The 72,089-nt window shown below is 39.5% G+C and overlaps 1 protein-coding gene across 1 annotated transcript; it reads right to left on the reverse strand.

The window, feature by feature from the left end:
* Positions 1 to 17,376: 17,376 nt before the first annotated feature.
* LOC128658290 (TRPM8 channel-associated factor homolog) lies at positions 17,377 to 41,528 on the reverse strand. The gene is made up of 3 exons (XM_053712824.1): positions 41,462 to 41,528; positions 34,330 to 34,949; positions 17,377 to 18,391 (listed from the first exon to the last, which is right to left on the reverse strand). The coding sequence occupies exons 2-3, from the start codon at positions 34,944 to 34,946 to the stop codon at positions 17,377 to 17,379; spliced, it is 1,632 nt and encodes a 543-aa protein (XP_053568799.1). The 5' UTR covers positions 34,947 to 34,949; positions 41,462 to 41,528.
* Positions 41,529 to 72,089: the final 30,561 nt, after the last annotated feature.

A 72,089-nucleotide genomic window follows, 5' to 3' on the forward strand; every position in this document is an offset into this window, starting at 1 on the left:
ACAATTAACCTAACACTACACTATCAATAAATTAATTAAACACAATTCCTACGAATAAATACAATTAAATAAACTAGCTAAAGTACAAAAAATAAAAAAGAACTAAGTTACAGAAAATAAAAAAATATTTACAAACATAAGAAATATATTACAACAATTTTAAACTAATTACACCTACTCTAAGCCCCCTAATAAAATAACAAAGCCCCCCAAAATAAAAAATTCCCTACCCTATTCTAAATTAAAAAAGTTACAAGCTCTTTTACCTTACCAGCCCTGAACAGGGCCCTTTGCGGGGCATGCCCCAAGAAGTTCAGCTCTTTTGCCTGTAAAAAAAAACATACAATACCCCCCCCCCAACATTACAACCCACCACCCACATACCCCTAATCTAACCCAAACCCCCCTTAAATAAACCTAACACTAAGCCCCTGAAGATCTTCCTACCTTGTCTTCACCATCCAGGTATCACCGATCCGTCCTGGCTCCAAGATCTTCATCCAACCCAAGCGGGGGTTGGCGATCCATAATCCGGTGCTGAAGAGGTCCAGAAGAGGCTCCAAAGTCTTCCTCCTATCCGGCAAGAAGAGGACATCCGGACCGGCAAACATCTTCATCCAAGCGGCATCTTCGATCTTCTTCCATCCGGTGCGGAGCGGGTCCATGTTGAAGCAGGCGACGCGGATCCATCCTCTTCTTCCGATGTCTCCCGACGAATGACGGTTCCTTTAAGGGACGTCATCCAAGATGGCGTCCCTCGAATTCCGATTGGCTGATAGGATTCTATCAGCCAATCGGAATTAAGGTAGGAATTTTCTGATTGGCTGATGGAATCAGCCAATCAGAATCTAGTTCAATCCGATTGGCCGATCCAATCAGCCAATCAGATTGAGCTCGCATTCTATTGGCTGATCGGAACAGCCAATAGAATGCGAGCTCAATCTGATTGGCTGATTGGATCAGCCAATCGGATTGAACTTGATTCTGATTGGCTGATTCCATCAGCCAATCAGAATATTCCTACCTTAATTCCGATTGGCTGATAGAATCCTATCAGCCAATCGGAATTCGAGGGACGCCATCTTGGATGGCGTCCCTTAAAGGAACCGTCATTCTGCAGTTGGACGTCGCCGGAAGAAGATGGGTCCGCGGTGGAGGTCTTCAGGATGGAGCCGGTCGTCATCGGATGAAGATAGAAGATGCCGCTTGGATCAAGATGGTTGCCGGTCCGGATGTCCTCTTCTTGCCGGATAGGATGAAGACTTTGGAGCCTCTTCTGGACCTCTTCAGCACCGGATTATGGATCGCCAACCCCCGCTTGGGTTGGATGAAGATCTTGGAGCCAGGACGGATCGGTGATACCTGGATGGTGAAGACAAGGTAGGAAGATCTTCAGGGGATTAGTGTTAGGTTTATTTAAGGGGGGTTTGGGTTAGATTAGGGGTATGTGGGTGGTGGGTTGTAATGTTGGGGGGGGGGTATTGTATGTTTTTTTTTACAGGCAAAAGAGCTGAACTTCTTGGGGCATGCCCCGCAAAGGGCCCTGTTCAGGGCTGGTAAGGTAAAAGAGCTTGTAACTTTTTTAATTTAGAATAGGGTAGGGAATTTATTATTTTGGGGGGCTTTGTTATTTTATTAGGGGGCTTAGAGTAGGTGTAATTAGTTTAAAATTGTTGTAATATTATTCTTATGTTTGTAAATTTTTTATTATTTTCTGTAACTTAGTTCTTTTTTATTTTTTGTACTTTAGCTAGTTTATTTAATTGTATTTATTTGTAGCAATTGTGTTTATTTAATTTATTGATAGTGTAGTGTTAGGTTAATTGTAGGTAATTGTAGGTAGTTTATTTAATTATTTTATTGATAGGGTAGTGTTAGGTTTAATTATATCTTAGGTTAGGATTTATTTTACAGGTAAATTTGTTATTATTTTAACTAGGTAACTATTAAATAGTTCTTAACTATTTAATAGCTATTGTACCTAGTTAAAATAAATACCAAGTTGCCTGTAAAATAAATATTAATCCTAAAATAGCTATAATATAATTATAATTTATATTGTAGCTATATTAGGGTTTATTTTACAGGTAAGTATTTAGCTTTAAATAGGATTAATTTATTTAATAAGAGTTAATTTATTTCGTTAGATTAAAATTATATTTAAGTTAGGGGGGTGTTAGTGTTAGGGTTAGACTTAGCTTTAGGGGTTAATACATTTATTAGAATAGCGGTGAGCTCCGGTCGTCAGATTAGGGGTTAATAATTGAAGGTAGGTGTCGGCGATGTTAGGGAGGGCAGATTAGGGGTTAATACTATTTATGATATGGTTAGTGAGGCGGATTCGGGGTTAATAACTTTATTATAGTAGCGCTCAGGTCCGCTCGGCAGATTAGGGGTTAATAAGTGTAGGTAGGTGTCGGCGACGTTGAGGGGGGCAGATTAGGGGTTAATAAATATAATATAGGGGTCGGCGGTGTTAGGGGCAGCAGATTAGGGGTACATAAGTATAACGTAGGTGGCGGTCGGAAGATTAGGGGTTAAAAATTTTAATCGAGTGGCGGCGATGTGGGGGGAGCTCGGTTTAGGGGTACATAGGTAGTTTATGGGTGTTAGTGTACTTTAGGGTACAGTAGTTAAGAGCTTTATAAACCGGCGTTAGCCAGAAAGCTCTTAACTCCTGCTATTTTCAGGCGGCTGGAATCTTGTCGTTAGAGCTCTAACGCTCACTGCAGAAACGACTCTAAATACCAGCGTTAGAAAGATCCCATTGAAAAGATAGGCTACGCAAATGGCGTAGGGGGATCTGCGGTATGGAAAAGTTGCGGCTGCAAAGTGAGCGTTAGACCCTTTAATCACTGACTCCAAATACCAGCGGGCGGCCAAAACCAGCGTTAGGAGCCTCTAACGCTGGTTTTGACGGCTACCGCCGAACTCTAAATCTAGGCCTAAGTTTGTATGGACAAGATAAGAAGAAGACCACGACAACACATGGCCTATAAAAGAGATACATTGTTGCTATCTAATGCTGCGCGCCACACACACTCTGTATTACTGTAACGTGACCTGTTGTCATTTTTGTTGTAATATGTTTAATTGTACAATTATAACCTTATTAATTTGGAACAGCTGTCTGATGTTAATTTTTCTTCAACAAGCTATATATTACTTCTAGCAATGTTTATGTAAAATATATATCTATACATCTATTCCTATAGACACATGGGTATAGATATATATTTTACATGAATATTGCTAGAAGTAATATATAGCTATACATCTATTCCTATAGACACATGGGTATAGATATATATTTTACATGAATATTGCTAGAAGTAATATATAGCTATACATCTTTTCCTATAGATATATATTTTACATAAACATTGCTAGTAGTTATATATATCTATACATCTAATCCTATAGATATATGGGTGTAGATATATATTACATGAATATTGCTAGAAGTAATATATAAATCTCTACATCTATTCCTATAGACACATGGGTATAGATATATATTACTTCTAGCAATATTCATGTAAAATATATATCTACACCCATATATCTATAGGATTAGATGTACAGCTATATATTACTTCTAGCAATGTTTATGTAAATTATATATCTATACCCATGTGTCTATAGGAATAGATGTATAGCTATATATTACTTCTAGCACTGTTTATGTAAAATATATATCTATACCCATGTGTCTATAGGAATAGATGTATAGCTATATATTACTTCTAGCAATATTCATGTAAAATATATATCTATACACATGTGTCTATAGGAATAGATGTATAGCTATATATTACTTCTAGCAATATTCATGTAATATATATATCTATACACATGTGTCTATAGGAATAGATGTATAGCTATATATTACTTCTAGCAATATTCATGTAAAATATATATCTATACCCATGTGTCTATAGGAATAGATGTATAGCTATATATTACTTCTAGCAATATTCATGTAAAAAATATATCTATACCCATGTGTCTATAGGAATAGATGTATAGCTATATATTACTTCTAGCAATATTCATGTAAAATATATATCTATACCCATGTGTCTATAGGAATAGATGTACAGCTATATATTACTTCTAGCACTGTTTATGTAAAATATATATCTATACCCATGTGTCTATAGGAATAGATGTACAGCTATATATTACTTCTAGCACTGTTTATGTAAAATATATATCTATACCCATGTGTCTATAGGAATAGATGTATAGCTATATATTACTTCTAGCAATATTCATGTAAAATATATATCTATACCCATGTGTCTATAGGAATAGATGTACAGCTATATATTACTACTAGCAATATTCATGTAAAATATATATCTATACCCATGTGTCTATAGGAATAGATGTATAGCTATATATTACTTCTAGCAATATTCATGTAAAATATATATCTATACCCATGTGTCTATAGGAATAGATGTATAGCTATATATTACTTCTAGCACTGTTTATGTAAAATATATATCTATACCCATGTGTCTATAGGAATAGATGTATAGCTATATATTACTTCTAGCAATATTCATGTAAAATATATATCTATACCCATGTGTCTATAGGAATAGATGTACAGCTATATATTACTTCTAGCAATGTTTATGTAAAATATATATCTATACCCATGTGTCTATAGGAATAGATGTATAGCTATATATTACTTCTAGCAATATTCATGTAAAATATATATCTATACACATGTGTCTATAGGAATAGATGTATAGCTATATATTACTTCTAGCAATATTCATGTAAAATATATATCTATACCCATGTGTCTATAGGAGTAAATGTATAGCTATATATTACTTCTAGCACTGTTTATGTAAAATATATATCTATACCCATGTGTCTATAGGAATAGATGTATAGAATTATATTACTTCTAGCAATATTCATGTAAAATATATATCTATACTGTGTCTATAGGAATAGATGTATAGATTTATATTACTTCTAGCAATATTCATGTAAAATATATATCTATACCCATGTGTCTATAGGAATAGATGTACAGCTATATATTACTTCTAGCACTGTTTATGTAAAATATATATCTATACCCATGTGTTTATAGGAATAGATGTACAGCTATATATTACTTCTAGCACTGTTTATGTAAAATATATATCTATACCCATGTGTTTATAGGAATAGATATACAGCTATATATTACTTCTAGCAATGTTCATGTAAAATATATATCTATACCCATGTGTCTATAGGAATAGATGTATAGATTTATATTACTTCTAGCAATATTCATGTAAAATATATATCTATACCCATGTGTCTATAGGAATAGATGTACAGCTATATATTACTTCTAGCAATATTCATGTAAAATATATATCTATACCCATGTGTCTATAGGAATAGATGTATAGCTATATATTACTTCTAGCAATATTCATGTAAAATATATATCTATACCCATGTGTCTATAGGAATAGATGTATAGCTATATATTACTTCTAGCACTGTTTATGTAAAATATATATCTATACCCATGTGTCTATAGGAATAGATGTATAGCTATATATTACTTCTAGCAATATTCATGTAAAATATATATCTATACCCATGTGTCTATAGGAATAGATGTACAGCTATATATTACTTCTAGCACTGTTTATGTAAAATATATATCTATACCCATGTGTCTATAGGAATAGATGTACAGCTATATATTACTTCTAGCACTGTTTATGTAAAATATATATCTATACCCATGTGTCTATAGGAATAGATGTACAGCTATATATTACTTCTAGCACTGTTTATGTAAAATATATATCTATACCCATGTGTCTATAGGAATAGATGTACAGCTATATATTACTTTTAGCACTGTTTATGTAAAATATATATCTATACCAATGTGTCTATAGGAATAGATGTACAGCTATACATTACTTCTAGCACAGTTTATGTAAAATATATATCTATACCCATGTGTCTATAGGAATAGATGTACAGCTATATATTACTTCTAGCAATATTCATGTAAAATATATATCTATACCCATGTGTCTATAGGAATAGATGTACAGCTATATATTACTTCTAGCACTGTTTATGTAAAATATATATCTATACCCATGTGTCTATAGGAATAGATGTACAGCTATATATATTAAACCTAATCCCAGATCTAGATTCTGCAGTAGAATTCTTCCAGTCTGAACTCCTACAAGTTTGGAATATGCATGCCCCACTGCGTAAGGTGAGAGTAAAAGGAGCACACTTAAATTGGATCACAGCTGACCTCATTCAAATGTACCAGTTTCGGGATTCATTGTGGTCAAAGTTCAAGCATACAGGCTCTATGAATGATCACTGTGTATATAGACAATTGCGAAATATATGCACTAAACAAACAAAATTGGCCAAGGCCCAATATTTCTGTGAAAATCTAAACTATAACACATCAAACCCTAGAAAGTTTTGGAAACTCATAAAGAGCTTACAAAATCCACCAATCCACTCCCAACCCCCCACTATCAATGTGGACAACCAAACCCTGCAACTCCCCTTAGAAGTGGCAAATGCCTTTAATAGTTATTTTGTCGGATGCTCCACCACCCTGATTGACAAACTAATAAATGACATGCATCCTGAAACTACAAATGTGGATCAGGCCCCACTAAATCAGCAAAGACCCAGAAGTTCAATTTTAGACCTGTACCCATCAAGGTCATTAAGAAACACCTTGATAATCTAAAAATGAAAAACCAGTCTGGACCTGATCAAATCCCAGCAATGCTGTTGAAGCTTAGTGCTCCGGCAATTGCTAAACCCGTCACAACCCTAATTAATGAATCCTTGGTGTCTGGATACATACCCAATCTTTGGAAAACTGCAAGAGTAGTGCCTATCCATAAAAGTGGGGAGTTAACCTTGGTTTCTAATTATCGTCCCATATCTTTGCTCCCAGTATTGTCAAAAATCTTAGAAAAATGTGTCCATACGCAACTATGTGAGTATTACCAACAATCTAACTATCTGACCCCTGATCAATCAGGTTTTCGCCCAAATCACTCCACTACAACTGCCCTCCTAAAAGTTTGCAATGACATCCAAACTGGCATGGAACAAGGAGACCTAACTGGAGCTATTTTCCTTGACTTTGCAAAGGCCTTTGACACAGTAGACCACGACATACTACTGCTCAAACTAAAAAACTCAGGTATTGGTGATCGTCCGCTAACCTGGTTTCGATCATATGTATCGGATCAATCACAATATGTCTCCATTTCTGACAGTGACTCCCTCCCTCTCCCAGTCACATGTGGTGTTCCCCAAGGATCCATTCTTGGCCCCCTACTATTCACATTATTTATAAATGATCTGCCTAATGTCTGCAAATCCTCAACTGTACACATGTACGCAGACGACACAGTAATCTATGCAAACAATTCCAGTGCTCCAAGACCAATTCACAGAGGTAGAAAAATGGATCTCAAAAAACAAACTCTTCCTAAACACTGACAAAACTGTCACAATGATCTTTGGAACGGGACCTAAATTACACAAATTACAAAATTCCCATCTACGCATCAAAACAAAATCCAATTGCACACTGACCGCAGTCCACTCTTTCAAATACTTGGGTATGTTGTTAGACCCCAATCTATCTTTTGGCCTCCACATAGAAAAACTTGCATCTAAACTTTACCCAAAACTAGGTGCCCTGTACAGAAACAAATTCTGCCTCAGCCCTACTGTAAAGGAAAAGATTGTACAGCAAATGCTGATGCCTATCTTGGATTATGGGGACATAGTATAGGCACCTGCTCTGCAAACTCACCTTAATAAACTTAATACATTGTATAACTCGTTCTGCCGCTTTGTGCTACAATGTAACTACAGGACCCACCATTGTGACATGCTAAAAGAACTAAACTGGCTGTCGCTGGAATCCAGATGCACCCTCCATCTTTCCTGCCTTGTGTTTAAGAGCCTTTCTGGGAAGCTCCCACCCTACCTGAGCAGAATGCTCTCCCCGGCTATTCCCACCTCCTATAACCTCCGATCCAGTACCAGCACATTATTTAGCTTGCCTCAATACAAAAAGAAAGCAGCTCGATCCTCCTTTTCCTACAGAGCACCACAATTATGGAACGACCTCCCGCACACTTTCAAACCTTCCCCAAGCCTAATATCCTTTAAGAGATCCCTCTCTACATATCTCAAAACAGAATGCACCTGTCATGGTTGATTAATTACCTGTTCTATGTTAAATTTTGTATATATTGTGTATTATTATTGTTTTTGTATTTTATTGTACCCATTGTATCAATGCAATGTCTTGTGGACCCAGGACATACTTGAAAACGAGAGAAATCTCAATGTATCCTTCCTGGTAAAATATTTTTATAAATAAATAAATATATTACTTCTAGCAATGTTTATGTAAAATATATATCTATACCCATGTGTCTATAGGAATAGATGCATAGCTATATATTACTTCTAGCACTGTTTATGTAAAATATATATATCTATACCCATGTGTTTATAGGAATAGATGTACAGCTATATGTTACCACTAGCACTGTTTATGACCATCATGTGTGACTGAGTATTTTGCTTATACAATGTGTAAGTGCATATACGTCACATACTTAAGAGCAGGGAGCAGCTATTTGTGGGACACACAGGGTACAAACTGCCTTTAGAGAATTAAAGGGAAAGTAACGTTATAATTAGACATTCATGGTTTAGACAGAACATACAAGTTTAAACAACTTTCCAATGTACTTCTCTTCTATTATTTAATTTGCTTCCTTCTCTTGTTAACCTTTGCTGAAAGGTTTATCTAGGTAAGCTCAGGAGCAGCATGGAACCTGGGTTCTAGGTGCTGATTGGTGGCTGCATATTCTACTTAAACATTAAAGAAAAATGTTGGGTTTCATGTCCCTTTACGAAAGGATTCACAAGGCCTGAGAGCTTTAGATAATCTGGCCCACAGTTTGAATCACAAAACTGCCCAGAAATGGGAAAAGACAACTTGCTCAACCAATCAGTCCACATAAAAGGGACGGTCTACTCCAGAATTGCTATAGTTTAAAAAGATAGATAATCCCTTTATTACCCATTCCTCAGTCTTGCATAACCAACACAGTTATATTAATATATGTTTTACCTCTGTGATTACCTTGTTTTTAAGCCTCTGCAGACTGCCCCTTATCTCAGTTATATTAATATACTTTTTATCTCTGTGATTACCCTGTATCTAAGCCTCTGCAGACTGCCCCTTATCTCAGTTATATTAATATACTTTTTTCTCTGTAGACTGTCCCCTTATCTCAGTTATATAAATATATACGTTTTACCTCTGTGATTACCTTGTATCTAAGCATCTGCAGACTGCCCCCTTATCTCAGTTATATTAATATACTTTTTACCTCTGTGATTACCCTGTATCTAAGCCTTTGCAGACTGCCCCCTTATCTCAGTTATATTAATATACATTTTACCTCTGTGATTACCTTGTATCTAAGCATCTGCAGACTGCCCCCTTATCTCAGTTATATTAATATACTTTTTACTTCTGTGATTACCTTGTATCTAACCCTCTGCAGACTGCCCCTTATCTCAGTTATATTAATATACTTTTTACCTCGGTGATTACCCTGTATCTAAGCCTTTGCAGACTGCCCCCTTATCTCAGTTATATTAATATACTTTTTTACCTCTGTAATTACCCTGTACCTAAGCCTCTGCAGACTGCCCCCCTTACCTCAGTTATATTAATATACGTTTTACCTCTGTAATTACCCTGTATCTAAGCCTCTGCAGACTGCTACTTATCTCAGTTATATTAATATACTTTTTACCTCTGTGATTACCTTGTATCTAAACCTCTGCAGACTGCCCCTTATCTCAGTTATATTAATATACTTTTTACTTCTGTGATTACCCTGTATCTAAGCCTCTGCAGACTGCTCCTTATCTCAGTTATATTAATATACTTTTTACCTCTGTGATTACCTTGTATCTAAGCCTCTGCAGACTGCTCCTTATCTCAGTTATATTAATATACGTTTTACCTCTGTGATTACCTTGTATCTATCCCTCTGCAGACTGTCCCCTTATCTCAGTTATATTAATATACTTTTTACCTCTGTGATTACCTTGTATCTAAGCATCTGCAGACTGCCCCCTTATCTCAGTTATATTAATATACTTTTTAAATTTGTGATTACCATGTATCTAAGCCTTTGCAGACTGCCACCTTATCTCAGTTATATTAATAAACTTTTTACCTCTGTGGTTACCTTGTATTTAAGCGTCTGCAGACTGCTCCTTATCTCAGTTATATTAATATACTTTTTACCTCTGTGATTACCTTGTATCTAAGCCTCTGCAGACTGTCCCTTATCTCAGTTATATTAATATACTTTTTACCTCTGTGATTACCTTGTATCTAAGCCTCTGCAGACTGCCCCTTATCTCAGTTATATTAATATACATTTACCTCTGTGATTACCTTGTATCTAAGCCTATGCAGACTGCTCCTTATCTCAGTTATATTAATATACTTTTTACCTCTGTGATTACCTTGTATCTAAGCCTCTGCACACTGCTCCTTATCTCAGTTATATTAATATACGTTTTACCTCTGTGATTACCTTGTATCTAACCCTCTGCAGACTGCCCCTTATCTCAGTTATATTAATATACTTTTTACTTCTGTGATTACCCTGTATCTAAGCCTCTGCAGACTGCTCCTTATCTCAGTTTGCATTTAAACAAAAAAACTTTACTCAGCTTTTAATAGGAGCGCCAAATGCTCACAGAATACTTGTGGTATCAATTTCATAATCACTGCTGGGTATAGTATCTGGCACTAGGCCAGTCTGTTCTATGACTTACACAAATAGAATTTACCCCATAGGGCCCATTTATTAAATGATGAGCGGACAAGATTGGAACCTGTCCACCCGGCTTCTTGGTGAGCCACTGTTTGTGCAATGCTCAATCAGATCAGGATGATTTCACTCTGCCACACTTAAAGGGACAGGAAACACCAACAATGATATTGTTTAAAAGGATACATAGAGGCCGATTTATGATGGCCCGAATGGGGCCAAAGCCCGCTCACTGGAAACAGGAGTTAAGAAGCAGCTGTTTAAGACCACTGCTCCTTAACTTGTCCGCCTGCTCTGAGCGGAGGCGATCAGGTTGATTGACACCCCCTGCTAGCAGCCAATTAGCAGCAAATCTGCAGGGGGCGGCATTGCACAAGCAGTTCACAAGAACGGTTTGTGCAATGCTGAACACCAACAGCGTATGCTGCCCGCATTCAGCAATGTCTGGCACACTGCAGCGTATCATGTTCGCCAGACTTTGATAATTCGGCCCCACAATCTATTACCAGTTCCACAGTTTTGCATAACCAGCACGGTTATAGAAATATACTTTTTACCTCTGTAATGACCTTGTATCTAAGCCTCTGCTGACTAACTCCTTATCTCAGATCTTTTGATAGACTTGCATTTCTGGCAATTAGTGCTGACTCTTAAATAACTCCATAGGCATGAGCACAATGATATCTATATGGCCCACGTGAACTAACACCCTCTAGCTGTGAAGAACTGTTAAATACATTCAGATAAGAGGCGGCCATGAAAGGCTTAGAAATTAGCGTATGAGCCTACCAAGGTTTAGCTTTCAACAAAGAATACCAAGAGAACAAAGCAAATTTGATAATAAAAGTACATTGGAAAGTTGTTTAAAATTACATTCCCTATCTGAATCATGAAAGTTTAATTTGGGCTAGCCTGTCCCTTTAAGGTGGCAGAGAGCCAAACAGCTGTGGTCTTAAGGCACCAGTGGGGATGAATAGAGATTGGGAATTGTCTGTTTTTCTATAAGGCTTTTCTATAATGATTATTGATAACTGAATATAATGTTGTAAAACAATAACATTGTATATTTTTTATGCCCCCTACTATGTAATTAATATATAAATGTATTTACTTGAGGATATGCCTAAGAAAAGTCTGTTGAAAATTCAGATTTTTTCACCTTGTACTTCAATGGTAAATTTTTTTAAGTGATGTTAGCGCCACCTAGTGGTGCAACCATATAAATTGTGGACATTCAACACTTTGGCCTAGATTACGAGTTTTGCAGTGACGTGCGGTGAGGTCAGAGGCTAGTGAGGCACTACTGGCTTGCGTTAGAGGCTGTGCGGTGCTAATGAGCAGTTTTGTTTCACCGCTCACTTACCTACAGCGCTGGTATTCCGAGTTTTCAGAAACCCGGCGTTAAAAGGCAAGAAGTGAGCCTTGAGCAAAATTGAGCACAATTTCCCCATAGGAATCAACGGGGATAACCGGCTGAGAAAAAGTCTAACACCTGCAAAAAAGCAGCGTAAAACTCAGTAACGCAGCCCCATTGATTCCTATGGGGAAATAAAAGTTATGTCTAACACCTAACACCCTAACATGAACCCCGAGTCTAAACACCCCTAATCTTACACTTATTAACCCCTAATCTGCCGCCCCCAATATCGCTGACACCTGCATTCTATTTATTAACACCTAATCTGCCGCCCCCAATGTCGCCGCCACTATACTAAATGTATTAACCCCTAAATCTAAGTCTAACCCTAACACCCCCTAACTTAAATATAATTTAAATAAGTCTAAATAAAATACCTATCATTAACTAAATTATTCCTATTTAAAACTAAACACTTACCTATAAAATAAACCCTAAGCTAGCTACAATATAACTAATAGTTACATTGTAGCTAGCTTAAGTGAAGGTAAAGTTTTCCGTTTTTTTGAACATTATTGTATTATTTATATATTGTACATTCTGATCGCCAATTTTTTTTTAAAATTCTTTCTATATATAAAATGTAAATAAAAAGTCTTTCGGCTAGATTTAGAGTTTGGCGGTAGCCGTCAAAACCAGCGTTAGGGGGTCCTAACGCTGGTTTTTACCGCCCGCTGGTATTTAGAGTCAGTCATTAAAGGGTCTAACGCTCACTTTGCAGCCGCGACTTTTCCATACCGCAGATCCCCCTACGCCAATTGCGTATCCTATCTTTTCAATGGGATCTTTCTAACGCCGGTATTTATAGTCGTGGCTGAAGTGAGCGTTAGAAATCTAACGACAAGACTCCAGCCGCAGAAAAAAAACAGGAGTTAAGAGCTTTATGAACCGGCGTTAGCCCAAAAAGCTCTTAACTACTGTACTCTAAAGTACACTAACACCCATAAACTACCTATGTACCCCAAAACCGAGGTCCACCCACATCGCCGCCACTATAATAAAAATTTTAACCCCTAATCTGCCGACCGCACACCGCCGCCACCTACGTTATACTTATGTACCCCTAATCTGCTGCCCCTAACACCACCGACCCCTATATTTATTAACCCCTAATCTGCCCCCCTCAATGTCGCCGACACCTACCTACACTTATTAACCCCTAATCTGCAGACCAGACCACACCGCTACTCTAATAAATGTATTAACCCCTAAAGCTAAGTCTAACCCTAACACTAACACCCCCCTAAGTTAAATATAATTTAAATCTAACTAAATAAATTAACTCTTATTAAATAAATTATTCCTATTTAAAGCTAAATACTTACCTGTAAAATAAACCCTAATATAGCTACAATATAAATTATAATTATATTGTAGCTATTTTAGGATTAATATTTATTTTACAGGTAACTTTGTATTTATTTTAACCAGGTACAATAGCTATTAAATAGTTAATATCTATTTAATAGTTACCTAGTTAAAATAATTACAAAATTACCTGTAAAATAAATCCTAACCTACGTTACAATTAAACCTAACACTACACTATCAATAAATTAATTAAATACAATACCTACAAATAAATACAATTAAATAAACTAACCAAAGTACAAAAAATAAAAAAGAACTAAGTTACAAAAAATAAAAAAATATTTACAAACATAAGAAAAATATTACAACAATTTTAAACTAATTACACCTACTCTAAGCCCCCTAATAAAATAACAAAGCCCCCCAAAATAAAAAAATGCCCTACCCTATTCTAAAATTAAAATAGAAAAGCTCTTTTACCTTACCAGCCCTTAAAAGGGCCCTTTGCGGGGCATGTCCCAAAGAATTCAGCTCTTTTGCCAGTAAAAAAAAAAAAATACAATACCCCCCCAACATTACAACCCACAACCCACATACCCCTAATCTAACCCAAACCCCCCTTAAATAAACCTAACACTAAGCCCCTGAAGATCTTCCTACCTTATCTTCACCACACCGGGTATGACCGATCCATCCAGGCTCCGAAATCTTCATCCAAGCCCAAGCGGGGGCTGAAGAGTGACGTCCATCCTCCGGCTGAAGTCTGGATCCAAGCGGCGGCGAAAGAATTCCATCTTCGGGCAGAAGTCTTCATCCTATCCGGGCAGAAGAGTCGATCCGGACCGGCAAACATCTTCATCCAAGCCGCATCTTCTATGTTCCTCCATCCGATGACGACCAGCTCCATCTTGAAGACCTCCGGCGCCGATCCATCCTCTTCTTCTGACGACTAGACGACGAATGAAGGTTGGATGACGTCCCTTAAAGGAACCTTCATTCATCGTCTAGTCGTCGGAAGAAGAGGATGGATCCGTGCCAGAGGTCTTCAAGATGGAGCCGGTCGTCATCGGATGGAAGAACATAGAAGATGCGGCTTGGATGAAGATGTTTGCCGGTCCGGATCGACTCTTCTGCCCGGATAGGATGAAGACTTCTGCCCGAAGATGGAATTCTTTCGCCACCGCTTGGATCCAGACTTCAGCCGGAGGATGGACGTCACTCTTCAGCCCCCGCTTGGGCTTGGATGAAGATTTCGGAGCCTGGATGGATCGGTCATACCCGGTGTGGTGAAGATAAGGTAGGAAGATCTTCAGGGGCTTAGTGTTAGGTTTATTTAAGGGGGGTTTGGGTTAGATTAGGGGTATGTGGGTGGTGGGTTGTAATGTTGGGGGGGTATTGTATGGGGGTTTTTTTTACAGGCAAAAGAGCTGAATTCTTTGGGGCATGCCCCGCAAAGGGCCCTTTTAAGGGCTGGTAAGGTAAAAGAGCTTTTCTATTTTAATTTTAGAATAGGGTAGGGCATTTTTTTATTTTGGGGGGCTTTGTTATTTTATTAGGGGTCTTAGAGTAGGTGTAATTAGTTTAAAATTGTTGTAATATTTTTCAAATGTTTGTAAATATTTTTTTATTTTTTGTAACTTAGTTCTTTTTTATTTTTTGTACTTTAGTTAGTTTATTTAATTGTATTTATTTGTAGGTATTGTATTTAATTAATTTATTGATAGTGTAGTGTTAGGTTTAATTGTAGATAATTGTAGGTATTTTATTTAATTAATTTATTGATAGTGTAGTGTTAGGTTTAATTGTAACTTAGGTTAGGTTTTATTTTACAGGTAATTTTGTAATTATTTTAACTAGGTAGCTATTAAATAGTTATTAACTATTTAATAGCTATTGTACCTGGTTAAAATAAATACAAAGTTGCATGGAAAATAAATATAAATCCTAAAATAGCTACAATATAATTATAATTTATATTGTAGCTATATTAGGATTTATTTTACAGGTAAGTATTTAGCTTTAAATAGGAATAATTTAAACTAAATAAATATAGCGATTTTACAAAATTCATGAATTAAAGTCCCATTAAATTTTACAGTATTTACAGGGGAAATATAATCAATCAAACTTTACCTTCACTTTAGGGTTTATTTTTATTTTACAGGCATGTTTGTATTTATTTTAACTAGGTAGAATAGTTACTAAATAGTTATTAACTATTTAATAACTACCTAGCTAAAATAAATACAAAAGTAACTGTAAAATAAAACCTAACCTAAGTTACACTAACAACTAACACTACACTATAATTAAATAAATTAACTAAATTAAATACAATTACCTAAATTAAATTAGCTAAAGTACAAAAAACAAACAAACACTAAATTACAGAAAATAAACAAATTAAGATATTTAAACTAATTAAACCTAATCTAATAGCCCTATCAAAATAAAAAAGCCCCCCCAAAATAAAAAAAAACCCTAGCCTAAACTAAACTACCAATAGCCCTTAAAAGGGCCTTTTGCGGGGCATTGCCCCAAAGTAATCCGCTCTTTTACCTGTTAAAAAAAATAAATACAAACAACCCCCCCAACAGTAAAACCCACCACCCACACAACCAACCTCCCCAAATAAAATACTATCTAAAAAAAACTAAGCTCCCCATTGCCCTGAAAAGGGCATTTGGATGGGCATTGCCCTTAAAAGGGCAGTTAGCTCTTTTGCAGGCCCAAACCCTAACCTAAAAATAAAACCCACCCAATACACCATTAAAAAAAACCTAACACTAACCCCCTGAAGATCGACTTACCGGGAGAAGTCTTCATCCAAGCCGGGCGAAGTGGTCCTCCAGACGGGCAGAAGTCTTCATCCAGATGGCATCTTCTATCTTCATCCATCCGGCACGGAGCAGGTCCATCTTCAAGACTTCCGATGCGGAGCATCCTCTTCATCCGGTGACTAAAGATGAATGAAGGTACCTTTAAGTAACGTCATCCAAGATGGCATCCCTTAGATTCCGATTGGCTGATAGAAATGGTTGCGGCGACATTGGGGGCAGCAGATTAGTGGTTAATAAATATAGTGTAGGTGGCGGTGGTGTCCGGAGCGGCAGATTAGGGGTTAAAAATGTTAGTATAGTGTTTGCGATGCGGGAGGGCCTTGGTTTAGGGGTTAATAGGTAGTTTATGGGTGTTAGTGTACTTTTTAGCACTTTAGTTATGAGTTTTATGTTACGGTATTGTACCATAAAACTCTTAACTACTGACTTTTAAATGCGTTAGGACTGTTGACGGGGTAGGGTGTACCACTCACTTTTTGGCCTCCCAGGACAGACTCGTAATACCGGCACTATGGAAGTCCCATAGAAAAAAGACTTTACGAAGTTTACGTAAGTCGTTTTGCGGTAAGGCCAAAGAAGTGTGCGGTGACCCTAAACCTTCAAGACTCTTAATACCATCGGGCGTAAAAAAGCAGCGTTAGGACCTCTTAGCACTGCTTTTTTACCCTAATGCACAACTCATAATCTAGCCGTTTGTTTGATAGCATGATTAAGGGAGGTGTCCCGAAATGTTGCTGTTTGTAGACCACTCACATGAGTCTGAAACACTGAGGCCCTGAATCTGCCTTTGCAGCTTCTTAAAGGGGTCACAATGTACATAGTAAAGGCTCAGGAAACAGTAACCAAATACCAATATATAAGTTAGAAGCTGACATAATGATTTCCATCACACCCAATCACACTTACCTTTGTTGTTACCATCTATAAGTACATTTTCCACAGGGCTGTTTGGTGGGATGGGGGTTATCTTCATCCATTCTGGTTTACTCTCCTCCTCTGTGGCATACTGATTGTAATAGAGGGTTTGCAGATGCAATAAACAGGCATTCTTGTTGTTTATATTAATTGGCAGATTTGGAACATCAAGATTTGAGAATATTTTGTTTATTAAGTCAAATATACACCTAATCTGCAGGTTATTCTCCTGTGACATCTTCAAAAGTGAATTAAAATCTAGGCTGATGATAGGATACCAGGAGACGTGGGTCGAATTAAATATCTTAGTGTCTTCTTTTTTAGTAAAACGTTCAAGTAGCTTAAGAATACTCAGGAAATTGTAATATGAGGAGAAGTCTTTAGAATTCATTGGTTCATAGTCACTAACTTTTACGCTGCCACCTGGAATAATGATACCCATATTCCAAAGTATCTTGTTAGCAGGAAGATCAGTTAATGGATTCTTCTTAGTGTTGTTAACAATCCAGGTCCAGGCATGTCCATTAACAAGTAGGCCACCACCTTCTGCCACAAACTCCAGAATCTTGTCAGTGTCCTGCTCAGTGTATGCGTCACAGCATATTACACTGAGAGATGGGTCCAGGTTTGGGATCTTGATGGGTTTCTCAACTTTACTAAGATTGATGTTAATGTCACGTAAATGAGACATATTATCTGTGAAACCCACCTTGCCTTTCCTACCACCATCAAGCCAATCAAGGGCTTTTTCAGGAAATGATTTGAATTCTGGAAAAGTAAGTAGGTCCTTATGACTAATGACCAGCACTCGTCCCCTTCCGTACATAGCTCCTGCAACAAAGTTGCCACCATCCTTAGTTTGAAAAAGAGGGAAGGAATGGGAACCATAAACAAAAAGCGGAGATGAATTAGCAGTTGATTTCACTTCTGAATTATAAGCATCCTTGCGAAGAGAATTCATGTGAGGAGCAATTATGGTCTCATTTCTGAAAGAAAGAAGAATACATAAGTGTTATATGACCAGAAAGCACTTATACGGCTATCACATACAGAGCTAGACTACAAGTGTACTGTGTATGTGTCTGTATAACCTGTTATTTACCTGATTGAGCCTATAAGACTCTCTCAGTACATGAATGTGTCTGTATAACCTGTTATTTACCTGACTGAGCCTATTAGACCCTCTCCGTACATGAATGTGTCTGTATAACCTGTTATTTATCTGACTGAGTCTATTAGACATTCTCAGTACATGAATGTGTCTGTATAACCTGTTATTTACCTGACTGTGCCTATTAGACCCTCTCAGTACAGGAATTATTATTATCGGTTATTTGTAGAGCGCCAACAGATTCCGCAGCGCTATAAGCAAAGGGGGAGTACAACAAAACAATTATAGGGATCAAATGGGTAGAGGGCCCTACCAAGAGTTGCACTGTTGTAGTCAGCTCTTAAGAAGGTGATCTACAAACAGCTGGACTTTTAGGCTTAAATGCTAAGGGGGTTCAGGGGATTACAGTGGAGGAGAGGAACTGGTATTAGGAAAGGTTAGCGTAGGTTGTATGCATCCCTGAACAGTAGAGTCTTTAGGGAGCGCTTGAAGCTTTTAAAACTAGAAGAGAGTCTTGTGGAGCGAGGCAGAGAGTTCCACAAGATGGGAGCCAGTCTGGAGAAGTCCTGTAAACGGGAGTGTGATGAGGTGACCAGAGAGGAGGAGGTATGAGCAGAGCGAAGCAGACGGGAGAGAGAGTATCTGGAGACAAGGTCTGAGATGTAGGGGGGAGCAGTGCAGTTGAGGGCTTTGTATGTAAGAGTGAGAGTTTTGTGTTTGATCCTAGAGGCAAGAGGAAGCCAGTGAAGGGATTGGCAGAGAGGTGCAGCAGATGAAGAGCGACGTGTAAGGAAGATGAGTCTGGCAGAGGCATTCATAATGGATTGTAAAGGAGCTAGGCGGCAGGTGGGGAGACCAGAAAGGACAGAGTTGCAGTAATGAAGGCGGGAAAGAATGAGAGAGTGGATTAAAATCTTAGTTGTGTCTTGTGTAAGGAAGTGTCTAATTTTAGAGATGTTTTTAAGGTGGAAGCAACAGGCTTTAGCCAAGGACTGAATGTGAGGAGTGAAGGAAAGATCTGAGTCAAATGTGACCCCGAGACATTGGGCATGCGGGGTAGGGGTAATGATGGAGTTGTCGACAGTTATAGAGATATTGGGGGTGGAAATTTTGGAAGAAGGGGGGAAAATGAGGAGCTCAGTTTTGGAGAGATTTAGCTTGAGGTAGTGAGAGGACATCCAGGAAGAGATGTGAGAAAGACAGTTAGTGACACGGGTTAGCAAGGAAGGAGGTAGGTCTGGTGCAGAGAAGTAGATTTGGGTGTCATCGGCATACAAATGATATTGGAAACCGTGGGACTTAATTAGGGAACCTATTGATGACGTATAGATTGAGAAGAGAAGGGGACCGAGGACAGAGCCTTACGGTACTCCGACAGAAAGTGGTGACGGGGCAGAGGAGGCCCCAGAGAAGGCTACACTGAAGGTATGGTTTGATAGGTAGGAAGAGAGCCATGAAAGGGCTGTGTCACAGATGCCGAAGGATTGGAGGGTTTGGAGCAAAAGAGGGTGGTCGACAGTGTCAAAGGCTGCGGACAGATCAAGGAGGATAAGCAGAGAGAAGTGGCCTTTAGATTTAGCTGTAAGTAGGTCGTTGGGGACCTTAACAATAGCTGTCTCTGTGGAGTGATAGGGACGAAATCCAGATTGCAGCGGGTCAAGAAGGGAGTTTAACGTAAGGAAATGGGATAGGCGTGCATATACTAGTTTTTCAAGAAGCTTTGAAGCAAGAGGTAGGAGGGAAATAGGGCGGTAGTTGGATGGGGAGGTAGGATCAAGGGAAGGTTTTTTGAGGATAGGTGTGACCAGTGCATGTTTCATCGATGAGAGAAATGTACCAGTGCTGAGGGAGAGGTTGAAAATGTGTGTTAGTATAGGGGTAAGGGTAGCAGAGAGGGAGGGGAGTAGCTGTGAGGGGATAGGGTCAAGGGGACAGGTAGTGAGGTGAGAGCGCAGTATAAGTGCTGAAACTTCTTCCTCAGTAACAGGGGAGAATGAACTAAGTTTCAGGTTATAAGGGTTGTGGTTGAGTGAGAGCATTTGAGGGGGGAGAGAATGGAATTATGTTGAGAGCCGATTTCATGTCGGATGGAGTCAATTTTGTTAATGAAGTGACTGGCAAAGTCTTGAGCTGACAGAGAAGTTGTATTAGGAAGTGGGGGAGGGCGGAGGAGAGTATTGAAAGTGGAGAACAGACGTTTTGGGTTTGAAGAAAGATTAGAGATAAGAGTAGAGAAGTAGTGTTGCTTGTGGAGATTAAGAGTAGTAGGAGTTCAAGATTAATTTGTAGTGAAGAAAATCAGCTGAACTCCGTGATTTTCTCCAATGCCGTTCAGCAGTACGGGAACATCTGCGTAGGTACCGTGTCAGAGGAGTATGCCAGGGCTGGGGATGAATGTGTGATTTCCGAGCAGTGGTAAGAGGGGCGAGATTGTCAAGGACGGATATAAGGGTGGATTTATAGTGGCAGATAGATTGTTCAGAGCAGGAAAAGGAGGAGAAGGATGAGAGGAGTGGTTTAAGGGAATTAGCAAGTTGTTGCTGATCTAAAGACATAATGCTTCTGTGAAGTTTGGTGTGAGGAGTAGAAGGTGGGAGAGTTGTAGGAAGGAATGATTTGTTGCAGGTAAGGAGATGGTGGTCGGAAAGAGGAAAAGGGGAGTTTGAGAAGTTTGAGAGAGTGCATCGATAGCTAAAGATCAGGTCAAGAGAGTGACTGTCTTTGTGAGTGGGAGAATCAGTCCATTGTGACAGACCGAAAGAGGAAGTGAGTTGCAGAAGTTGTTTAGCAGATGAGGCAGTGGGATTGTTAAGGGGGATGTTGAAGTCGCCAGGAATGAGGGCAGGGGTGTCTGAGGAAAGGAAATAGGGTAGCCAGGCAGCCAAGTGATCTAGAAATTGAGTTGAGGAGCCAGGGGGGGTCGGTATATGACTGCAACACGTACAGAGAGAGGGGAAAATAAGCGAATCATGTGGGTTTCGAATGAGGGAAAAGTGAGGGAAGAGATAGGATGTATTTGTTGAAAGGTGCGACGAGAGGAAAGTAAAATACCTACACCACCTCCTTGTCAATACCAGACCTAGGAGTGTGGCTGAAGTGGAGACCCCCATGTGTCTGTATAACCTTTTATTTATCTGACTGAGTCTATTAGAACCTCTCAGTACATGAATGTGTCTGTATAACCTGCTATTTACCTGACTGTGCCTATTAGACTCTCTCAGTACATGAATGTGTCTGTATAACCTGTTATTTACCTGACTGTGCCTATTAGACCCTCTCAGTACATGAATGTGTCTGTATAACCTGTTATTTACCTGACTGTGCCTATTAGACTCTCTCAGTACAGGAATGTGTCTGTATAACCTGTTATTTACCTGACTGTGCCTATTAGACTCTCTCAGTACAGGAAACAGACCTAGGAGTGTGGCTGAAGTGGAGACCCCCATGTGTCTGTATAACCTTTTATTTATCTGACTAAGTCTATTAGAACCTCTCAGTACATGAATGTGTCTGTATAACCTGCTATTTACCTGACTGTGCCTATTAGACTCTCTCAGTACATGAATGTGTCTGTTTAACCTGTTATTTACCTGACTGTGCCTATTAGACCCTCTCAGTACATGAATGTGTCTGTATAACCTGTTATTTACCTGACTGTGCCTATTAGACTCTCTCAGTACAGGAATGTGTCTGTATAACCTGTTATTTACCTGACTGTTATTTACCTGACTGAGCCTATTAGACCCTCTCAGTACATGAATACGTCTGTATAACCTGTTATTTACCTGACTGAGCCTATTAGACCCTCTCAGTACATGAATACGTCTGTATAACCTGTTATTTACCTGATTGAGCCTATTAGACTCTCTCAGTACATGAATGTGTCTGTATAACCTGTTATTTACCTGACTGTGCCTATTAGACCCTCTCAGTACATGAATGTGTCTGTATAACCTGTTATTTACCTGACTGTGCCTATTAGACTCTCTCAGTACAGGAATGTGTCTGTATAACCTGTTATTTACCTGACTGTGCCTATTAGACTCTCTCAGTACAGGAAACAGACCTAGGAGTGTGGCTGAAGTGGAGACCCCCATGTGTCTGTATAACCTTTTATTTATCTGACTGAGTCTATTAGAACCTCTCAGTACATGAATGTGTCTGTATAACCTGCTATTTACCTGACTGTGCCTATTAGACTCTCTCAGTACATGAATGTGTCTGTATAACCTGTTATTTACCTGACTGTGCCTATTAGACCCTCTCAGTACATGAATGTGTCTGTATAACCTGTTATTTACCTGACTGTGCCTATTAGACTCTCTCAGTACAGGAATGTGTCTGTATAACCTGTTATTTACCTGACTGTTATTTACCTGACTGAGCCTATTAGACCCTCTCAGTACATGAATACGTCTGTATAACCTGTTATTTACCTGATTGAGCCTTTTAGACCCTCTCAGTACATAAATGTGTCTGTATAACCTGTTATTTACCTGACTGAGCCTTTTAGACCCTCTCAGTACATGAATGTGTCTGTATAACCTGTTATTTACCTGACTGTGCCTATTAGACCCTCTCAGTACAGGAATGTGTCTGTATAACCTGCTATTTACCTGACTGTGCCTATTAGACCCTCTCAGTACAGGAATGTGTCTGTATAACCTGTTATTTACCTGACTGTGCCTATTAGACTCTCTCAGTACAGGAATGTGTCTGTATAACCTGTTATTTACCTGACTGTTATTTACCTGACTGAGCCTATTAGACCCTCTCAGTACATGAATACGTCTGTATAACCTGTTATTTACCTGACTGAGCCTATTAGACCCTCTCAGTACATGAATGTGTCTGTATAACCTGCTATTTACCTGGCTGTGCCTATTAGACCCTCTCAGTACATGAATGTGTCTGTATAACCTGTTATTTACCTGACTGTGCCTATTAGACCCTTTCAGTACATGAATGTGTCTGTATAACCTGCTATTTACCTGATTGTGCCTATTAGACTCTCTCAGTACATGAATGTGTCTGTATAACCTGTTATTTACCTGACTGTGCCTATTAGACTCTCTCAGTACAGGAATGTGTCTGTATAACCTGCTATTTACCTGATTGTGCCTATTAGACTCTCTCAGTACATGAATGTGTCTGTATAACCTGTTATTTACCTGACTGTGCCTATTAGACCCTCTCAGTACATGAATGTGTCTGTATAACCTGCTATTTACCTGACTGTGCCTATTAGACCCTCTCAGTACATGAATGTGTCTGTATAACCTGTTATTTACCTGACTGTGCCTATTAGACCCTCTCAGTACATGAATACGTCTGTATAACCTGTTATTTACCTGACTGTGCCTATTAGACCCTCTCAGTACATGAATGTGTCTGTATAACCTGTTATTTACCTGACTGTGCCTATTAGACTCTCTCAGTACATGAATGTGTCTGTATAACCTGTTATTTACCTGACTGTGTCTATTAGACTCTCTCAGTACATGAATGTGTCTGTATAACCTGTTATTTACCTGACTGAGCCTATTAGACCCTCTCAGTACATGAATAAGTCTGTATAACCTGTTATTAACCTGACTGTGCCTATTAGACCCTCTCAGTACATGAATACGTCTGTATAACCTGTTATTTACCTGATTGAGCCTTTTAGACCCTCTCAGTACATGAATGTGTCTGTATAACCGGTTATTTACCTGATTGAGCCGTTTAGACCCTCTCAGTACATGAATGTGTCTGTATAACCTGTTATTTACCTGACTGTGCCTATTAGACCCTCTCAGTACAGGAATGTGTCTGTATAACCTGTTATTTACCTGATTGAGCCTTTTAGACCCTCTCAGTACATGAATAAGTCTGTATAACCTGTTATTTACCTGACTGAGTCTATTAGACTCTCTTAGTACATGAATGTGTCTGTATAACCTGCTATTTAGCTGACTGAGCCTATTAGACCCTCTCAGTACATGAATAAGTCTGTATAACCTGTTATTTACCTGACTGTGCCTATTAGACTCTCTCAGTACATGAATGTGTCTGTATAACCTGTTATTTACCTGCCTGAGTCTATTAGAAACTCTCAGTACATGAATGTGTCTGTATAACCTGCTATTTACCTGATTGTGCCTATTAGACTCTCTCAGTACATGAATGTGTCTGTATAACCTGTTATTTACCTGACTGAGCCTATTAGACCCTCTCAGTACATGAATGTGTCTGTATAACCTGTTATTTACCTGACTGTGCCTATTAGACCCTCTCAGTACAGGAATGTGTCTGTATAACCTGCTATTTACCTGACTGAGCCTATTAGACCCTCTCAGTACAGGAATGTGTCTGTGTAACCTGTTATTTACCTGACTGTGCCTATTAGACCCTCTCAGTACATGAATGTGTCTGTATAACCTGCTATTTACCTGACTGTGCCTATTAGACCCTCTCAGTACATGAATGTGTCTGTATAACCTGTTATTTACCTGACTGAGCCTATTAGACCCTCTCAGTACAGGAATGTGTCTGTATAACCTGTTATTTACCTGACTGTGCCTATTAGACCCTCTCAGTACAGGAATGTGTCTGTATAACCTGTTATTTACCTGACTGTGCCTATTAGACCCTCTCAGTACAGGAATGTGTCTGTATAACCTGCTATTTACCTGACTGTGCCTATTAGACCCTCTCAGTACATAAATGTGTCTGTATAACCTGTTATTTACCTGACTGTGCCTATTAGACCCTCTCAGTACATGAATGTGTCTGTATAACCTGTTATTTACCTGACTGTGCCTATTAGACCCTCTCAGTACATGAATGTGTCTGTATAACCTGTTATTTACCTGACTGAGCCTATTAGACCCTCTCAGTACATGAATGTGTCTGTATAACCTGTTATTTACCTGACTGAGCCTATTAGACCCTCTCAGTACAGGAATGTGTCTGTATAACCTGTTATTTACCTGACTGTGCCTATTAGACTCTCTCAGTACATGAATGTGTCTGTATAACCTGTTATTTACCTGACTGTGCCTATTAGACCCTCTCAGTACAGGTATGTGTCTGTATAACCTGTTATTTACCTGACTGAGCCTATTAGACCCTCTCAGTACATGAATGTGTCTGTATAACCTGTTATTTACCTGACTGTGCCTATTAGACCCTCTCAGTACATGAATGTGTCTGTATAACCTGCTATTTACCTGACTGTGCCTATTAGACCCTCTCAGTACATGAATGTGTCTGTATAACCTGTTATTTACCTGACTGTGCCTATTAGACCCTCTCAGTACAGGAATGTGTCTGTATAACCTGTTATTTACCTGACTGTGCCTATTAGACCCTCTCAGTACATGAATGTGTCTGTATAACCTGTTATTTACCTGACTGAGTCTATTATACCCTCTCAGTACATTAATGTGTCTGTATAACCTGCTATTTACCTGACTGTGCCTATTAGACCCTCTCAGTACAGGAATGTGTCTGTATAACCTGTTATTTACCTGACTGTGCCTATTAGACCCTCTCAGTACATGAATGTGTCTGTATAACCTGTTATTTACCTGACTGTGCCTATTAGACCCTCTCAGTACATGAATGTGTCTGTATAACCTGTTATTTACCTGACTGTGCCTATTAGACCCTCTCAGTACATGAATGTGTCTGTATAACCTGTTATTTACCTGACTGAGTCTATTAGACCCTCTCAGTACATTAATGTGTCTGTATAACCTGCTATTTACCTGACTGAGCCTATTAGACCCTCTCAGTACAGGAATGTGTCTGTATAACCTGCTATTTACCTGACTGTGCCTATTAGACCCTCTCAGTACATGAATACGTCTGTATAACCTGCTATTTACCTGACTGAGCCTATTAGACTCTCTCAGTACATGAATACGTCTGTATAACCTGCTATTTACCTGACTGAGCCTATTAGACCCTCTCAGTACAGGAATGTGTCTGTATAACCTGTTATTTACCTGACTGAGCCTTTTAAACCCTCTCAGTACATGAATGTGTCTGTATAACCTGTTATTTACCTGACTGTGCCTATTAGACCCTCTCAGTACATGAATGTGTCTGTATAACCTGCTATTTACCTGACTGTGCCTATTAGACCCTCTCAGTACATGAATGTGTCTGTATAACCTGTTATTTACCTGACTGTGCCTATTAGACCCTCTCAGTACATGAATGTGTCTGTATAACCTGTTATTTACCTGACTGTGCCTATTAGACCCTCTCAGTACATGAATGTGTCTGTATAACCTGTTATTTACCTGACTGAGTCTATTAGACCCTCTCAGTACATTAATGTGTCTGTATAACCTGCTATTTACCTGACTGAGCCTATTAGACCCTCTCAGTACAGGAATGTGTCTGTATAACCTGCTATTTACCTGACTGAGTCTATTAGACCCTCTCAGTACATGAATGTGTCTGTATAACCTGTTATTTACCTGACTGTGCCTATTAGACCCTCTCAGTACATGAATGTGTCTGTATAACCTGTTATTTACCTGACTGAGCCTATTAGACCCTCTCAGTACAGGAATGTGTCTGTATAACCTGTTATTTACCTGACTGAGCCTATTAGACCCTCTCAGTACATGAATGTGTCTGTATAACCTGCTATTTACCTGACTGTGCCTATTAGACCCTCTCAGTACATGAATGTGTCTGTATAACCTGCTATTTACCTGACTGTGCCTATTAGACCCTCTCAGTACATGAATGTGTCTGTATAACCTGCTATTTACCTGACTGTGCCTATTAGACTCTCTCAGTACATGAATGTGTCTGTATAACCTGTTATTTACCTGACTGTGCCTATTAGACTCTCTCAGTACAGGAATGTGTCTGTATAACCTGCTATTTACCTGACGGAGCCTATTAGACCCTCTCAGTACAGGAATGTGTCTGTATAACCTGCTATTTACCTGACTGAGCCTATTAGAACCTCTCAGTACATGAATGTGTCTGTATAACCTGTTATTTACCTGACTGTGCCTATTAGACCCTCTCAGTACAGGAATGTGTCTGTATAACCTGTTATTTACCTGACTGTGCCTATTAGACCCTCTCAGTACAGGAATGTGTCTGTATAACCTGTTATTTACCTGACTGAGCCTATTAGACCCTCTCAGTACATGAATGTGTCTGTATAACCTGTTATTTACCTGACTGAGCCTTTTAAACCCTCTCAGTACATGAATGTGTCTGTATAACCTGCTATTTACCTGACTGTGCCTATTAGACCCTCTCAGTACATGAGTGTGTCTGTATAACCTGTTATTTACCTGACTGTGCCTATTAGACCCTCTCAGTACAGGAATGTGTCTGTATAACCTGTTATTTACCTGACTGTGCCTATTAGACTCTCTCAGTACAGGAATGTGTCTGTATAACCTGTTATTTACCTGACTGTGCCTATTAGACTCTCTCAGTACATGAATGTGTCTGTATAACCTGTTATTTACCTGACTGAGCCTTTTAAACCCTCTCAGTACATGAATGTGTCTGTATAACCTGCTATTTACCTGACTGTGCCTATTAGACCCTCTCAGTACATGAGTGTGTCTGTATAACCTGTTATTTACCTGACTGTGCCTATTAGACCCTCTCAGTACATGAGTGTGTCTGTATAACCTGTTATTTACCTGACTGTGCCTATTAGACCCTCTCAGTACATGAATGTGTCTGTATAACCTGCTATTTACCTGACTGTGCCTATTAGACCCTCTCAGTACAGGAATGTGTCTGTATAACCTGTTATTTACCTGACTGGGCCTATTAGACCCTCTCAGTACATGAATGTGTCTGTATAACCTGTTATTTACCTGACTGTGCCTATTAGACCCTCTCAGTACATGAGTGTGTCTGTATAACCTGTTATTTACCTGACTGTGCCTATTAGACTCTCTCAGTACATGAATGTGTCTGTATAACCTGTTATATACCTGACTGAGCCTATTAGACTCTCTCAGTACAGGAATGTGTCTGTATAACCTGTTATTTACCTGACTGTGCCTATTAGACCCTCTCAGTACAGGAATGTGTCTGTATAACCTGTTATTTACCCGACTGTGCCTATTAGACTCTCTCAGTACATGAGTGTGTCTGTATAACCTGTTATTTACCTGACTGTGCCTATTAGACCCTCTCAGTACATGAATGTGTCTGTATAACCTGCTATTTACCTGACTGTGCCTATTAGACCCTCTCAGTACATGAATGGGTCTGTATAACCTGTTATTTACCTGACTGAGCCTATTAGACCCTCTCAGTACATGAATGTGTCTGTATAACCTGTTATCTACCTGACTGTGCCTATTAGACCCTCTCAGTACATGAATGTGTCTGTATAACCTGCTATTTACCTGACTGTGCCTATTAGACCCTCTCAGTACATGAATGTGTCTGTATAACCTGCTATTTACCTGACTGTGCCTATTAGACCCTCTCAGTACATGAATGTGTCTGTATAACCTGTTATTTACCTGACTGAGCCTATTAGACCCTCTCAGTACAGGAATGTGTCTGTATAACCTGTTATTTACCTGACTGTGCCTATTAGACCCTCTCAGTACAGGAATGTGTCTGTATAACCTGTTATTTACCTGACTGAGCCTATTAGACCCTCTCAGTACAGGAATGTGTCTGTATAACCTGTTATTTACCTGACTGTGCCTATTAGACCCTCTCAGTACATGAATGTGTCTGTATAACCTGTTATTTACCTGACTGTGCCTATTAGACCCTCTCAGTACATGAATGTGTCTGTATAACTCTGATTTGTGAGAGGTTATTCACACAATTTTACAATACAAAATAAAAAAGGCACTTGTTTCTTACCCACATTTTTTATCTTGATATTTTTTTATAAACTGTACAGTGGATATTAAAAATTAACAAACACCCTTCAGCACAAAGCCATGATGTTCTTACATTTTATATTTGGAAAATACTGTAAATCAAAATGACACTGGTAATAAATGTATGCAGTCCTTTGTACAATCTTTTTTCTTGATTTTGCAGTCATGATTTATGTAGTATTGATATTAGTTATTGAGTGTTCTGCAACTATAACTGACGTATGCACAAAAGTTCCTTTGTAAAACATCTTGAAATTCATTTCAGAATAAATCCTAAGGTGCCAGTTTTGTGTTAATGATGTCTGCATGAGAAATCACAATGACTTTACCAGAGTTTTAAACTTTGGTTCTTATTACTGGCATTTCATTATTACTTAAAGGGCCATAATACCCAAATGTTTAAACACTTGAAAGTGATGCAGTATAGCTGTAAAAAGCTGACTAGAAAATATCACCTGAACATCTCTATGTAAAAAAGAAAGATATTTTACCTCAAAAGTTCCTCAGTAGCCACCTCCCATTGTAAAGGATTTCTAAGCAGCATTTTAGTGTGTCTGTCCTGGGACAGCTTAGGGGATGAGCCTCGTGCACTCTCATATTATTTCACCAATCAGGTAAAGGAAGCTTACTATGAAATCTCATGAGAGTTAAGTCAAATCTCATGAGACCACAGTAAAAGAGTTCATGACCTCAGCACTGCTGATGCTGATTGGCTGCTGTTCATTTCTTCATTTTTTTTATTTTTACCTGCAGCTGGGAGCAGTTGAGTATAACTTTTTACACAGAACTTACTCTGCTAAGCTGAGGAGATTGTGAGGTAAAATATCTTCCTTTTTTACATAGAGATGCTCAGGTGATATTTTTCTGTCAGCTTTTTACAGTTATGCTGCATCAGTTTCAAGTGATTTAGCATATGAGTATTATGTCCCTTTAAGCACAATGCTTAACCTTAAACATCTAATACGAGTGTTAGGCCTAGATTTAGAGTTTGGCGGTAGCCGTGAAAACCAGCGTTAGAGGCTCCTAACGCTGGTTTTGGGCTACCGCCGGTATTTGGAGTCAGTCAGGAAAGGGTCTAACGCTCAATTTCCAGCCGTGACTTTTCCATACCGCAGATCCCCTTACGTCAATTGCGTATCCTATCTTTTCAATGGGATCTTTCTAACTCCGGTATTTAGAGTCGTGGCTGAAGTGAGCGTTAGAAATCTAACGACAAAACTCCCGCCCGCAGAAAAAAGTCAGTAGTTAAGAGCTTTCTGGGCTAACGCCGGTTTATAAAGCTCTTAACTACTGTGCTCTAAAGTACATTAACACCCATAAACTACCTATGTACCCCTAAACCGAGGTCCCCCCACATCGCCGCCACTATATTTAAATTTTTTAACCCCTAATCTTCCGCTCCGTACACTGCCGCCACCTACGTACCCCTAATCTGCTGCCCCTAACACCGCCGACCCCTATATTATATTTATTAACCCCTAATCTGCCCCCCACAACGTCGCCTCCACCTGCCTACACTTATTAACCCCTAATCTGCCGAGCGGACCGCACCGCTACTATAATAAAGTTATTAACCCCTAATCCGCCTCACTCCCGCCTCAATAACCCTATAATAAATAGTATTAACCACTAATCTGCCCTCCCTAACATCGCCGACACCTAACTTCAAGTATTAACCCCTAATCAGATTGAGCTTGCATTCTATTGGCTGTTCCGATCAGCCAATAGAATGCAAGCTCAATCTGATTGGCTGATCGGATCAGCCAATCGGATTGAACTTGAATCTGATTGGCTGATTCCATCAGCCAATCAGAATTTTCCTACCTTAATTCCGATTGGCTGATAGAATCCTATCAGCCAATCGGAATTCGAGGGACGCCATCTTGGATGACGTCCCTTAAAGGAACCGTCATTCGTCGGGAAGTCGTCGGAAGAAGAAGATGGGTCCGCGGTGGAGGTCTCCAAGATGGAGCCGGTCCTCATCGGATGAAGATAGAAGATGCCGCTTGGATCAAGATGGTTGCCGGTCCGGATCGCCTCTTCTTCCCGCATAGGATGAAGACTTTGGAGCCTCTTCTGGACCTCTTCAGCCGTCGGATGATGGATGTCTAGCCCCCGCTTGGGCTTGGATGATGATTTTGGAGCCAGGACGGATCGGTGTGATACCCGGCGAGGTGAAGACAAGGTAGGAAGCTCTTCAGGGGCTTAGTGTTAGGTTTATTTAAGGGGGGTTTGGGTTAGATTAGGGGTATGTGGGTGGTGGGTTGTAATGTTGGGGGGGGGGTATTGTATGTTTTTTTTTACAGGCAAAAGAGCTGAATTCTTTGGGGCATGCCCCGCAAAGGGCACTGTTCAGGGCTGGTAAGGTAAAAGAGCTTTGAACTTTTGTAATTTAGAATAGGGTAGGGCATTTTTTTATTTTGGGGGTCTTTGTTATTTTATTATGGGGCTTAGAGTAGGTGTAATTAGTTTAAAATTGTTGTAATTTTTTTCTAATGTTTGTAAATATTTTTTTATTTTTTGTTACTTAGTTCTTTTTTATTTTTTGTACTTTAGTTAGTTTATTTAATTGTAGTTATTTGTAGATATTGTATTTAATTAATTTATTGATAGTGTAGTGTTAGGTTTAATTGTAGGTAATTGTAGGTATTGTATTTAATTAATTTTTTGATAGTGTAGCGTTAGGTTTAATTGTAACTTAGGTTAGGATTTATTTTACAGGTAATTTTGTAATTATTTTAACTAGGTAGCTATTAAATAGTTCTTAACTATTTAATAGCTATTGTACCTGGTTAAAATAATTACAAAGTTGCCTGTAAAATAAATATTAATCCTAAAATAGCTATAATATAATTATAATTTATATTGTAGCTATATTAGGGTTTATTTTACAGGTAAGTATTTAGCTTTAAATAGGAATAATTTATTTAATAAGAGTTAATTAATTTCGTTAGATTTAAATTATATTTAACTTAGGGGGGTGTTAGTGTTAGGGTTAGACTTAGCTTTAGCGGTTAATACATTTATTAGAATAGCGGTGAGCTCCAGTCGGCAGATTAGGGGTTAATGTTTGAAGTTAGGTGTCGGCGATGTTAGGGAGGGCAGATTAGGGGTTAATACTACAGGTAGCCCTCAGTTTACGCCGGGGTTAGGTTCCAGATGGAATGGTTGTAAATAGAAACTGTTGTAAATTGAAACCCAGTTTATAATGTAAGTCAATGGGAAGTGAGGGAGTTAGGTTCCAGGCCCCTCTCAAAATTGTCATAAGTAACACCTAATACATTATTTTTAAAGCTTTGAAATGAAGACTTTAAATGCTAAACAGCATTATAAACCTTATAAAATAATCACACAACACAGAATATATAATTTAACTAAGTTAAATGAACAAAAGATTTGCTAAACAGCATTATAAACTTAATAAAATAATCACACAACACAGACTTCACTTGCATTTTTCTGCAAACAGTTCTTTCTATGCATTCCAATCTGGACTGATTTATAGACAGGAAGATCTTGTTCCTTTGAAATCTACTCGATAGCTCAGGCCTGGTTAAACTGATTAATTTCAGCTTGTTTGGCTTTGCTGCAACACAAGCGGACAGCTCCACCTATTGGCTATTTTAATAAATGCACTGCTTCTCAATGCTTTTCAATAGCAGTCACATGACTGGAAAAAAAGGTTGTTATTCTGAAACGGTGTAAATTGAACCGTTGTAAAACGAGGGCCACCTGTATTTATTATAGGGTTACTGAGGCGGGAGTGAGGCGGATTAGTGGTTAATAACTTTATTATAATAGCGGTGCGGTCCGCTCGGCAGATTAGGGGTTAATAAGTGTAGGCAGGTGGAGGCAACGTTGTGGGGGGCAGATTAGGGGTTAATAAATATAATATAGGGGTCGGCGGTGTTAGGGGCAGCAGATTAGGGGTATATAGGGATAATGTAAGTAGCGGCGGTTTACGGAGCGGCAGATTAGGGGTTAATAATAATATGCAGGGGTCAGCGATAGCGGGGGTGACAGATTAGGGGTTAATAAGTGTTAGGTTAGGGGTGTTTAGACTCGGGGTACATGTTAGAGTGTTAGGTGCAGACGTAGGAAGTGTTTCCCCATAGGAAACAATGGGGTTGCGTTAGGAGCTGAACGCTGCTTTTTTGCAGGTGTTAGTTTTTTTTTCAGCTCAAACAGCCCCATTGTTTTCTATGGGGGAATCGTGCACGAGCACGTTTTTGAAGCTGGCCGCGTCCGTAAGCACCGCTGGTATCGAGAGTTGAAGTTGCGGTAAATATGCTCTACGCTCCTTTTTTGGAGCCTAACGCAGCCATTCTGTGAACTCTCAATACCAGAGGTATTTAAAAGGTGCAGCCAGAAAAAAGCATGCATAGCTAACGCACCCCTTTGGCCGCAAAACTCTAAATCTAGGCCATAGTTTCTTCATTGAAAGTGTAGGGTGCAGTATTTACCTTTCGTTTGTTCAAATGAACTCTAAATATTTTCTTAATGCCCAACTTGTAGTTTGTGTTCTAGCAGTTTAATTATCTTGTCCTTGTGAACTTCTTTGTGCGACTCACAATAATGATAGATAGATATATAGATAGATAGATAGATAGATAGATAGAGAGACACAGGTAGAAGAAAGTGCACTCCAAAGGACTGTTTGTCTGAGGACGAGCTAGTTTGGCTCAAAAACGTTCACAAATAAAGTGGATCTACAAGTAAGTCCTTTGGAGTGAACTTTCTTCTACCTGTCTACACATACTGTTTGTTGCACCCAAGGCAGCTGATTGAAACGTTTGTAGTGCACTTTGTCTACAAATATATATATATATACAATTTGTAGAATTGAAATTCAATGCTATAATAACTTATTAAAATTAAATTAAAATACATATTTACAAGTTTACTTAAGATATGAAGATGTACTCACACTTTCAGTATATATAATGGGATATTTTCTGTGAATGGATAAACTCCAGCCTTAGACTGTAATTTGGAGAATTGAATTCCAGTGACTCCTGTTATTTTATTCCCAGAATAGGCTTCAAAGACATCAGCATCATTGGTGGCAGCGGTGGGATCTGGTTGTCCTGCGATAAGAAGCCCTCCACCATTCTTAATAAAAGCTACAAGCTCCTGGGATTTGTCATCAGCATGTGTACAGTAAACTCCATATGACTTGTTAAATGTGTCGCTAGTCTGAACTTTGTGAGCCTTACTGGTGAGGAACTTAGCCAAAGAGGCAAATGATGACTGCACCCCAACCTCAGGGACACTGGGGGGCTTTAACCAGGTCACAGCATTTTGTAAGAATGGGAGAAATGAGGGCATGGTGAGATATTCTTTATTGGGTAAAATGACCACTTTCCCTTGACCAAACCGTGAGGCTGCAATGAGAGTTTCCCCAGCAGAATCGACAAGCAGTGGAAACGCTTTCTCAGTTGTAAGGTACAGGATACAAGGTGTTTTATTGCCAAAATCTAAAGACGTAATGCCTTTTACAAGCGCCTTGTAAGATGCCTGCATAGTGGGGATATGTTCAGCCATTATCTGCAACAGAAATAAATATGTTTTAGGGATTATAGGATCAGTTTAAAAAAAAAATATCAGAAATAGTTCAACTAATTCCTAAAATAAAAAAAATCATTAGATTACATTTTTTTCTCGTCCCCCCAGTTTATTTTCTTTATGGTTTATGCACTTGACTATGTTTTATCTATATTACTGTAATTTCACTAATGTGTAGACACATAATTATGCTTCATTATCCATATTTCAGCATTTTGAAGAAATAATATTTAGTGGAAAAACGCAAGAGAACAAACTTATCTTACCTATCAACCCAATTCTAATTTTATTGGGTCTAGATTTGCAGTGATATTTTATATCCCTTCTGATCCCTTGTGTATTCTAATGATTTGATTTAATTTTTGTTTTAATGCTTAATAAATATTATCTTAAAAAACATCCATGCCATTACTAGCTTACTGGATCAGATAATACTTAAATATTTTATTCAGATAAATCAGAAGAAAATGCGGTAATGGGATGTTGGTATAAGATTTTATACCTCCCAACTGTCCCGATTTGTGCAGGACAGTCCTAAACTCTAAGGGCTGTCCTAATTATAGAGTCTGCAGTCCCCAATTGCCACCACTTCATCTTCCCCCTCCCTGAGTAGCCAAGTTGGCGTAGATTACTGGGAAGGCTGGGTAACACACCAGTGATGTGAGGAGACATACATGAGCTGGTCATGTGGTCAAAAAGCACGATCAGAGAGTCAACAGTTTAATTTACTAACATACATAAGTAATGGTGAACAACACTTGAAAATGTGTGCTGCAGTAACATAACTGCTCTGCATAAAGATGTACATTACACACTGCACTTCCTGAGCAGAAGCTTTTGTGATTGCAGTTTGTGTTTAGTTGTCGTTAGACACAACAATATTGTATAGCAAAGACAAAGAGTGAGAACAAGAGAGCCAGTGATGATGGTAAGACTGTCACTAGATCTTGCTCTGCTGCACACAAAGAATTAATCAATAGGCAGTTTTAGCTTTTTCCAGAGTACCTAAAAAAATATCTTTGTTTCTAAATTTTGGGGTCCCATAATCCCACACATTGTAGTTTGTTGCAGTTAAATTCGCTTGCACTGCATAGTAGTGGAAGGGCTGGGTTACATTAAGATTCTCAATAAGCAAGTGTGCATGCTTACTGTCATGAGGAGAGTGAAAAGTTGGCTGCCTCATCATGTATCCCAATTAAGATACAGGTTACTCCCCTAGAATGGCCAACTACCTCCCAGAGAACTTCTATCTCTATGTCATGTCTTCTACCTGACTAATGAAGAATAAAAAAACAAGTTTTTGTCTATTGGCTGATTGGACTATGAATTAAAAAATCAGACAATATAAATGGAAGGGCACACTTATATAAAGGGAGAACCTCACATTCAAGCTTCAGTATGCAATAGAAGAGGAAGGCCCCAGTGGAGCACCACCATGGATGAAGATGGAAAAGGAGCGATGCCTAGGACTTGCACTGCATAGTAGTGGAAGGGCTGGGTTACATTAAGATGCTCAATAAGCAAGTGTGCATGCTTACTGTCATGAGGAGAGTGGAAAGGTGGCTGCCTCAAGATGTATCCCAATTAAAATACAGGTTACTCCCCTGGAATGGCCAACTACCTCCCAGAGAACTTCTATGTCTACATCATGTCTTCTACCTGATGAATGAAGAAAAAAACAAACAAGTTTTTTTCTATTGGCTGATTGGAGTATGAATTAAAAAATCAGACAATAGAAATGGAAGGGCGCACTTATATAAAGGGAGAACCTCACATTCAAGCTTCAGTATGCAATAGAAGAGGAAAGCCCCAGCGGAGCACCACCATGGATGAAGATGAAAGAGGAGCGCTGCCTAGGAGCCAGATTTAATTTTTTTTAAATGTTTTTTTTTTTTATTTTTTTTTTTTTTTTTTTTTTTTTAACTTGTGCCAAATACTGTTTTCTTTATTATGATTAAAAGAAGAAACAGAAGGAACAGATAACATAATCTTAAAAAAACACACACAGTAAAACAACTGCACTATTAAAGGGAATATCCATAACAACTATTAACAGTAGTATTGACTGGCTTTTTCTAACAATATCTGTGCTTGAATATGGTATAACAATAATAGTAAACATAAGGCTTTCTGTATCAACCAAATTTGACTAACAATAAACCTGAAATGGACGCTTAAGAGGAAAATAAAGTAATCATTATAAATAGCACACTTGCTTGTTCATATGATCATCCACCAAATTGGTATTTGTGGTTAGATTATGGAACTAATATTGCTCTTATTTTTTTTTAAAATATTTTTTATTGAAGTTTCAACAAACAAAGAAATACAAAATACAACATTTGCCCATGCATTAGATCGACATCTAAGTATAACACGCAGTGATATGACATATGGGTTATCCATGTGGCTGGTGAGGGAGTAACTATACCAGGCAGCGAATTGAATCCAGAGTTTTAGGTTTTACAGAAATAGTCATAACAATAGCAATATTGAAAGGTTGGCCTGAACCAATAGGAACCCATTCTATGTCTAGAGAGGTATCAAATATAAGTTTGGGCAAATAGTGATGAGACTTCATTTTATGTTTTAGTGATTAGAATCTAATCTCCACCCTTATGTGATGAGTAAAGTAGAAATTCCTATCTTAATGTGGGGAGTTAGTATTGAGGAAGACCACAAGGAGGTCACAGAGAACCTGAAAGAAGAGGGGTTGCAGTGGGCCAGAACCACTTGAATTATGGAGGAGGAGGGGAGGGGGAGGAAAAAGCAGGGAGGGCGGAGCCTATTGTGATGGGGCAAAAGGATGAGGTTAGTTATGGGTCTATGTAAGCTATCAAGGTACCAAAAGCAATGATCAAAATGAGGATATGCAGGGAGCATAACATTGTCATATAGAGAGGAGTCATAGTTAAGCAGAAGACAGCCAAGTCACAATCCATCATGTAATAGAAATAAATTTGCTATCTATAAAATAAGTGAGTATCTCTCAGTGACATTATGTGGAGGGAGGGACATTAGCACGTAGTTTATGCCATGTGAAGGGGCATCTTCCAAACTATACATATACATAAATAACCTCAGCATACTAAAAGAGCTACTGAACCAACTGCAGAGGTAGAGGGATTTAACTATTAATGCCTAGCTATGGTTGAACCCTACCTACTATTTAGTAATAAAAATAATAACTAGCCTAATAGACTATCAGTGCAGCTGTGGGAAACTGTGGGCTTATAGTGGTTAATATAGGGAGTGTCTAGGGAAGAGACCTTGAAAAGCTATAAGGTTGAGTTTATGAATTCTGGTCACCAGAGTGACGATAGGGTTAAATCTACCTATACTTATAATGGAATAAAAACATCTCTACCCCACTATACTCCCATGTGAGTGCAGTGAAATGAACAGATATTATAGAGGCAGTATTGAAGCATACAAAGTATACCTAATATCTGTCAAATGATATGGGAGTCTAAACATTGCATACAAGCCAATTCATCAAGCGTACTATATATTGCTATTCACTAATGGATGCTATAATTAAGTGCTACATCTTGCAATATTAGTATCGCTGATACTTAAAACTTTTCCCACACACAAGCACAGCAACCATTATAACTATTTTCATGTGGGTCCTAGTACTAAATTATAGTGCATTATCTAATTTAAACCATCATGTACAGTTATGAAAGGCAGGGAATACATAAAGAAACATTGGCCTGAGCTAGCGCAAGCTGTGTCGCAGTGTGTTAACTAAGCTAGAGTTTCAATATTAATGCGCCAGTTTACGCTATTGTTTGCCAATAGGTGTTATAGCTGATGGTCTTTTTTTTTTTTAAGATGCTAGGTGCGTGAACTTTTATGCTCATGTACACACATATGCCTATTACACATCCAAAACATTTGAGTGCAAAACTAGTTTAGACACACTAAATTAACCCAGCTCCAATTTTCTATTAAGATTAGAATAACAATTGTATAATTTTATGTATATAATGTTATGTGCTAACAAAAAGATGACCATAAAAGGGAGTTTTTATCCTATGTTTCAGCCTAATAGCATCATACTGATAAGCATCCCAAATTAAGTACACCTTGGTAAATCAAGTATCATTGCTAAATATTTGGCTCCAAATAAGGAAGCTTAAACCCCATTTTCAAGTGGCAGTAAGAACCTTAATAAACTAGGCATAAAACAGTAATATAAATGGCACTAAGTAAAGCATCTACAACATATAGTCTCATAAACAAAAAGTATTTGTACTCTATTCACCACTCTATGTATAACAGGATGCATGAGTGAAAGAGCACTAGTGTCTCAGTTGTTAGAGTTTGACGGAGCATTAGAGTTAACAATGGTATCGCAGCGTCACAGATTTTTAGAAGAGTCTCAGCCATATGCCCAATCCTTAGTGACTGAAGGAGAAGGTCTTTGAGTAAGCGGTAGAGTCCTTTCTAACCTATTCCCGTTTTATGGCCATTGAGGGGGCTGCCGTGGGTCTCTAAAGAGGCCTCGTTGTCAGAGCGGTGCATCTGCAGAGGAGAGCTGACCGAAGTACCTCGGTCGCGGATGGAAGCCAAGGCTGCAGCTCGAACCTCCCTCTCCCATGCGGCAAGCCCTGGAAGCGGTGCGTCCAAGTTCCGAGCTGCTTGCCTGCATGGGTCGCCTGTATCTTTCATGGCGTCAGTGATGGTTGGAGCTAGGACTGTTCGGAAGCATCCGGGATCAGAAAGATCAACTGTTGAAGTGTGAGGTGCAGTTGCATCTACTCCAACCCCCACCCCAGTCAGCCACTCCGGGACAGGAGCCGGGTGAGTAGTGGTGGAATCGGGAGTGACGTCAGACCACCCGGGCAATGTGGAAGGGCCTTGTTTGATCACAGCAGCCATCTTGTCCTGTCGGCATGGGTAGCTAACCCAAGGTAATGAGGTATTGAGATCCTTCTCTGAAAGGCTGGTAGATATCTCCTGTCTGAGTGACAGGCTTTGGGATAGGACTTGAAACTGGGCGTCCATGCGGTGCCCCAACGCAGTTAACGCGTCTATAAGGACAGAGCCCATCTTCTTAAGTCAATGTGGTATCTGCTCTACTCTCAGTATGTGAGCCGCAGGGATGGGTCTAGGAGCTGGGTGTCGTTAGGTTCAAGGCTGAAAGGTTCCTTTGCATGGTCTGCTCGTCGCTATCATGGTAGTTGCTATGCACTTGCCGTCATTGTCTCCTGCCGTTATCGTTAAATTTTCTTGTTAGTTACTCCCATATGTACACTGCGGAGAGTAGTGGTAAGTCCTGCATTCTTTTTGCCATTTAGATAGGCATTTTTGGGGCTATTTTGTGGCTTTTAACAAGTTATTAGAGCAGGAGCTCTTGATGTCTGCATCTGCTCAGCTCGACGGTTGACTCCGCCCCTCGTTTTTTTATTTTTTTTTAAGTGAAATTGCTGATCACTTTAGGGCCCAGCAAAATGTGATTCTTAGGGCAATTTTTTGTGTATTTTTTTGGGAGTTGCATGACTAGATCTGAGTGCCAATAGTTGCATGACTAGATCTGAGTGCCAATAGTTGCATGACTAGATCTGAGTGCCAATAGTTGCATGACTAGATCTGAGTGCCAATAGCTGCATGACTAGATCTGAGTGCCAATAGCTTCATGACTAGATCTGAGTGCCAATAGCTGCATGACTAGATCTGAGTGCCAATAGCTGACTGACTAGATCTGAGTGCCAATAGTTGCATGACTAGATCTGAGTGCCAATAGTTGCATGACAAGATCTGAGTGCCAATAGCTGACTGACTAGATCTGAGGGCCAATAGCGGCATGACTAGATCTGAGTGCCAATAGCTGACTGACTAGATCTGAGTGCCAATAGCTGACTGACTAGATCTGAGTGCCATGACTAGATCTGAGTGCCAATAGTTGCATGACTAGATCTGAGGGCCAATAGTTGCATGACTAGATCTGAGTGCCAATAGCTGACTGACTAGATCTGAGTGCCATGACTAGATCTGAGTGCCAATAGTTGCATGACTAGATCTGAGTGCCAATAGTTGCATGACTAGATTTATGTATAGGAAAACAATATTGAAATTGTAGTTAAACAAGTAGCTGTAAATCTTGCAGAGATATAAAAGAGGTTACTGTCTCTTTAAGTATGAGTATTGTAAGATAGCTTTTCAATTCATATGTTCAATTCCACAAACTGAGACTCAAAAGGTAAGACGTTAATCAGAATGAGTAGTAGTGACTAAAGTTAAACTTGAACCTGTTAAGTTTTAACTTGCTTTTACAGATTCAGACACAGCAGATGTATTAGATGGATGATTTAAACAGAATGACCTCAATTAGCATATAGTTCAGGTCAGGTAAGTAAATATGTGCAGTAAGTTAAATACAAGCAGGGATTTAGCATAGGATAAACACAGTGCAGACTGAAATATGTATTTTAGAGAATCTTACTTGAAATAGTCCTTAGCTGGTGCTGTAGAATTTACTTACTGACCGCAGCTGCTGTAAAGGAGTTGTTTGCTGATGAGCTGGGAGTAACACACCACAGATCTGAGACAATAGGAAACTGTAGAAATTATAATGATAAGGGTAAATGCAATCCTTATGTGGCACGGTAAAGTTAATCAAACAGCAGAGAAGTTGAAATGAAACTTGAGACAAATGCAGATGAAGTAAATGGAGCATACAAGTTTGCAAAGCAGACAATACTTAGCTTGTAAACTGTGAGAGGAAGAGTATGAGCTGTAGCTGTAGTAGCTCCTTTGGGAGGCTTAGAGTTTCTGCAAGAATCTGCAGGCTGAATCACACTTGTTAATCCAAATTACTAAGCAAGGTAGGTAAGGTGGAGGAGAGTTTTATAGTGAGGAATTAAAGGGACAGAGTATATGCATCAAATCCATGACACTTCATGAATAAGTCTGAGTGCCAGTAGCTGCATGACTAGGTTTGAGTGCCAGTAGCTGCATGACTAGGTCTGAGTGCCAGTAGCTGCATGACTAGGTCTGAGTGCCAGTAGCTACATGACTAGGTCTGAGTGCAAATAGCTGCATGACTAGGTCTGAGTACGGGTAGCTGCATGACTAAGTCTGAGTGCCAATAGCTGCATGACTAGGTCTAAGTGCCAATAGCTGCATGACTAGGTCTGAGTGCCAATAGCTGCATGACTAACTCTGAGTGCCAATAGCTGCATGACTAGGTCTGAGTGCCAAAAGCTGCATGACTAGGTCTGAGTGCCAATAGCTGCATGACTAGGTGTGAGTTACAATGGCTGCATGACTAGGTGTGAGTTACAATGGCTGCATGACTAGGTGTGAGTTACAATAGCTGCATGACTAGGTGTGAGTGCCAAAAGCTGCATGACTAGGTGTGAGTGCCAAAAGCTGCATGACTAGGTGTGAGTGCCAAAAGCTGCATGACTAGGTGTGAGTGCCAAAAGCTGCATGACTAGGTGTGAGTTACAATGGCTGCATGACTAGGTGTGAGTGCCAAAAGCTGCATGACTAGGTGTGAGTGCCAAAAGCTGCATGACTAGGTGTGAGTTACAATGGCTGCATGACTAGGTGGGAGTTAAAATAGCTGCATGACTAGGTGGGAGTTACAATGGCTGCATGACTAGGTGGGAGTTAAAATAGCTGCATGACTAGGTGGGAGTTACAATAGCTGCATGACTAGGTGGGAGTTACAATAGCTGCATGACTAGGTGGGAGTTAAAATAGCTGCATGACTAGGTGTGAGTTACAATAGCTGCATGACTAGGTGTGAGTTACAATAGCTGCATGACTAGGTGTGAGTTACAATGGCTGCATGACTAGGTGGGAGTTAAAATAGCTGCATGACTAGGTGTGAGATACAATAGCTGCATGACTAGGTGTGCGATACAATAGCTGCATGACTAGGTGTGAGTTACAATAGCTGCATGACTAGGTGTGAGTTACAATAGCTGCATAACTAGGTGTGAGTGCCAATAGCTGCATGACTAGGTGTGAGTACCAATAGCTGCATGACTAGGTGTGAGTTACAATAGCTGCATGAATAGGTGTGAGTTACAATAGCTGCATGACTAGGTGTGACTTACAATAGCTGCATGACTAGGTGTGACTTACAATAGCTGCATGAATAGGTGTGAGTTACAATAGCTGCATGACTAGGTGTGAGTTGCAATAGCTGCATGACTAGGTGTGAGTGCCAATGGCTGCAAGACTAGGTGTGAGTTACAATAGCTGCATGACTAGGTGTGAGTTACAATAGCTGCATGACAAGGTGTGAGATACAATAGCTGCATGACTAGGTGTGAGTTACAATAGCTGCATGACTAGGTGTGAGTTACAATAGCTGCCTGCATGACTAGGTGTGAGTGCCAATAGTTGCATAACTAGGCGTGAGTGCCAATAGTTGCATAACTAGGTGTGAGTTACAATAGCTGCATGACTAGGTGTGAGTTACAATAGCTGCATGACTAGGTGTGAGTGCCAATGGCTGCAAGACTAGGTATGAGTTACAATAGCTGCATGAATAGATGTGAGTTACAATAGCTGCATGACTAGCTGTGAGTTACAATAGCTGCATGACTAGGTGTAAGTGCCAATAGCTGCATGACAAGGTGTGAGTACCAATAGCTGCATGACCAGGTGTGAGTTACAATGGGTGCATGACTAGGTGTGAGTTACAATAGCTACATGACTAGGTGTGAGTTACAATATCTGCATGACTAGGTGTGAGTTACAATAGCTACATTACTAGGTGTGAGTTACAATATCTGCATGACTAGGTGTGAGTTACAATAGCTGCATGACTAGGTGTGAGATACAATAGCTTCATGACAAGGTGTGAGTGCCAATAGCTGCATGACCAGGTGTGAGTTACAATGGCTGCATGACCAGGTGTGAGTTACAATGGCTGCATGACCAGGTGTGAGTGCCAATAGCTGCATGACCAGGTGTGAGTTACAATGGCTGCATGACTAGGTGTGAGTTACAATAGCTGCATAACTAGGTGTGAGTTACAATAGCTGCATGACCAGGTGTGAGTTACAATAGCTGCATGACTAGGTGTGAGTTACAATAGCTTCATGACAAGATGTGAGTTACAATAGCTGCATGACTAGGTGTGAGATACAATAGCTGCATAACTAGGTGTGAGTTACAATAGCTGCATGACTAGGGGATAGGTGATGCAAAGCTCTCTGCTCTGATTTTGTAACAAATTACATCAGTACTGTGAGGTTCCTCAAATAATTTTTGGTAGGTAAATCTTAACTCAGCTCTTTATCTAACTATACAGGCTCTGCGGGATATTTATCAAATCGTCAACTGTGTTGCATTCGCAGGTGTCAATACGCTCGCCTAACATTGTCAAACATTGCGGCCGCTGATCTGAATACGGTGTCCATATTTATGAGAAAAGCCGTCAGAAACACACGCACCAAGTACGGGGCGATCAGAATCGGACTGTTGTTAAATAGCAGTCATCAATCTTGCGTCTATTCGGGTTTTCCCCAACTTTATTTATACCATTTAACTAAACTCATAACTAAAGTGCTACAAAGTAAACTAAACACCCATAAACTACCTATTAACCCCTAAACCGAGGCCCTCCCGCATCGCAAACACGATAATAAACATATTAACCCATAATCTGCCGCTCCCAACATCGCTGCCACTAATAAAAATATTAACCCCTTTTCCGCCGCTTCCCGACACCACTGCCACTAAATAAACGTATTAACCCCTAAACCGCTGGCCTCCCACATCACCACCTTTAACTAAACCTATTAACCCCTAAACCGCTAGCACCCACATTGCAAAAAGCAAAAATAAGCTATTAACCCCTAAACCAAACAACCCCTTAACTTTAAATTAAAATTACAAGATCCCTATCTTAATATAAATTAAAACTTACCTGTAGAATTAAAATAAACTAATTTCAAATGATAAATTAACCTACCCTAACTATTATACTGAAATTATTATCAATCTTGCGTCTATTCAGTTTTTTCCCAACTTTATTTATATTAGGTTATTATATTATTTTATATTAGGGTATTAACCTACCCTAACTATTATACTAAAATTATTATCGATCTCGCATCTATTCAGGTTTTTCCCAACTTAATTTATACCATTTCACTAAACTCATAACTAAAGTGCTACAAAATTACATTAAACTACCAATTAAATAAATTAAATTACATATTAAAAAACCTAACACTACTAAAATTATTTAAATATACAATTAAACATTATTACAAAGTACGAAATTACAAAAACAAACAAACACTAAATTACGAAAAATAACAAACGAAATCCAAAATAATTTTTTTTACACCTAATTTAATATCCTTATCAAAATAAAAAATCCTAGCCTACAATTAACTACCAATGGCCCGTAAAAGGGTCTTTTGTGGGACATTGCCCCAAAGATATCAGCTTTTTTACCTGTAAAAAAAATATAAACACCCCCAACAGTAAAACCCACCACCCAACCAACCCCCCCAAATAAAAAAAATATCTAAAATAACCTAAGCTAACCATTGCCCTGTAAAGGGCAATTGTATGTGCATTGCCCTTAAAAGGGCATTTAGCTCTTTTGCCTTGCACTTAAAAGGGCATTCAGCTCTTTTAGGAATCGCCCAAACCTTAAGCTAAAATAAAATCCCACCCAAACAACCCTTAAAAATCCTAACACTAACCCCTGAAGATCCACTTACAGTTCTGAAGTCCCGACATCCAGGCGAAGAATTTCAGTAGCTCTCGTCCTATTGGCTGATTTGAATTTAACGCTCAAATCAGCCAATAGCAATGCAAGGGACGCCATCTTGAATCGCGTCCCTTGCATTGAAGCTTCAGTTTACAGCGGCGACCGTAAGAGGAAGAGCTCCACGTTGGATGGCTTCAGGATGGACCCTCTCCGCGCCGCAGGGATGAAGATAGAAGATGCCGCTTTGATGAAGACTTTGCTGCTTGGATGGATAAAGATATCTCCGCCTGGATGAAGACTTCTTCACCTGGATGTAGGGACTTCAGAACTGTAAGTGAATCTTTGGGGGTTAGTGTTAGGATTTTTTTAAGGTTTTTTTGGGTGGGATTTTATTATAGCTTAGGGTTTGGGTGATTCCTAAAAGAGCTGAATGCCCTTTTAAGGGCAAGGCAAAATAGCTAAATGCCCTTTTAATGGCAATGCCCATACAAATGCCCTTTTCAGGGCAATGGTTAGCTTAGGTTATTTTAGATAGTTTTTTATTTGAGGGGGTTGGTTGGGTGGTGGGTTTTACTGTTGGGGGGATGTTTGTATTTGTTTTTTACAGGTAAAAGAACTGATATCTTTGGGGCAATGTCCCACAAAAGGCCCTTTTAAGTGCCATTGGTAGTTAATTGTAGGCTAGGGTTTTTTATTTTGATAGGGCTATTGGATTAGGTGTAATTTTTTCTATTTTGGATAATCTCGTTTGTTATTTTTTGTAATTTAGTGTTTGTTTTTTTGCAATTTTGTACTTTGTAATAATGTTGAATTGTATATTTAAATAATTTTAGTAGTGTTAGGTTTAGGCTGGTTTTAGGCTACCGCCGGTATTTGGAGTCATTCAAAAAAGGGTCTAACGCTCACTTTTCAGCCACGACTTTTCCATACCGCAGATCCCCTTACGTCAATTGCGTATCCTATCTTTTCAATGGGATCTTTCTAACGCCGGTATTTAGAGTCGTGTCTGAAGTGAGCGTTAGAAAACGACAAAACTCCAGCCGCAGAAAAAGTCAGTAGTTAAGAGCTTTCTGGGCTAACGCCGGTTCATAAAGCTCTTAACTACTGTGCTCTAAAGTACACTAACACCCATAAACTACCTATGTACCCCTAAACCGAGGCCACCCACATCGCCGACACTCGATTAAATTTTTTTAACCCCTAATCTGCCGACCGCCACCTACGTTATACTTATGTACCCCTAATCTGCTGCCCCTAACACCGCCGACCCCTATATTATATTTATTAACCCCTAACCTGCCCCCCACAACGTCGCAGCCAGCTACCTACAATAATTAACCCCTAATCTGCCGACCGCAAAGAGCCGCCACCTACATTATAGCTATGTACCCCTAATCTGCTGCCCCTAACACCGCCGACCCCTATATTATATTTATTAACCCCTAATCTGCCCCCCTCAACGTCGCCTCCACCTGCCTACACTTATTAACCCCTAATCTGCCGACCGGACCGCACCGCTACTATAATAAAGTTATTAACCCCTAATCCGCCTCACTAACCCTATAATAAATAGTATTAACCCCTAATCTGCCCTCCCTAACATCGCCGACACCTAACTTCAATTATTAACCCCTAATCTGCCGACTGGAGCTCACCGCTATTCTAATAAATGTATTAACCCCTAAAGCTAAGTCTAACCCTAACACTAACACCCCCCTAAATTAAATATAATTTTAATCTGACGAAATTAATTAACTCTTCTGAAATAAATTATTCCTTTTTAAAGCTAAATACTTACCTGTAAAATAAATCCTAATATAGCTACAATATAAATTATATTTATATTATAGCTATTTTAGGATTAATATTTATTTAATATTTAATATTTAATTATTTATTTAGGTATTGTATTTATTTTAACCAGGTACAATAGCTATTAAATAGTTAAGAACTATTTAATAGCTAAAATAGTTAAAATAATTACAAATTGACCTGTAAAATAAATCCTAACCTAAGTTACTATTAAACCTAACACTACACTATCAATAAATTAATTAAATAAAATACCTATAATTATCTACAATTAAACCTAACACTACACTATCAATAAATAAATTAAATACAATTCCTACAAATAAATACAATGAAATAAACTAACTAAAGTACAAAAAATAAAAAAGAACTAATTTACTATTTACAAACATTAGAAATATATTACAACAATTTTAAACTAATTACACCTACTCTAAGCCCCCTAATAAAATAACAAAGCCCCCCAAAATAAAAAAATGCCCTACCCTATTCTAAATTACTAAAGTTCAAAGCTCTTTTACCTGACCAGCCCTGAACAGGGCCCTTTGCGGGGCATGCCCCAAGAAGTTCAGCTCTTTTGCCTGTAAAAAAAAACATACAATACCCCCCCCCCAACATTACAACCCACCACCCACATACCCCTAATCTAACCCAAACCCCCCTTAAATAAACCTAACACTAAGCCCCTGAAGATCTCTCTACCTTGAGTCGTCTTCACCCAGCCGAGCCAAATTCTTCATCCAAGCGGAGCAAGAAGAGGTCCTCCATCCGGTAGAAGTCTTCATCCAAGCGGGGCAGAAGAGGTCTTCCATCCGATTGAAGTCTTCATCCATGCGGCATCTTCTATCGTCATCCATCCGGCCAATCAGATTGAGCTCGCATTCTATTGGCTGTTCCGATCAGCCAATAGAATGCGAGCTCAATCTGATTGGCTGATTGGATCAGCCAATTGGATTGAACTTGATTCTGATTGGCTGATTCCATCAGCCAATAAGAATATTCCTACCTTAATTCCGATTGGCTGATAGAATCCTATCAGCCAATCGGAATTCGAGGGACGCCATCTTGGATGACGTCATTTAAAGGAACCGTCATTCGTCGTTCAGTCGTCGGCCAGGATGGATGTTCCGCGTCGGAGGTCTTCAGGATGCTGCCGCTCCGCTCCGGATGGATGACGATAGAAGATGCCGCATGGATGAAGACTTCAATCGGATGGAAGACCTCTTCTGCCCCGCTTGGATGAAGACTTCTACCGGATGGAGGACCTCTTCTTGCTCCGCTTGGATGAAGAATTTGGCTCGGCTGGGTGAAGACGACTCAAGGTAGGGAGATCTTCAGGGGCTTAGTGTTAGGTTTATTTAAGGGGGGTTTGGGTTAGATTAGGGGTATGTGGGTGGTGGGTTGTAATGTTGGGGGGGTATTGTATGTTTTTTTTTACAGGCAAAAGAGCTGAACGTCTTGGGGCATGCCCCGCAAAGGGCCCTGTTCAGGGCTGGTAAGGTAAAAGAGCTTTGAACTTTAGTAATTTAGAATAGGGTAGGGCATTTTTTTATTTTTGGGGGCTTTGTTATTTTATTAGGGGGCTTAGAGTAGGTGTAATTAGTTTAAAATTGTTGTAATATATTTCTAATGTTTGTAAATATTTTTTTATTTTTTGTAACTTAGTTCTTTTTTATTTTTTGTACTTTAGTTAGTTTATTTCATTGTATTTATTTGTAGGAATTGTATTTAATTTATTTATTGATAGTGTAGTGTTAGGTTTAATTGTAGATAATTATAGGTATTTTATTTAATTTATTTATTGATAGTGTAGTGTTAGGTTTAATTGTAACTTAGGTTAGGATTTATTTTACAGGTAATTTTGTAATTATTTTAACAATTTTAGCTATTAAATAGTTCTTAACTATTTAATAGCTATTGTACCTGGTTAAAATAAATACAAAGTTACCTGTAAAATAAATATAAATCCTAAAATAGCTATAATATAATTATAATTTATATTGTAGCTATATTAGGATTTATTTTACAGGTAAGTATTTAGCTTTAAATAGGAATAATTTATTTAATAAGAGTTAATTAATTTTGTTAGATTTAAATTATATTTAAGTTAGGGGGGTGTTAGTGTTAGGGTTAGACTTAGCTTTAGGGGTTAATACATTTATTAGAATAGCGGTGAGCTCCAGTCGGCAGATTAGGGGTTAATGTTTGAAGTTAGGTGTTGGCGATGTTAGGGAGGGCAGATTAGGGGTTAATACTATTTATTATAGGGTTAGTGAGGCGGATTAGGGAATAGCAGTGCGGTCCGCTCGGCAGATTAGGGGTTAATAAGTGTAGGCAGGTGGAGGCGACGTTGGGGGGGGGGAGATTAGGGGTTAATAAATATAATATAGGGGTCGGCGGTGTTAGGGGCAGCAGATTAGGGGTACATAGGGATAATGTAAATAGCGGCGGTTTACGGAGCGGCAGATTAGGGGTTAAAAATAATATACAGGGGTCAGCGATAGCGGGGGCGGCAGAATAGGGGTTAATAAGTGTAAGGTTAGGGGTGTTTAGACTCGGGGTACATGTTAGAGTGTTAGGTGCAGACGTAGGAAGTGTTTCCCCATAGGAAACAATGGGGCTGCGTTAGGAGCTGAACGCGGCTTTTTTGCAGGTGTTAGGTTTTTTGTCAGCTCAAACAGCCCCATTGTTTCCTATGGGGGAATCGTGCACGAGCACGTTTTTTAGTCTGGCCGCGTCCGTAAGCAACTCTGGTAACGAGAGTTGAAGTTGCGTTAAATATGCTATACGCTCCTTTTTTGGAGCCTAACGCAGCCGTTCTGTGGACTCTCAATACCAGAGTTATTGTAAAGGTGCGGCCAGAAAAAAGCCTGCGTTAGCTACGCGGGTCGTTACCGACAAAACTCTAAATCTAGCCGATAATTTGTAGTTTAATGTAATTTTAGTAAAATAGCTAGGGTAGGTTAATTTATTGTTTAAAATTAGTTCATTTTAATTCTAGAGGTAAGTTTTAATTTATATTAAGATAGGGATCTTGTAATTTTAATTTAAAGTTAAGGGGTTGTTAGGTTTAGGTGTTAATAGCTTAATTTAGTTTTTTGCTATGTAAGGGGCTGACGGTTTAGAGGTTAATAGGTTTAGTAAGTGGTGGTGATGTGGGAGGCCAGAGGTTTAGGGGTTAATAAGTTTATTTAGTGGAAGCGGTGTTGGGAGCGGCGGGATAGGGTTAATACATTTTATTTAGATGGCGGCGATGTCGGAGGTGGCAGATTAGGGGTGTTTAGACTCCGGGTTTATGTTAGGGTGCAGCATCGAGCTTTCAGACTCCCATTGATTTCTATGGCATCCGCGGCCTCAAGGTGGCGGATTGAAAACTAGGTATGCTGCGTCCGAATAGATGCGAGCGTACCTGTTAAATGTTTGATAAATTGGGGAAAGTGTCAAATAGAGTCGAATGTGTATTCGGAACATCTGTAATGACATAAGCATCGATCTGCGTCGGATTGAGATTGCGGGATTGTATGTTATGTCACAAATTTCAACATTTGCCGATTTTGACGCTTTGATAACTAGGTATGATCAATCTCGCAACAATTACGATGCGGAATTACAGCCTATTATCAGTTGAATCTTTGATATTCTTTTAATTTTATCACCAGCACCTAACTGTAACCTTAACCACAACACTCAATTCTAATAAGCAACAGGCGGGATATAGATGAGATTTATTCTACTAATATTATCACCAGCACCTAACTGTAACCTTAACCACAACACTCACTTGTATTAAGTAACAGGCGGGATATAGATGAGATTTATTCTATTAATATTATCACCAGCACCTAACTGTGACCTTAACCACAGCACTCACTTGTATTAAGCAACAGGCGGGAGCATAGATGAGATTTATTCTACTAATATTATCACCAGCACCTAACTGTAAACTTAACCACAACACTCAATTCTAATAAGCAACAGTCGGGAGCATAGATGAGATTTATTCTACTAATATTATCACCAGCACCTAACTGTAACCTTAACCACAACACTCAATTCTAATAAGCAACAGTCGGGAGTATAGATGAGATTTATTCTACTAATATTATCACCAGCACCTAACTGTAACCTTAACCACAGCACTCACTTGTATTACGCAACAGTCGGGAGCATAGATGAGATTTATTCTACTAATATTATCACCAGCACCTAACTGTAACCTTAACCACAGCACTCACTTGTATTACGCAACAGTCGGGAGCATAGATGAGATTTATTCTACTAATATTATCATCAGCACCTAACTGTAAACTTAACTACAGCACTCACTTGTATTAAGCAACAGGCGGGATATAGATGAGATTTATTCTATTAATATTATCACCAACACCTAACTGTAACCCTAACCACAACACTCACTTGTATTAAGCAACAGGTGGGATATAGATGAGATTTATTCTACTAATATTATCACCAACACCTAACTGTAAATCTAACCACAACACTCACTTGTATTAAGCAACAGGCGGGATATAGATGAGATTTATTCTACTAATTTTATCACCAGCACCTAACTGTAACCTTAACCACAGCACTCACTTGTATTAAGCAACAGGCGAGATATAGATGAGATTTATTCTATTAATATTATAACCAGCACCTAACTGTAACCTTAACCACAGCACTCACTTTTATTAAGCAACAGGCGGGATATAAATGAGATTTATTCTACTAATTTTATCACCAGCACCTAACTGTAACCTTAACTACAGCACTCACCAGGGCCGCCATCAGGGGGTGACAGGGGTGATTCCTGTCAGGGGCCGATTGGGCCGGGGGGCCCCATGAGGCAAGAACTAAAAAAAAAATTTTTTTTTTTTTTTTTTTTTTACATTTTGGCAGCCACCAGTGGGTACTACAGCAGAGTGCTAATTGAGCATGAGTATTAGCATTTGAGAGGATTTCTGAGTGTGCACTAAACCACTATGCACATAGACATTGTCTGTTCCTTTTTAGGACATTTTGGCCGTACTACTGATGATTATAACAAGACCTTTCCGGAAGTCACCAATCCACCATTTAACCTTTAAATTATTGTTTAGGCAGTTCAGGGCCCTTCCTTTCAGCCACTGCATGCTGTTGTCATCATTTAGTTGGCATCTTCCTTTGCAAAAATATAATCAGAAATCCATATTTTGTTTTCTAAATCTCCTTTTTTTACAAAACTGTAGTTTACCTCATTACTTGTCAGGTCAATGTAAGCAAGTGCTGAGTGTCTGTTTGGGTGACTGTGCTTGAGTTTCTTTGCGTGTCTGCTAGAGTGTCTATATGTGAATCCTTATGTGTTTGTGTGTTTCAGTGTATGAGTGTGTCTGTGTGTGTGTATGTTACTACCTTTACAACAATTCCAATTTAAATAGACACTTAAGAGTAAAGTGCATATACGTTTTAGTCACTTGGTCAAAAATTGCATATGTCAAAGGAGGGGGGGGGGGCCCTGATCAATGGTTAAGTCAGGGGCCCCAAAATTTATAGTGGCGGCCCTGGCACTCACTTGTATTAAGCAACAGGCGGGATATAAATGAGATTTATTCTACTAATTTTATCACCAGCACCTAACTGTAACCTTAACCACAGCACTCACTTGTATTAAGCAACAGGCGGGATATAGATGAAATTTATTCTATTAATATTCACCAGCACCTAACTGTAACCCTAACCACAGCACTCACCTGTATTAAGCAACAGGCGACATATAAATGAGATTTATTCTATTAATATTATCACCAGCACCTAACTGTAACCTTAACCACAGCACTCAGTTGTATTAAGCAAAAGGCGGGATATAGATGAGATTTATTCTACTAATTTTATCACCAGCACCTAACTGTAACCTTAACCAAAACACTCACTTGTATTAAGCAACAGACGGGATATAGATGAGATTTATTCTATTAATATTGTCACCAGCACCTAACTGTAACCCTAACCACAGCACTCACCTGTATTAAGCAACAGGCGACATATAAATGAGATTTATTCTACTAATATTATCACCAGCACCTAACTGTAACCTTAACCACAGCACTCACTTGTATTAAGCAACAGGTGGGATATAGATGAGATTTATTCTACAAATATTATCACCAGCACCTAACTGTAACATTAACCACAGCACTCACTTGTATAAAGCAACAGGCGGGATATAGATGAGATTTATTCAACAAAAATTATCACCAGCACCTAACTGTAAACCTAACCAGAACACTCACTTGTATTAAGCAACAGGTGGGATATAGATGAGATTTATTTTATTAATATTATCACCAGCACCTAACTGTAACCTTAACCACAGCACTCAGTTGTATTAAGCAACAGGCGGGATATAGATGAGATTTATTCTACTAATATTATCACCAGCACGTAACTGTAACCTTAACCACAACACTCAGTTGTATTAAGCAACAGGCAGGAGTATAGATGAGATTTATTCTACTAATATTATCACCAGCACCTAACTGTAACCTTAACCATAACACTCACTTGTATTAAGCAACAGGCAGGATATAGATGAGATTTATTCTACTAATATTATCACCAGCACCTAACTGTAACCCTAACCACAGCACTCACTTGTATTAAGCAACTAGCGGGATATAGATGAGATTTATTCTATTAATATTATCACCAGCACCTAACTGTAACCTTAACTACAGCACTCATTGTATTAAGCAACAGGCGGGATATAGATGAGATTTATTCTACTAATTTTATCACCAGCACCTAACTGTAACCTTAACCACAGCACTCACTTGTATTAAGCAACAGGCGGGATATAGATGAAATTTATTCTATTAATATTCACCAGCACCTAACTGTAACCCTAACCACAGCACTCACCTGTATTAAGCAACAGGCGACATATAAATGAGATTTATTCTATTAATATTATCACCAGCACATAACTATAACCTTAACTACAGCACTCACTTGTATTAAGCAACAGGTGGGATATAGATGAAATTTATTCTATTAATATTATCACCAGCACCTAGCTGTAACCCTAACCACAGCACTCACCTGTATTAAGCAACAGGCGGGATATAGATGAAATTTATTCTATTAATATTATCAACACCACAGCACTCACTTGTATTAAGCAACAGGCGGGATATAGATGAGATTTATTCTATTAATTTTATCACCAGCACCTAACTATAACGTTAACCACAGCACTAACTTGCATTAAGCAATAGGCGAGAGTATAGATGAGATTTATTCTACTAATTTTATCACCAGCACCTAACTGTAACATTAACCACAGCACTCACTTGTATTAAGCAACAGGCGGGATATAGATGAGATTTATTCTACTAATTTTATCACCAGCACCTAACTGTAACCCTAACCACAACACTCACTTGTATTAAGCAACAGGCGGGATATAGATGAGATTTATTCTATTAATATTATCACCAGCACATAACTATAACCTTAACCACAGCACTCACTTGTATTAAGCAACAGGCGGGATATAGATGAGATTTATTCTATTAATATTATCACCAACACCTAACTGTAACCTTAACTGCAGCACTCACTTGTATTAAGCAACAGGCGGGATATAAATGAGATTTATTCTACTAATTTTATCACCAGCACCTAACTGTAACCTTAACCACAGCACTCACTTGTATTAAGCAACAGGCGGGATATAGATGAAATTTATTCTATTAATATTCACCAGCACCTAACTGTAACCCTAACCACAGCACTCACCTGTATTAAGCAACAGGCGACATATAAATGAGATTTATTCTATTAATATTATCACCAGCACATAACTATAACCTTAACTACAGCACTCACTTGTATTAAGCAACAGGCGGAATATAGATGAGATTTATTCTACTAATATTATCACCAGCACCTAACTGTAACCTTAACCACAGCACTCACTTGTATTAAGTAACAGGTGGGATATAGATGAGATTTATTCTGCAAATATTATCACCAGCACCTAACTGTAACATTAACCACAGCACTCACTTGTATAAAGCAACAGGCGGGATATAGATGAGATTTATTCAACAAAAATTATCACCAGCACCTAACTGTAACCCTAACCAGAACACTCACTTGTATTAAGCAACAGGTGGGATATAGATGAGATTTATTTTATTAATATTATCACCAGCACCTAACTGTAACCTTAACCACAGCACTCATTTGTATTAAGCAACAGGGGGGATATAGATGAGATTTATTCTACTAATATTATCACCAGCACGTAACTGTAACCTTAACCACAACACTCAGTTGTATTAAGCAACAGGCGGGATATAGATGAGATTTATTCTACTAATATTATCACCAGCACCTAACTGTAACTTTAACCATAACACTCACTTGTATTAAGCAACAGGCAGGATATAGATGAGATTTATTCTACTAATATTATCACCAGCACCTAACTGTAACTTTAACCATAACACTCACTTGTATTAAGCAACAGGCAGGATATAGATGAGATTTATTCTACTAATATTATCACCAGCACCTAACTGTAACCCTAACCACAGCACTCACTTGTGGGGGACTTTAAAAATGCATGGGACAAGCATAGGGCTATCCTACGAACTAGATAAGTTTATACTGTTAGGTAAGGTGGGGCAGACTTGCTGGGCCTATGGCTCTTATCTGCCGTCAATATCTATGTTTCTATGTTTCTATGTTTCTATGTTTCTCTATTAAGCAACTAGCGGGATATAGATGAGATTTATTCTATTAATATTATCACCAGCACCTAACTGTAACCTTAACTACAGCACTCATTGTATTAAGCAACAGGCGGGATATAGATGAGATTTATTCTACTAATTTTATCACCAGCACCTAACTGTAACCTTAACCACAGCACTCACTTGTATTAAGCAACAGGCGGGATATAGATGAGATTTATTCTATTAATATTATCACCAGCACCTAGCTGTAACCCTAACCACAGCACTCACCTGTATTAAGCAACAGGCGACATATAAATGAGATTTATTCTATTAATATTATCACCAGCACATAACTATAACCTTAACTACAGCACTCACTTGTATTAAGCAACAGGCGGGATATAGATGAGATTTATTCTACTAATTTTATCACCAGCACCTAACTGTAACATTAACCACAACACTCACTTGTATTGAGCAACAGGCGACATATGGATGAGATTTATTCTATTAATATTGTCACCAGCACCTAACTGTAACCCTAACCACAGCACTCACCTGTATTAAGCAACAGGCGACATATAAATGAGATTTATTCTACTAATATTATCACCAGCACCTAACTGTAACCTTAACCACAGCACTCACTTGTATTAAGCAACAGGTGGGATATAGATGAGATTTATTCTACAAATATTATCACCAGCACCTAACTGTAACATTAACCACAGCACTCACTTGTATAAAGCAACAGGCGGGATATAGATGAGATTTATTCAACAAAAATTATCACCAGCACCTAACTGTAAACCTAACCAGAACACTCACTTGTATTAAGCAACAGGTGGGATATAGATGAGATTTATTTTATTAATATTATCACCAGCACCTAACTGTAACCTTAACCACAGCACTCAGTTGTATTAAGCAACAGGCGGGATATAGATGAGATTTATTCTACTAATATTATCACCAGCACCTAACTGTAACCTTAACCACAACACTCACTTGTAATAAGAAACAGGCGGGATATAGATGAGATTTATTCTATTAATATTATCACCAGCACCTAACTGTAACCTTAACCACAACACTCAGTTGTATTAAGCAACAGGCAGGATATAGATGAGATTTATTCTATTAATATTATCACCAGCACCTAACTGTAACCTTAACTACAGCACTCATTGTATTAAGCAACAGGCGGGATATAGATGAGATTTATTCTACTAATTTTCTCACCAGCACCTAACTGTAACCTTAACCACAGCACTCACTTGTATTAAGCAACAGGCGGGATATAGATGAAATTTATTCTATTAATATTATCACCAGCACCTAGCTGTAACCCTAACCACAGCACTTACCTGTATTAAGCAACAGGCGGGATATAGATGAAATTTATTCTATTAATATTATCAACACCACAGCACTCACTTGTATTAAGCAACAGGCGGGATATAGATGAGATTTATTCTATTAATTTTATCACCAGCACCTAACTATAACGTTAACCACAGCACTAACTTGCATTAAGCAATAGGCGAGAGTATAGATGAGATTTATTCTACTAATTTTATCACCAGCACCTAACTGTAACATTAACCACAGCACTCACTTGTATTAAGCAACAGGCGGGATATAGATGAGATTTATTCTACTAATTTTATCACCAGCACCTAACTGTAACCCTAACCACAACACTCACTTGTATTAAGCAACAGGCGGGATATAGATGAGATTTATTCTATTAATATTATCACCAGCACATAACTATAACCTTAACCACAGCACTCACTTGTATTAAGCAACAGGCGGGATATAGATGAGATTTATTCTATTAATATTATCACCAACACCTAACTGTAACCTTAACTACAGCACTCACTTGTATTAAGCAACAGGCGGGATATAAATGAGATTTATTCTACTAATTTTATCACCAGCACCTAACTGTAACCTTAACCACAGCACTCACTTGTATTAAGCAACAGGCGGGATATAGATGAAATTTATTCTATTAATATTCACCAGCACCTAACTGTAACCCTAACCACAGCACTCACCTGTATTAAGCAACAGGCGACATATAAATGAGATTTATTCTATTAATATTATCACCAGCACATAACTATAACCTTAACTACAGCACTCACTTGTATTAAGCAACAGGTGGGATATAGATGAGATTTATTCTACTAATTTTATCACCAGCACCTAACTGTAACCTTAACCACAACACTCACTTGTATTGAGCAACAGGCGACATATAGATGAGATTTATTCTATTAATTTTATCACCAGCACATAACTATAACCTTAACCACAGCACTCACTTGTATAAAGCAACATGCGGAATATAGATGAGATTTATTCTACTAATATTATCACCAGCACCTAACTGTAACCTTAACCACAGCACTCACTTGTATTAAGTAACAGGTGGGATATAGATGAGATTTATTCTGCAAATATTATCACCAGCACCTAACTGTAACATTAACCACAGCACTCACTTGTATTAAGCAACAGGCGGGATATAGATGAGATTTATTCAACAAAAATTATCACCAGCACCTAACTGTAACCCTAACCAGAACACTCACTTGTATTAAGCAACAGGTGGGATATAGATGAGATTTATTTTATTAATATTATCACCAGCACCTAACTGTAACCTTAACCACAGCACTCATTTGTATTAAGCAACAGGGGGGATATAGATGAGATTTATTCTACTAATATTATCACCAGCACGTAACTGTAACCTTAACCACAACACTCAGTTGTATTAAGCAACAGGCGGGATATAGATGAGATTTATTCTACTAATATTATCACCAGCACCTAACTGTAACTTTAACCATAACACTCACTTGTATTAAGCAACAGGCAGGATATAGATGAGATTTATTCTACTAATATTATCACCAGCACCTAACTGTAACTTTAACCATAACACTCACTTGTATTAAGCAACAGGCAGGATATAGATGAGATTTATTCTACTAATATTATCACCAGCACCTAACTGTAACCCTAACCACAGCACTCACTTGTGGGGGACTTTAAAAATGCATGGGACAAGCATAGGGCTATCCTACGAACTAGATAAGTTTATACTGTTAGGTAAGGTGGGGCAGACTTGCTGGGCCTATGGCTCTTATCTGCCGTCAATATCTATGTTTCTATGTTTCTATGTTTCTATGTTTCTCTATTAAGCAACTAGCGGGATATAGATGAGATTTATTCTATTAATATTATCACCAGCACCTAACTGTAACCTTAACTACAGCACTCATTGTATTAAGCAACAGGCGGGATATAGATGAGATTTATTCTACTAATTTTATCACCAGCACCTAACTGTAACCTTAACCACAGCACTCACTTGTATTAAGCAACAGGCGGGATATAGATGAGATTTATTCTATTAATATTATCACCAGCACCTAGCTGTAACCCTAACCACAGCACTCACCTGTATTAAGCAACAGGCGACATATAAATGAGATTTATTCTATTAATATTATCACCAGCACATAACTATAACCTTAACTACAGCACTCACTTGTATTAAGCAACAGGCGGGATATAGATGAGATTTATTCTACTAATTTTATCACCAGCACCTAACTGTAACCTTAACCACAACACTCACTTGTATTGAGCAACAGGCGACATATGGATGAGATTTATTCTATTAATATTGTCACCAGCACCTAACTGTAACCCTAACCACAGCACTCACCTGTATTAAGCAACAGGCGACATATAAATGAGATTTATTCTACTAATATTATCACCAGCACCTAACTGTAACCTTAACCACAGCACTCACTTGTATTAAGCAACAGGTGGGATATAGATGAGATTTATTCTACAAATATTATCACCAGCACCTAACTGTAACATTAACCACAGCACTCACTTGTATAAAGCAACAGGCGGGATATAGATGAGATTTATTCAACAAAAATTATCACCAGCACCTAACTGTAAACCTAACCAGAACACTCACTTGTATTAAGCAACAGGTGGGATATAGATGAGATTTATTTTATTAATATTATCACCAGCACCTAACTGTAACCTTAACCACAGCACTCAGTTGTATTAAGCAACAGGCGGGATATAGATGAGATTTATTCTACTAATATTATCACCAGCACCTAACTGTAACCTTAACCACAACACTCACTTGTAATAAGAAACAGGCGGGATATAGATGAGATTTATTCTATTAATATTATCACCAGCACCTAACTGTAACCTTAACCACAACACTCAGTTGTATTAAGCAACAGGCAGGAGTATAGATGAGATTTATTCTACTAATATTATCACCAGCACCTAACTGTAACCTTAACCATAACACTCACTTGTATTAAGCAACAGGCAGGATATAGATGAGATTTATTCTACTAATATTATCACCAGCACCTAACTGTAACCCTAACCACAGCACTCACTTGTATTAAGCAACTAGCGGGATATAGATGAGATTTATTCTATTAATATTATCACCAGCACCTAACTGTAACCTTAACTACAGCACTCATTGTATTAAGCAACAGGCGGGATATAGATGAGATTTATTCTACTAATTTTCTCACCAGCACCTAACTGTAACCTTAACCACAGCACTCACTTGTATTAAGCAACAGGCGGGATATAGATGAGATTTATTCTATTAATATTATCACCAGCACCTAGCTGTAACCCTAACCACAGCACTTACCTGTATTAAGCAACAGGCGGGATATAGATGAAATTTATTCTATTAATATTATCAACACCACAGCACTCACTTGTATTAAGCAACAGGCGGGATATAGATGAGATTTATTCTATTAATTTTATCACCAGCACCTAACTATAACGTTAACCACAGCACTAACTTGCATTAAGCAATAGGCGAGAGTATAGATGAGATTTATTCTACTAATTTTATCACCAGCACCTAACTGTAACATTAACCACAGCACTCACTTGTATTAAGCAACAGGCGGGATATAGATGAGATTTATTCTACTAATTTTATCACCAGCACCTAACTGTAACCCTAACCACAACACTCACTTGTATTAAGCAACAGGCGGGATATAGATGAGATTTATTCTATTAATATTATCACCAGCACATAACTATAACCTTAACCACAGCACTCACTTGTATTAAGCAACAGGCGGGATATAGATGAGATTTATTCTATTAATATTATCACCAGCACCTAACTGTAACCTTAACTACAGCACTCACTTGTATTAAGCAACAGGCGGGATATAAATGAGATTTATTCTACTAATTTTATCACCAGCACCTAACTGTAACCTTAACCACAGCACTCACTTGTATTAAGCAACAGGCGGGATATAGATGAAATTTATTCTATTAATATTCACCAGCACCTAACTGTAACCCTAACCACAGCACTCACCTGTATTAAGCAACAGGCGACATATAAATGAGATTTATTCTATTAATATTATCACCAGCACATAACTATAACCTTAACTACAGCACTCACTTGTATTAAGCAACAGGTGGGATATAGATGAGATTTATTCTACTAATTTTATCACCAGCACCTAACTGTAACCTTAACCACAACACTCACTTGTATTGAGCAACAGGCGACATATAGATGAGATTTATTCTATTAATTTTATCACCAGCACATAACTATAACCTTAACCACAGCACTCACTTGTATAAAGCAACATGCGGAATATAGATGAGATTTATTCTACTAATATTATCACCAGCACCTAACTGTAACCTTAACCACAGCACTCACTTGTATTAAGCAACAGGCAGGATATATAGATGAGATTTATTCTACTAATATTATCACCAGCACCTAACTGTAACATTAACCACAGCACTCACTTGTATAAAGCAACAGGCGGGATATAGATGAGATTTATTCAACAAAAATTATCACCAGCACCTAACTGTAACCCTAACCAGAACACTCACTTGTATTAAGCAACAGGTGGGATATAGATGAGATTTATTTTATTAATATTATCACCAGCACCTAACTGTAACCTTAACCACAGCACTCATTTGTATTAAGCAACAGGCGGGATATAGATGAGATTTATTCTACTAATATTATCACCAGCACGTAACTGTAACCTTAACCACAACACTCAGTTGTATTAAGCAACAGGCGGGATATAGATGAGATTTATTCTACTAATATTATCACCAGCACCTAACTGTAACTTTAACCATAACACTCACTTGTATTAAGCAACAGGCAGGATATAGATGAGATTTATTCTACTAATATTATCACCAGCACCTAACTGTAACCCTAACCACAGCACTCACTTGTATTAAGCAACTAGCGGGATATAGATGAGATTTATTCTATTAATATTATCACCAGCACCTAACTGTAACCTTAACTACAGCACTCATTGTATTAAGCAACAGGCGGGATATAGATGAGATTTATTCTACTAATTTTATCACCAGCACCTAACTGTAACCTTAACCACAGCACTCACTTGTATTAAGCAACAGGCGGGATATAGATGAGATTTATTCTATTAATATTATCACCAGCACCTAGCTGTAACCCTAACCACAGCACTCACCTGTATTAAGCAACAGGCGGGATATAGATGAGATTTATTCTATTAATTTTATCACCAGCACCTAACTATAACGTTAACCACAGCACTCACTTGCATTAAGCAATAGGCGAGAGTATAGATGAGATTAATTCTACTAATTTTATCACCAGCACCTAACTGTAACATTAACCACAGCACTCACTTGTATTAAGCAACAGGCGGGATATAGATGAGATTTATTCTACTAATATTATCACCAGCACCTAACTGTAACCTTAACTACAACACTCACTTGTATTAAGCAACAGGCGGGATATAGATGAAATTTATTCTATTAATATTATCACCAGCACCTAGCTGTAACCCTAACCACAGCACTCACCTGTATTAAGCAACAGGCGGGATATAGATGAGATTTATTCTATTAATTTTATCACCAGCACCTAACTATAACGTTAACCACAGCACTCACTTGCATTAAGCAATAGGCGAGAGTATAGATGAGATTAATTCTACTAATTTTATCACCAGCACCTAACTGTAACATTAACCACAGCACTCACTTGTATTAAGCAACAGGCGGGATATAGATGAGATTTATTCTACTAATATTATCACCAGCACATAACTATAACCTTAACCACAGCACTCACTTGTATTAAGCAACAGGTGGGATATAGATGAGATTTATTCTACTAATATTATCACCAGCACCTAACTGTAACCTTAACTACAACACTCAGTTGTATTAAGCAACAGGCGGGATATAGATGAGATTTATTCTACAAATATTATCACCAGCACCTAACTGTAACATTAACCACAGCACTCACTTGTATTAAGCAACAGGCGGGATATAGATGAGATTTATTCTACAAATATCACCAGCACCTAACTGTAATCTTAACCACAGAACTCACTTGTATTAAGCAACAGGCGGGATATAGATGAGATTTATTCTACAAATATTATCACCAGCACCTAACTGTAACCCTAACCACAACACTCACTTGTATTAAGCAACAGGTGGGATATAGATGAGATTTATTTTATTAATTTTATCACCAGCACCTAACTGTAACCTTAACCAAAGCACTCAATTGTATTAAGCAACAGGCGGGATATAGATGAGATTTATTCTACTAATATTATCACCAGCACCTAACTGTAACCTTAACCACGACACTCAGTTTTATTAAGCAACAGGCAGGAGTATAGATGAGATTTAGTCTACTAATATTATCACCAGCACCTAACTGTAACCTTAACCACAGCACTCACTTGTATTAAGCAACAGGCGGGATATAGATGAGATTTATTCTACAAATATTATCACCAGCACTCAACTGTAACCTTAACCACAGCACTCACTTGTATTAAGCAACAGGTGGGATATAGATGAGATTTATTTTATTAATATTATCACCAGCACCTAACTGTAACCTTAACCACAGCACTCAGTTGTATTAAGCAACAGGCGGGATATAGATGAGATTTATTCTACAAATATTATCACCAGCACTCAACTGTAACCTTAACCACAGCACTCACTTGTATTAAGCAACAGGTGGGATATAGATGAGATTTATTTTATTAATATTATCACCAGCACCTAACTGTAACCTTAACCACAGCACTCAGTTGTATTAAGCAACAGGCGGGATATAGATGAGATTTATTCTACTAATATTATCACCAACACCTAACTGTAACCTTAACCATAGCTGTTACGGTTACCCTTAGTCTCGCTGAGAGATGGACCGCTTAGTAGCCTGGATTCCTATTGCTGAAGAGGGGAGAAGCTGCTTTCCATAGTATTCTATATGAGTCTCGCAAATGTAGAAGAATCCCCCTTAGCTGTAGTACAGCTAGGATACCCTTCTGCCCACAAAAACGAGTCAACGCTGCGATTGAGGGACAACCAAGAACTGAGGACTGGGATGCCCAGCCTGCTTTTTATTTAGGTTACATGCACACAGGGCACTCCCAGGGGGGGAAGCATAAAATCCCCCATCACACATTTAGACAACGCCCTTGTGACAGGCCACCGCAGATAACAAGTACACACAAGAAAACAATTGAGTCCTTCTTATCACCTAGCAGTGAATGCTTATCACATAAACTTAATTACAGTACACAATATGCTAGGAAACCTGCCTCAGAAAATAGTTTTCTCAAAACTGAACAGAGTTAACCCTTTATGAAATGATACTTGTTACAGTTTTCTTGGAGCCCTTCTTAGGCGCTGGCTTGGCTGGTTCAGGCATTGCTGCTGGGAAATAAGTTCTTCACAACAAAATAACTAATGCTTCTGTAACAGTGCTCCCTTTCTGTGGAACACTCTGGCAGACACGGTCTGACCCCTTTTCAGGGCAGACTAAGGCTGTCCAGACCGCTGGTTATGCGGGGCTGAGGTCGGTTTGTCTGGACAACCCGTCGGCGTTGCCATTCTGTTTCCCAGGTCTGTAAGTAATGGTGAAATTGAAGGGTTGCAATGATAAACTCCAACGTAATAGCCTGCCGTTATCTCCAGAGACCCGGTTCAGTGAACTCCTGCCCATATAAATAGGGAGTCAATTTCTTTAATGCCCACACCAAAGCCAAACACTCCTTTTCGACCGCTGCATAGCTGACTTCGCGGGGCAGGAGCTTCCGGCTGATGTAGGCAACTGGATGCTCCCCTCCATCTTCGCCTACTTGGCTGAGGACGGCTCCCAGCCCGAACATGGAAGCATCTGTATGGACGATAAAACGTTTGTCAAGGGCTGGAGCCGCCAAGACAGGAGCGTTAATTAGAGCATTTTTGAGAGCCTGGAAAGCCGTTTCACAGTGGGGAGACCACAGGACCTGTCGAGGTAAGTTCTTCTTGGTCAAGTCAGTCAGGGGTTTGGCAAGTATGCTGTAGTCTGGTACGAACCGTCTATAGTACCCTGCCGTGCCCAGGAAGGCTAGGACCTGAGTCTTAGTGATGGGCGTGGGCCAATTGGCGACAGCTTCTATCTTGGCCGGCTCTGGTCGCTGCTTTCCACACCCCACCCGGTGACCCAGGTACTGTACCTCGGCCATCCCAAAGTGGCATTTTTCTGGCTTCAGAGTCAGGCCAGCAGCCCGGATCTGATCCAGAACCATTCCTACGTGAGCTAAGTGGTCCTCCCAGGACTCACTGTGGATCGCTATGTCGTCCAGGTAGGCGCAAGCAAAACTCTGGAAGCCATCCAGGAGCCTATCCACCAAGCGCTGGAATGTAGCTGGGGCATTCTTCATCCCAAACGGCATTACCCTAAACTGATATAAGCCGAATGGGGTGACGAATGCCGACTTGGGGATAGCCTCCGGGGCCAGGGGAATCTGCCAGTAACCTTTGCAGAGGTCAGTAGTGGTCAGGTAATTTCCCCTGGCTATACGATCGAGTAGCTCGTCTACCCTGGGCATAGGGTAAGCGTCCGTCACAGTCTTTTCATTGAGCCTCCGATAGTCTACGCAGAACCGGGTGGTCCCATCTTTCTTGGGCACCAAGACAACTGGGGAGGCCCAGGGACTATCGGAGGGCTCAATTACCCTGAGTTGGAGCATCTCATCGATCTCCTTCTTCATTCCTATCCTAACTGCTTCGGGGATTCGGTACGGAGCCTGGCGCAAGGGAGCTTGTCCCAGAGTATCTACCTGGTGGGTGGTTAAAGTAGTGTACCCTGGCTTCGGGGAGAAGGTGAGGTGTTTGGACTGTAGGAGTTGGTTGAGCTGCTCCCTTTCAGTGGGGCTAAGTCGGTCTCCTATCTGAACCTGAGCCACTATACCTGTGGGGAGACTCTTTTCTAATAGGTCTGGAATGGGTAGACTGTCGGGGCCTTCCTGAGGGGAACAACATACGGCCGTCACGTTCTCTGTTCGCTCAAAATATTCCTTGAGCATGTTTACATGGAATGTCTTTCTAAGATTGTTGTCGTGGCAGCTAGCTATCACATAAGTGGTGTCTCCCCTTTTCTCTACGATCTGGTAGGGGCCCTGCCAGGACGCCTGCAATTTGTCTGTCTTCACCGGCTTAAGTACTAACACCTTTTGTCCTATAGTAAAGATTCTCTTTCGGGCCCCCCGATCGTACCATACTTTCTGTCTTCTCTGGGCCGACTGGAGATTAGCCCGCACGGATTTGGCTAATTGCTCCATTCGGTCCCTGAGTTCCAGCACGTATGGCACAATGGGGACACCGTCAGTCTCCATCTCTCCCTCCCAGTGCTCCCGGATCAGGTTTAGGGGTCCCCGTACCTTTCTTCCGTAGAGCAACTCGAAGGGAGAGAACCCTGTCGTTTCCTGGGGCACCTCCCGATAAGCAAAAAGGAGGTGCGGCAGGAAGCGTTCCCAGTCTCGGTATTCCTGAGTGAACGTCTTGAGCATTTGCTTGAGGGTCCCATTGAACCTCTCACACAGCCCGTTCGTCTGGGGGTGGTATGGGGAGCTCAGGAGGGACTTAATTTTGCAAACCTGCCAGAGTTCTTGGGTCAATTCAGCCGTAAATTGGGTGCCTCGGTCGGATAGGATTTCTTTTGGAAATCCTACCCAGGAGAACACCTGTACTAGTGCATTCGCTACCGTATCCGCTTGTATGTTGGATAGGGCAACAGCCTCTGGGTACCTGGTAGCGTAGTCCACTACGGTAAGAATGTAGCGCTTACTGGAGGGACTAGGGGTAGCCAGTGGTCCCACTAGGTCAATAGCAACCCGGCTGAAGGGTTCCTCTACAATGGGCGTATTTACTAGATGGGCTTTAGGGTGATCGCCTCGCCTTCCTACTTGTTGACACACATCGCAGGTGATACAGTAAGTTCTAACGTCAACGTGTACCCCTGGCCAAAAGAACGTGTGAGTAATGCGGTGTAGGGTACGGGTTACGGCTAGGTGGCCTGCTAAGGGGATGTCGTGGCCTATCTTGAGGATTTCTTGACGGTATTTGTGGGGCACTACCAGCTGTCGCCTACGCTGTCCCCTTTTCTCTGTCCAGCGGTATAGTTTCCCTTTTTCCCATAAGAAGGTTTTGTTATCTGCCCCGCCCCCTCCGGTCTCTGCTCGTTCCCGGTACTTTTGTAAGGTCGGGTCAGTCTTAGACTCTGTCTCGAAAGCATCTGGGGTGTCCCAGGGTATGGGGCCTAACATGTCAGGCAAAGTCGGGGTAGGTCTTACCTGTGTCTCCAGCACTGGTGAGAGTTCTCGCTCCGTCCGGGCTTGGGCCCGTGTAGTCACTGGGTCCGCCTCGTTGTGGCATACTGGAGCATAGGCAGAAGTCATGGGGCCCAAATCGTTGCCCAGTAGTACTTCGGCAGGTAAATTATCCATTATGCCCACGTTCACAGCCCCCTTTCCCGCTCCCCAATCGAGATGCACTTTAGCTGTTGGAATTTTGTACACACCCCCCCCCCCGCCACTCTAACGGCCACAGTCTGTCCAGATCGCTTGTGCTCCGGCACCAAATGACTCAGCGTGATAGTAGCCCCTGTGTCTCTCAATCCCTTGGTAGATCGCCCCTCGAGCCATACCTTCTGCCTATGGTGCTGGCAGTTATCTGAGGCAGCATATACAGGGTCCGCCTCGTGAAGCGGCCCCAAATATTCCTCCATAGGGGCCTCTTGGTTAACACAGAGGGTCCGGGCCGGACGATATGCCCCAGAGGGGTAATTGTAATTCCTGGGTGTCTGGTGCGTATTAAGGGGGCAGCTAGCCATGAAATGCCCTGGTTGCTTGCATCAGTGGCAAGTCGGTCTGGGACGCTCAGAGCTGTTATTGGGTGGTCCTGAGTGTCGGGCGGGCCCTGCGGGCACCGGGGCTCGGAATTCAGCACGAGGGGGTGTACGGTAAACCTCTCTGGGTTCGACCCGTGCTGGAGCTCGGTAGTTCGTGGGTTCGTGAAGACGGGAGTCATAATGTTCATCGGCCAATTTGGCTGCTTCTTCTAAGGTAGAAGGTCGCCTGTCTCGCAGCCATTCCTTCCCTTGCTGTTCCATGCCATTATAAAAATGTTCTAAGAGAAACAATTGTAAAATTTCCTCACCAGTCACCGCTTTACTTCCGCTCATCCAGTGATTTGCCGCTCTCCGCATTCGGTGCGCCCATTCCATATGGGTATTGTTAGGCTTCTTTTTCGTGCCCCGAAACTGTCGGCGATACGCGTCCGGAGTTACCGCGTACCGTCGCAACAGTGTCTCCTTAACTAGCTCATACTGTGTCACTTCCTCAGCACCCAGAGTACGAAAGGCTTCCAGGGCTCGCCCGGATAGTTTCCCAGACAATATCATGGGCCACTCCCTGTTGGGAATCTGGTGCAGGGCACATTGCCTTTCGAAGTCCGCCAAATATTCATCAATCCCTGTCTCGCTCTCTAGGAAGGGTCGAAATGCCGCATAGGGTATCTTGGGCCTCCCAGCATTTTCGACAGGGATGATTACCTGCGGGGCTTCAGCATTGCGGTGTGCGTTCGCTAGGTTGAGTTCGTGGGCTCGAGTCTCTCGTATATCCTTGTCCACTTCCGCCATCAACTGCTGTACCAATTCCATGGAGGGGTTTGGCCCGTACAGTGAGAGCCTCTCCCGAACAATCCTGGTTTTTTCGTCACTAATCGTGGTCGGTGTTTCCGCCATTGTGAAGCTCTGATCCAGTTCGGTCAATTCCGCGATCAGCTCTCTCCTCGGCCAGTTGCTGGCGTACCCCCCTCTGCTTTCAAGTAAATCCTTCAGGGTTGTACGCTTCAATTTTTCGTAAGCGCTCTCCATCCGTTCTGTACCTCTCCTAGGAAATCCAGGAAAAATCCCACCGCTGCCGCCAAATGTTACGGTTACCCTTAGTCTCGCTGAGAGATGGACCGCTTAGTAGCCTGGATTCCTATTGCTGAAGAGGGGAGAAGCTGCTTTCCATAGTATTCTATATGAGTCTCGCAAATGTAGAATAATCCCCCTTAGCTGTAGTACAGCTAGGATACCCTTCTGCCCACAAAAACGAGTCAACGCTGCGATTGAGGGACAACCAAGAACTGAGGACTGGGATGCCCAGCCTGCTTTTTATTTAGGTTACATGCACACAGGGCACTCCCAGGGGGGGAAGCATAAAATCCCCCATCACACATTTAGACAACGCCCTTGTGACAGGCCACCGCAGATAACAAGTACACACAAGAAAACAATTGAGTCCTTCTTATCACCTAGCAGTGAATGCTTATAACATAAACTTAATTACAGTACACAATATGCTAGGAAACCTGCCTCAGAAAATAGTTTTCTCAAAACTGAACAGAGTTAACCCTTTATGAAATGATACTTGTTACAGTTTTCTTGGAGCCCTTCTTAGGCGCTGGCTTGGCTGGTTCAGGCATTGCTGCTGGGAAATAAGTTCTTCACAACAAAATAACTAATGCTTCTGTAACAATAGCATTCACTTGTATTAAGCAACAGGCAGGATATAGATGAGATTTATTCTACTAATATTATCACCAGCACCTAACTGTAACCTTAACCACAACACTCACTTGTATTAAGGAACAGGCAGGATATAGATGAGATTTATTCTACTAATATTATCACCAGCACCTAACTGTAACCTTAACCACAGCACTCACTTGTATTAAGCAACAGGCGAGATATAGATGAGATTTATTCTATTAATATTATCACCAGCACCTAACTGTAACCTTAACCACAGCACTCACTTGTAATAAGAAACAGGCGGGATATAGATGAGATGTATTCTACTAATATTATCACCAGCACCTAACTGTAACCTTAACCACAGCACTCACTTGTATTAAGCAACAGGCGGGATATAGATGAGATTTATTCTACAAATATTATCACCAGCACCTAACTGTAACCTTAACCACAGCACTCACTTGTATTAAGCAACAGGTGGGATATAGATGAAATTTATTCTACTAATATTATCACCAGCACCTAACTGTAACCTTAACCACAGCACTCACTTGTATTAAGCAACAGGTGGGATATAGATGAGATTTATTCTATTAATATTATCACCAGCACCAAACTGTAACCTTAACCAGAGCACTCACTTGTATTAAGCAACAGGTGGGATATAGATGAGATTTATTCTATTAATATTATCACCAGCATCTAACTGTAACTTTAACTACAGCACTCACTTATATTAAGAAACAGGCGGGATATAGATGAGATGTATTCTACTAATATTATCACCAGCACCTAACTGTAACCTTAACCACAGCACTCACTTGTATTAAGCAATAGGCGGGATATAGATGAGATTTATTCTACAAATATTATCACCAGCACCTAACTGTAACCTTAACCACAGCACTCACTTGTATTAAGCAACAGGCAGGAGTATAGATGAGATTTATTCTATTAATATTATCACCAGCACCTAACTGTAACCTTAACTGCAGCACTCACTTGTAATAAGTAACAAGCGGGATATAGATGAGATTTATTCTACAAATATTATCACCAGCACATAACTGTAACCTTAACTACAGCACTCACTTGTATTAAGCAACAGGCGGGATATAGATGAGATTTATTTTATTAATATTATCACCAGCACCTAACTGTAACATTAATCACAGCACTCACTTGTATTAAGCAACAGGTGGGATATAGATGAGATTTATTTTATTAATATTATCACCAGCACCTAACTGTAACCTTAACTACAACACTCACTTGTATTAAGCAACAGGCAGGATATAGATGAGATGTATTCTACTAATATTATCACCAGCACCTAACTGTAACCTTAACCACAGCACTCACTTGTATTAAGCAACAGGCGGTATATAGATGAGATTTATTCTATTAATTTTATCACCAGCACCTAACTATAACGTTAACCACAGCACTCACTTGTATTAAGCAATAGGCGAGAGTATAGATGAGATTTATTCTACTAATTTTATCACCAGCACCTAACTGTAACATTAACCACAGCACTCACTTGTATTAAGCAACAGGCGGGATATAGATGAGATTTATTCTACTAATTTTATCACCAGCACTTAACTGTAACCCGAACCACAACACTCATTTGTATTAAGCAACAGGCGGGATATAGATGAGATTTATTCTACAAATATTATCACCAGCACCTAACTGTAACATTAACCAGAGCACTCACTTGTATTAAGCAACAGGCGGGATATAGATGAGATTTATTCTACAAATATCACCAGCACCTAACTGTAATCTTAACCACAGCACTCACTTGTATTAAGCAACAGGCGGGATATAGATGACATTTATTCTACAAATAGTATCACCAGCACCTAACTGTAACCCTAACCACAACA

This window comes from Bombina bombina, chromosome 4, assembly GCF_027579735.1.
Source record: "Bombina bombina isolate aBomBom1 chromosome 4, aBomBom1.pri, whole genome shotgun sequence".
Classification (NCBI taxonomy): domain Eukaryota; kingdom Metazoa; phylum Chordata; class Amphibia; order Anura; family Bombinatoridae; genus Bombina; species Bombina bombina.

Coding starts and splice junctions, on each gene's coding strand:
- LOC128658290 (XM_053712824.1), bottom strand. CDS start 34,946: ATGGCTGAACATATCCCCACTATGCAGGCATCTTACAAGGCGCTTGTA. Junction 18,392..34,329: donor CCATTATATATACTGAAAGT/GTGAGTACATCT, acceptor TCTTTCTTTCAG/AAATGAGACCATAATTGCTC.